The 72,089-nt window shown below is 45.7% G+C and overlaps 2 protein-coding genes and 2 pseudogenes across 2 annotated transcripts; 1 reads left to right on the forward strand and 3 right to left on the reverse strand.

Annotated features, from left to right (window-relative positions):
- Nucleotides 1–30,741: 30,741 nt before the first annotated feature.
- On the forward strand, nucleotides 30,742–39,490 carry LOC136490852 (protein FLOWERING LOCUS T-like). The gene is made up of 4 exons (XM_066487044.1): nucleotides 30,742–31,386; nucleotides 38,416–38,477; nucleotides 38,567–38,607; nucleotides 39,089–39,490. Exons 1-4 carry the CDS (start codon nucleotides 31,195–31,197, stop codon nucleotides 39,316–39,318), a joined length of 525 nt encoding a protein of 174 aa, XP_066343141.1. The 5' UTR covers nucleotides 30,742–31,194; the 3' UTR covers nucleotides 39,319–39,490.
- Nucleotides 32,000–38,246, reverse strand: LOC136493813 (uncharacterized; annotated as a pseudogene).
- A 623-nt stretch (nucleotides 39,491–40,113) lies between the features above and the next one.
- LOC136492013 (pentatricopeptide repeat-containing protein At4g38010-like) lies at nucleotides 40,114–42,669 on the reverse strand (annotated as a pseudogene).
- A 15,286-nt stretch (nucleotides 42,670–57,955) lies between these two features.
- On the reverse strand, nucleotides 57,956–63,903 carry LOC136493750 (sister chromatid cohesion 1 protein 2-like). The gene is made up of 15 exons (XM_066489896.1): nucleotides 63,595–63,903; nucleotides 62,501–62,969; nucleotides 62,379–62,419; nucleotides 62,139–62,185; nucleotides 61,825–61,886; nucleotides 61,651–61,746; nucleotides 61,413–61,562; nucleotides 61,034–61,293; nucleotides 60,759–60,954; nucleotides 59,654–59,790; nucleotides 59,163–59,572; nucleotides 59,041–59,077; nucleotides 58,931–58,955; nucleotides 58,701–58,833; nucleotides 57,956–58,361 (listed from the first exon to the last, which is right to left on the reverse strand). The coding sequence occupies exons 1-15, from the start codon at nucleotides 63,725–63,727 to the stop codon at nucleotides 58,251–58,253; spliced, it is 2,307 nt and encodes a 768-aa protein (XP_066345993.1). The 5' UTR covers nucleotides 63,728–63,903; the 3' UTR covers nucleotides 57,956–58,250.
- Between the last annotated feature and the right edge of the window lie 8,186 nt (nucleotides 63,904–72,089).

The raw sequence follows: 72,089 nt of genomic DNA on the forward strand, positions 1-72,089 counted from the left end.
TTCCCACGTCGACCATGACCACGTTGACCACGTCTCGAGCAGCTCCACCGAGCTCCGACCACGACCACGTCGACCATGTCCTGAGTAGCTCCGCCGAGCTCCGACCACGACCACATCGACCACGTCCCGAGCAGCTCCGCCGAGCTCCGACCATGACCACGTCGACCACGTCCCGAGCAGCTCCACCGAGCTCCGACCACGACCACGTCGTGCACGTGAACCAAACCCTGGGAAGGAGTAAGTGGACCAAGTCCTTCATAGACCGGCTCTGCGGTCTATGGACCAACGCAGGTGGGTTCACCATGAACCGCGCCTCACCTACGCCCATGGATCATGACCCGTTAGTGGCCTAGTAAGACGATGTGGTCGCACCAGCGCGCGCCACGTGGCGGGCCAAGCCTGGCCAAATCCAGGCCCAACTAGCCCAGTCGAGGCCCGGCCTGTATTGGCCATTGACCGGTCAACATTGACCGTTGACCGAGGCCACCTGTCAGTGACTGTGATCCATTGACCGTTGACTCACCCCTTGACTTGACGTTGACTTAGACCGAACCGACATGTCAGTGACCCAAGAGCCCCTGGTCCCACCTGTCAGTAGCTGACGACGTAGATGACGTCATGCTGACGTCATGATGACATCAGCGAGACCCCACCTGTCAGTACCAGAACCAAGACAATGGCGTCATGCTGATGTCAGCATGCCATGTGGACCAACAGGAATGTGACACGTGTCAGCACGATATTAATTCAGTCTTATCCCATTTTCAGAAATGATTGAAACTTCAGAAATTCATAACTAATTCATACGAACTTAGAAAAATACAAGACCAGGACCAAAATTCATCTAAAATCGAGCTCTACGCAATGAACCCATGTTTGAGTGCATTTGGTTCTTTTGAATTTTCATTGCTTTTTGTGCTATTCTATAGACGTCGCTAACGCGACTATAATGCGATCATTTACAGACTCGGAGGAGAACCAGACGGACGAGGACCGAGAGTACCATGAGGAGTACGGAGACGACTTCACTGAAGGTGCCACATCCTACCCAACCTCGTAGCACCTATTACGCATGGCTAAAATAGAACTGCTATTGCTTTACTTTATTGTTATATTCACACTATGATAGGACTTGCATGGTAGTATGCTTACTTGATGGCCTTTACCTTGACGCAACCTTACCCCTGCTTACCCTGCTATTAGGCTAGACACACGCTTGCTACTATATTTCATTGCTTATTACTTCTACTATGCTTGTACTACATTGATGCGTGGTGGAAACTGTTGTTATCTGGACTATGGGGAGAGTGCTGTGTGTGTGACTTGGGTGCGTGGAGGGTAAGGGTTATGTCGACCAAGTTGGAATATACGATGAGCCTGAGGCAAGTCTTGCCGTGGGGTGCTACCTGGGCACCCCTAGAAAATGGATACCTGTGGTGGGTAAATGGTATATGAGGTGGCCCTGGGTGTGAACCTGTGATGGGAGGAGCCTAGGGTGGAGGTGCTATGGTGACATGGTAAATGGAAACCCTAATGAGGACATTCTGGCTTAGTCATCCCTAAGGACTACTAGTACTCAGATTCACCGGGAAGCCTTACGTACCACTCGCCCTATATGGTGCTGGACGGCCGGACTACTGGGTAGGATATTGCCACTACTGCTAGGTTGATAGCGGACAGTGTAAGGAGGTACAAGGCGCAGAGGATTTCCCCCACGCCCTTCCGAGACTTCATGGAGACCTTGTGAACCTGGCTCATGACTCACAGTTTTAGCCACCCCAGACTAGACTTGGGGTGTACCAGGGCTGAATGGTAGAGTGGCATTATCCTAGGCTAGCAAGCGGCCGAAATCAGCCCAGTTGACGACGGTCAGCGAAGAAGGCAGATCTTGTGGTTATGTAAAACCTCTGTAGAGTGTATGGTTGATCGATCGATACATGTGCCGACTTGTCGGCTATGGACCTTTCGTGGGTTTCGCTTAAACTAGATAGTGAGATGAGTCCTCTTCTTCCCCTGTGCGTGAGTGTCGGTCGTAGCTAGGGGCTACAGGCCATGAGATAGTGCCGAGAGGAAGTCGGCCTGTCGACTGAGCGATGGTATGGTGATGATATGGAGATGGTGGTATATCGATCCCAGGATCGAAACCTGGCTCTAGACGGGAATGGGGTGGAATGTGTGTGAGAATGGTGTTAAAACTTGACCAACTATTATTATATACATGATGTGCTAAAACATAGGAAACTCCAGCCTTATAGGTTCCTTTTGATTATATCCAACTTGCATCCAATTTCCACAAAGCAATGCTCATAGGGTGAAAGTGGCCAATACAAATCATACTGATAAATTTTGGCACATAGGTTCTGCTGAGGAGTATAGCTCTGAGGAGTTTAACGGTTAAGGGGTTCATTCCTACGCTCGAGTTTGGCGATCTTATCTTCAAGCTATTCTGAATGAATGCTACTTTTGATTCCGCCAATACGGCGATGTAATAATTTATGTAATTCCGCACTATTTGTACTCTAATATTATGTTGTATGGATGTGATAGTCGACTAGAATTTGGGTAATATGATCTATAACGGTCTTATTACACATTGACTCTGTGGATTTTTCCTTCGTGGAAATCAGGTCGTTTCAGTTGGTATCAGAGCCATACTTGACCCTAGGACGAAACCCTCAAAAATGGACGATAGAATAGGACGTGAATAGCCCTTCTTCAGTTATATATACCGACCCTGCATTTACTTTTATGCAAGACTTATCTATTTATTGACCTGCTAACACCTGTTCCTTAAAACATGCAGATGGCAACGAATGTCGAATGGCCGCCTCTAGGACCGCTACCTCTGGACCATGTCAAGCTTACCTTCGATCTACGTGAACTTGGGGGTTTTGCACAGACCCTCTGCCGAATTCTCATCATGTTAGGAGCCCCTGACGAGCTTGTCAAGGTCACCTGCACTAGGAAGTTAGCTCAGGAAGGAGGAATCAAAGGACCGATTGTCACCACAATCGAGTTCCCAGCTAGCACTACCTTACCTTCTATCCTAGCTTTCACCGAGTTGACTATAGAGGACATAGTTGAGGAGGGACTACGAGCTGTCTCACATAAGGCACTTCATAGAGTGATGAGGGACCACTACGAGCACCTAAAGACGATAGAGTTCCATCTACTTCCCCAGGCCCTCGACCTCAGCCTTACCCCTAGTGAGCAGAGTTTCACAGCCGGCAAAGTTATCTTTGCCGAGGAGGATAGATGCCTTCGTGTCTTGGCTATCCACCTACTAGAGCAGGACAGACATGTGACCCAGCTTGAGCAGAGGAGACGTCAGGACCAGGCCCTTCTATGGGAGTACTAGGAGCGAGACTCGCAGGGAGCATAGGAGCGAGCTAGTCTGCTTGAGACAGTTGCCAAGCTACATGACGAGCTCAACTGTCGTGATGAAGTCCATAGAGCCGAGGTCGCTGACTTACAGGACAAAGCCGCCGACCTAGGCAACAGGAACTGCTACCTCGACAACAAGGTCTTGGAGTTGCAGAGAGAGAGTTGGACGACAAGAAGACCGAGTTCAACCGCAGAGGAGACAGAGAGTACCTACAGGACAAGTGTGAGAGGACTTGGCAGGCTTGGCAGAAGTTTGACAAGAAGCGCCTTAGGGAGACGAAGGGTATGTGGGATTAGCTACCCAAGGAGATTCGCAGCAAGACGAAGCCTAGGATAGAGGAGTTTGAGTTAACTGTGACTCGCCTCAACCTAGACGCCTGCCCTACCCTACCTGGAGCCAAGCCTACTGAGGAGCTCGTCGAGGCCTTGAAGTACGTGTCCTGACTTCACAAGTCTGACGAGGAGATCGAGATCGAGAACTGTCGTATCCCAGCTGTGGTGTACGAGTTAGAGTAGATGATCCTGCATGGTCATAAGTCATGTCAGTGGCTTCCATAAGTTGTACCCCATGATGTACCCCTTATGAGATGTAATATGAGACTCTATGCGTAGTACGATTCTCGCAAGTCTCCAAGTGTAGCTACTGGAGATGATGCTATGTAATAAAACCCATGTAATGAATATTGCATCTTATGGATCTTATTGCTTCTTTGTAATGAGTGTTGTATAGTATAAATGTTTTTTTAAAACATCAAAATCATGTAATCGTACTAAATTATAAGCACTTATGGCACAAACACAAAAATTCCTATGATCCGTGTTGCAGATGCTGAATCGCCGATCTGCTCACCTAATGAACCGTGGACGAGCGCCCACCCCTAAACCAGTCGAACCAAATGGGGGGCGTGATGGCAACAACCGTGGCCGTGGCCGTAGACGTGGGGGGATACCCTTCAACCTGGAGAATACCCCGCCGCTTGTTGAGGAGAACATTCCGCCAGCACCACCACCGACCCTGGTAGAGGTGATGGCACAACAAACCCAGCTTTTTGTAGCTCTTGTAGACAGAGCAAACCATCACCAGGGAGGTTAGCAGAATGACTTCCAAAGGAAGCTGGAGGGATTTCTGAAGCTGAGGCCACCTACCTATGATGGCATCGACCCTGACCCACTTGTAGCTGATGACTGGCTCAAGGAGGTGGAAAAGAAGCTCGACCTCACCACCTTCACCAACGATGAGTGTGTTGGAGCTGCTACACACTAGCTCACCAGTGTAGCACGCGCCTGGTGGGACAGTTTCAGTGATTCCCATGAGGACCCTGCCAACATCTCATGGGATGAGTTCACCGAAGCATTCACCGAGTATCACATTCCTAAGGGTATCATGGAGGCCAAAGCCGAGGAGTTCCGCAACATCAAGATGGGAAAGGACAAGGTGACTGAGTACACTACTCGTTTCACCAACCTTCTATGCTATGCACCTTCCTATGTTGTGAACTCTGAGAAGGAGAAGCTATACTATTACCGCAAGGGACTTAACCCGCACATCAAGCTGAAGTTTGGCGGTATTGAGAGTAGCACGCTGCGTGCTCTGGTGGATCGCTGCATTCAGATCAAGAAGGACTATGCTGAAGCTAGAGGGGAGTATAGGGAGAGGAAGCGTAAGCCTGAGGAGTCCTTCTGTGGCCGTGATCGCAAGAGGTTCCACAGAGATGCACCATCTAGGGAACGCTCTCGCCACAATAGGGATGACAACCCTAGATTGAGTAGGGGTGGTGGAGGCTACACCACCAAATACTCCTGCCCAACTCAGGATCTTTACACCCGGGACTGCCATGCTCAGGACCGCAACACTCAGGACCGCTTCAATCGTTCCCGCATAGTGAATGAACGCCCAGCACAGAACCACTCTGCACCAAGCACTGGAAACTAGAAGGCACCCGCGCCAACCCCTATAGGCGGTGCGCCTTTCACCTACTTCGCTTGTGGCCAACTGGGTCACAAAGCCGCTGAGTGCCCTCAGAACTCAGCTGCTTAGAAGTCTTAGTTCAAGGGATCTGCTACTCGTGGACGTCTCAGCCATCTGGACACCAAGGAAGCACAAGCTGCCCCTGACATTATCTATGGTATGTTTTTAGTTAATGGCAATACTACATTAGTTCTATTTGACTCTGGAGCAACTTGTTCTTACATATCATCTAAGTTCGCACGAGAGCATGACCTGCCTGTAACCCCACATGGAAAGCCTATCATCACCAGCTCACCTTTAGGAGACCTAAAGTGCACCCACATCTGTAAGGGAGTGAGTCTTACCATCGAGGGTCTTATCTTTAAAGCCGACCTAACCTTGTTACCTTCCACGAGCCTAGATGTCATCTTAGGTATGGATTGGCTAACCATTCACCGAGGTATCATATCATGTTCACCTAGATATGTCCAAGTGACCCACCCATCAGGCCAAGTTATTAGGTGTGAACCTCAGTCTGAAAAGTCCACTTCTATCCTATGTGCCCTTAAAGCGAGTTTAGAATCACAAAAAGAGGAGAAGACAGTTCATGATGTGCCTATGGTCAGAGACTATCCAGATGTATTCCCTAAAGAATTACTAGGTATGCCACTAGACCGTGATGTAGAGTTCATCATTGACCTTTTGCTGGGAATAGGACCCATTGCCAAGAGACCCTATCGCATATCAGTTGATGAACTAGCCGAGCTCAAGAAATAGATTGATGAGCTCATCTCGAAGGGATATATCAGACCCAGTGCTTCACCCTAGGGATCCCATGTTTTGTTTGTTAAGAAGAATGATGGATCGATGAGAATGTGCATTGATTACTGGAACTTGAACGCAGTCACCATCAAGAACAAGTACCCCCTGCCAAGGATCGATGATTTGCTTGATCAGCTTCGAGGTGCCAAGTATTTCTCCAAGATTGATCTCAGATCTAGCTATCATCAAATGAAGATTCGAGAGAGTGACATCTCGAAGACAGCTTTTGTGACTAGGTATGGGCAGTTTGAGTTCACTGTGGTATCCTTTGGACTCACGAATGCGCCCGCATACTTCATGAACATGATGAATAAGGTTTTCATGGATGAACTAGATAAGTTCATGGTAGTATTCATTGATGACATCCTTGTCTATTCATCCACCGCTGAAGAACATGAACATCATCTGAGAACTGTGCTTGAGAAATTAGCCCAACATCAGCTCTATGCAAAGTTCAGCAAATGCGAATTTCGGCTATAGAAAGTTGCCTTCCTAGGCCATGTACTATCAGCTGAAGGTGTCGCAGTTGACCCAGCTAAGATTGAAGCTGTGAAAGAGTGGGATCAACCCCGTAATGTGATAGAAGTCAGAAGTTTCTTGGGATTGGCTGGATATGATCGCCGATTCTTTGAAAATTTCTCCAAGATAGCCCGTTCGATGACCAACCTTCTAAAGAAGACCAAGGAGTTTGAATGGATGCCCGAGTGCGAGCAAAGCTTCCAGGAATTGAAATAGAAGCTTACCACAACTCCTGTGCTAGCATTGCCTGATATCAGCAAAGATTTCATGGTCTATTGTGATGCATCCCGTCAAGGACTTGGCTATGTATTGATGCAAGGGGGAAGAGTGATAGCTTATACTTCTCAATAGTTGAAAGAACACGAGAACCATTACCCTACTCATGATCTTGAGTTAGCAGCAGTTGTGCATGCTTTGAAGATCTGAAGGCACTACTTGATAGGCAACAAGTGTGGTATATATACCGATCATAAGAGCTTGAAGTACTTTTTCACTCAGGAAGATCTGAATATGAGACAACACCGATGGCTAGAGTTGATCAAGGACTATGACCTAGAAATTCACTATCATCCGGGAAAAGCTAATAGAGTCGTAGATGTCCTTAGTCGCAAGAGCAGCAGTGTTGTTCAGCCCCCCTTGAAATATTTCCTGGATCCGCCACTGGGAGCAGGGAAAGGAACCTGCCTCCAATGTCGACGACGCCGAGGAGAAGAACAATGACTTTCCAACGCCGGACGGCTGCCTCATGATCTTCGGAGGATCAACGGCCTATGACTCCAAACGTCGTCAGAAGGTCACACGCTGCCAAGTCTGCACGGCCCAACCGGCCACACCTCTCTTTCTCCGGTGGTCGAAGTCTACCATAACCTTCGATTGGACCGACGATCCAGACGCCATCCCACACCCGGGAAGATATCCGCTTGTCGTTGACCCGATCGTTGGCCCAAAGCGCCTCACCAAAGTTCTGATGGACGGAGGCAGCGGCCTCAACATCATATACGCTCGACGCTCGACGTAATGGGCGTCGACCGAACGCACCTTCGCCCAGTCTGAGTGCCTTTCCACGGCGTCGTCCCTAGAAAGCAGGCCATGCCACTCGGACAGATCAATCTGCCTATTACCTTTGGAGATCAGTTTAATTACAGGACTGAGACCCTCACCTTCGAGGTAGTAGGGTTCCCCAGAACCTTCCACACCATCCTAGGACGTCCATGCTACGCGAAGTTCATGGCCATCCCCAACTACACATACCTCAAGCTTAAGATGCCAGGCCTACATGGTGTCATCACCGTCGGTACCTCCTTCCAGCAGGCCTACGAGTGCGAGGTCGAGTGCTACAGCCACGCCACAACAATCGTCGCCTCCGGGGAACGCGCCGCCCTCAAGGAAGAGGTCGCCGAAGAAGCGCCCGACGCAAAGAAATCAACCGGGTCGTTCGAATCGGTAGAGGGCTCCAAGGAGGTCCTCATAGACCCCTATAGCTCCGAGGGTAAAATGGTACGCATTGGTACCGCGCTCTCCTCCGAATAGGAAAGCGCGCTCATCGACTTCTTCCACGACAACAAAGACATCTTTGCATGGAAACCCTCAGATATGCTTGGCATCCCGAGGGAGGTTGCCGAGCATACCTTGAAAATCCACCTAGGCTTCAAGCCAGTGAAGCAACGCCTACGCTACTTCGACGAGAAAAAGCGCAGGGCCATCGGTAAAGAGATAGCAAAACTACTTGGTGCCGGATTCATCAGGGAAGTACATCACCCAGAGTGGTTAGCAAATCTCGTTCTTGTATAAAAAAGAGCAGAAAATGGAGGATGTGTGTCGACTACACGGGTCTCAACAAGGTGTGCCCAAAGGACCCGTTTCCTTTACCATGCATAGACTAAATAGTCGATTCTACCTCAGGGTGTGAAACCCTCTGCTTCCTTGACGTGTACTCTGGCTACCACCAAATCATGATGAGAGAGTCCGACCAACTCACGACATCTTTTATCACCCCCTTCGGATCATTCTGCTATATCTCAATGTCATTCGGTCTGAAGAATGCTGGGGCAACTTACCAGCGATGTATGCTCAACTACTTCAGGGACCTCATCAGGTGGACCATTGAGGCCTACGTCGATGACATTGTAGTTAAGTCCAAATGGGCTGACCACCTTGTCGCCAATCTTGAGCAAACCTTTGTGAAACTCCAGGCAAATTGCATCAAACTCAATTCTAAGAAATGTGTTTTTGGGGTCCCGAGGGGCATGCTGCTCGGCTTCATCGTCTCTGAGTGTGGCATTGAAGCCAACCCAGAGAAAATCTCAGCCATCACAAGGATGGGTCCGATCTAGAACATAAATGGGGTTCAACGGGTCACAGGGTGCCACGCTACCCTCAGCCGATTCATCTCATGCCTCGGCGAACGAGGACTCCCCCTTTATCAACTCCTAAAGAAAGCCGACCGCTTTGAGTAGACAGCCAAGGCCCAGGAGGCGCTTGACATGGTCAAACTACTCCTGACAAAACCCCTGGTCCTAGTTCCTCCAAGCGATGGAGAATCCCTCCTGCTATACATAGCGGCCACCACACAAGTGGTCAGCGCCACCCTAGTAGTAGAGCGGGAAGAAGAGGGGCACGCTCTCAAAGTGTAGCGCCCTATGTACTTCATCAGCGAGGTACTATCCGACTCCAAAATCCGCTACTCCCAAATCCAAAAGCTCCTATATGCCATCCTCATCACCAAAAGGAAGCTATGCCATTACTTTGAGTCACACCCTATGACTGTTGTCACGTCGTTCCCCTTGGTGAGGTCATCCATAGCTAGGATGCCATAGGAAGAACCACAAAGTGGGCACTCGAGCTAATGGATCAAGGCATCACATGTGCCCCCCGAATGGCGATCAAGTCCCAGGTGCTGACTGACTTCATCACGGAGTGGACCGAGGTCCAGATGCCACCGGTGGTCGTCGATCAAGAGTGTTGGATGATGTACTTCGATGGGTCGCTGATGAAGAAGGGCACCGACGTGGGGCTGGTCTTCGTATCACCCCTCGAGGTTCATATGAGGTACATGGTTTGGCTCCATTTTCCCTCATCAAATAATGTGGCCAAATACGAGGCACTCATCAACGGCCTACATATCACCATCGAGCTAGGCATCTGACGCCTTGACATTCAGGGTGACTCTCAGCTGGTCGTTAACCAAGTCATGAAGGAGTCCAGCTGCCACGACGCCAAGATGGCTACGTACTACCAAGAAGTTCGATGACTGGAGGACAAGTTCAACGGCCTCAAACTTAATCACGTCTCGAGGCGCCTCAACGAGGCGGCCTACGCACTCATAAAGGCAGCGTCCGGTCAAGAGCCGGTGGCAATGGGCGTCTTCGCCAGCGACCAACACAAACCCTCAGTGCACTACAAAGGGTCAGAATGGGCCGAGGATGGCTCGTCTGATCTGGCCCCAAGGGCTGACCCGCCAACTGCTCCGTCCGACCCCGAGGTCATGGAGCTAAAGAGGATCCGGCTGCAGAGCCCGACCCTCTAGATGACTAGAGAATGCCTTACCTCGACTACCTCCTCCATGACACACTGCCGACAGACAAGACGGAAGCTCGACGGCTCGCACATCGTGCCAAGTCTTTCATTCTTGTAGAGGGCGAACTCTACAAACGAAGCCACATCAGGATCCTACAGCTCTGCATCCCTGGCGAACAGGGAAGACTTTTGCTGAGCGACATCCATGATGGGGTCTGCGGTCACCATGCCACGCCGAGGACCTTGGTTGGAACGCATTTCGATAGGGCCCACTATAGTAGCCGACGCCGAGCAAATCGAACGCACCTACGAAGGTTGTTAGTACTACGCTCGGTAGACTCATCTCCTAGCCCAGGCACTCCAGATGATCCCCATCATGTGGCCCTTCATGGTCTGGGGGCTCGACCTAGTTGGGCCACTCAAAAAGGTGCTTGGGGGCTTCACCCACTTGCTTGTCACCATAGACAAGTTTACGAAATGGATCAAAGCTCGACCGATCTCCATGATCAAATCCGAGCAAGCTGTGTTATTCTTCCTCAACATCATCCATCACTTTGGAGTACCAAACTCCATCATCATAGACAACGGCACACAGTTCATCGGCAAGAAATTCATTCAATTCTATGATGAACAACACATCTGGATCGATTGGGCGGCCGTTGCGCACCCCCGAACGAATGGGCAGGTCGAGCGCGCAAACGGCATGCTCCTTTAGGGCCTCAAGCCCAGGATCTTCAACCGGTTGAACAAGTTCAGCGCGCGCTAGGTCGCTGAGCTCCCGGCGGTGCTCTGGAGCCTAAGGACAACTCCCAGCCGGGCCACCGGCTACACACCTTTCTTCATGGTCTACGGTTCTAAGGCTATTCTCCCAACGAACCTTGACTATGGAGCACTAAGAATCAGAGCATATGATGAGCAGGGAGCTAAGGCATCCCACCAAGATGCCATGGACCAACTAGACGAAGCCCACGACATCGCCCTCCTTCGTTCAGCCAAGTACCAGCAGGTGTTGTGATGGTACCATAGCCGACAGGTGCAGGACCAAGCCTTCAACATCGAGGACCTTGTCCTCCGCCTCGTGCAGAGCAACAAGGACCACCACAAGCTCTCCCCACCCTGGGGGGGCCATACATCGTCATGGAAGTACTCTGCCTAGGCGCCTACAAGTTGAAAACCAACAACGGCGAGGTCTTCACCAACGTCTGGAACATCGAGCAGCTACATCGTTTTTACCCTTAAATAAACGCATACTTCTTCTTATCAGTTTTTATCTTTACAAATCCCCGATCTTTAGTGACATCTGACCCCTGCAAATTGCGAGGGGTTGGACCTCACTCAGGGGCTGATACAAATGATACAAGTATGTTTATCTTGCAAACACTTCCTGTGTTACCTTTGCAAACATTCTCTAAGTTTTCCACTCTTCCCGTAACAAGTCCTAAGGGCTAGGATTTCGGAAACAATTTCTAAGTACAACTGGTAGGACTGCGGGAAACCCACACCCCAGCGGCTATGACCTCCTTGCTCACCAGCGTGATCAGAACTTTTTCACCCGCACTCCTAGCCTTTACAACTTGAGCCATGGGAAGGGTCGGAGGGCACCGAAACCTCTTCTACAAAGAGAGGAAGCTGAAAAGACTGTTTTCCGTAACAAAAGATGAAAATTTGTTCATTATTCATTCTTTGCACAAATTCGCCACTTACAAAGTGATTTCATCACAAAAAGGACTGTTCACTCGAGGGCTCCCCCACAAACTTATTCAATTACAGTCTTTGCCTAGCTTTACTATGAGTACTACATTGGTGACATCCTACCGCTCCGCGGGATCCTCGAAGGCGTCGTCATCTGCAACATCGAGCACCACGCTTTCCAATGGGCCTCTTGGGTCAATCGGGTGGCCCAGGAAAAACAATGAATGAACGATCGCTGAAAGATAAGCACCCCTATTTTCTTACTTTGAGTATTAATTTCTTTACCGAGCCTCCGACCCTAGCAACAGCAAAGGCACGAACATTGCTCGGGAGCTGCCGAGGGTGTCTATTTGTTTAAAACCCTCTTCGCTCGACCCCTCCTTACGTTCAAAACTAGAAGCATGGTGTGTGGGTATAAAACTTTGAATACAACTGGGCAAACCGCCAGACCCTACGCCTTAGCAGCTATGGTGTTTTTTATTCACCAGCATAAAATCAAACTCACAGTTCCCCGCACCGCAAGCCTCGGCTCCCACCTTCCCGAGAAGGGTTTGGAGGGGTCCCCCTATAGAACCTCCTTCGAGGAGAAGTTGTCAGGTCAACTAAATCAATCAAGCGGCTCAGATTGCCGCCGAGAGACAGGAAACAAAAAATAGCGATGCTTATGCAGGTTACGCCGACCTCATCGCAAACATTGGGCCCAAACCCCGCACGGACATGTCTGGTAGGAGCTCCCCATCGCTCATACCACCAAGGTAATGTTGCCAAACCCCACTTTCATTTCAATTAAGTGATACGCTAAATCCATACGTCCAAACATTGCATATGCAAATCTCTACATCTCAACGCTTCGTGTCGCGTCACGAAGCGGTAGCCGCCTCATTCAATATGAGCGGCGACCGACCGAGGTTCAAAGGCTGGCCCACGAAGGGCTCAAGGTCACCTTACATTAAATAGAGCTAGGGAAAAAAATAGAGACGAGCCCCAGCGGCCTTGCCCGACCCCGCTCAGAAGCGGATAGGGACGTCTCGACCTTTCTCGTTCGATTCTAACCCTGAGCCAAACCCATAGAATCTCCGTCGAGGAGAGGCCAGTGGGCCACCTGAGCCTATCGAACGGCTCGGGCATCTGCCAGGAGGCGGGTTAAGAAGTAGTGAAATGCCACATGAGGGCTCTACCGACCCCGTCAACGAATGCTGGACCCGGATTTCACATGAACATACCCATTAGCGAGCTCATTGAGCGCGACACTCGAGCCATCGAGGCAAGTGTCGTCAACTCAGCCCCTCTAATTGTGGAAACCGAGGACAAGGTAACGCGTGAAAACACGGTCGACCCCTATCAAACCCTAAAGGGCTTAGGGGCTCGAGCCGGATCGAAAGACCGAGGTTCGAAGGCTGACCCACGAAGGGTCTGGGGCCGCCCCACGTCGAACAAGAGCCAAGGAAGAAAACATAGATGAGCCTCAGCGGCCTTTGCCCAACCCGCATTGAGGTGGATAGGGTCATCTCAACCTTCTAGTTCAATCCAGCCCCTAGCCGAGCCCATAGAAACCCCATTGAGGGGGAATCTGTTGGAAGGCGGGGCAAGGAGCAACGGAATGCCACTCGAGGGCTTTGTCGACTCTGTCGCAAAGCGATAGGATCAGATTTCACCCGAACATCCCCGTTAGCAAGCTCATGAAGCACATCACTCGAGCCATCAAGGCAACTGGTGTCGCCTTAACCCCTCTAGTTGCGAAAAACCGCTGATGGGGCGACAGTCACAAAATGAGCCAACCCTTGACTGAATCCCCACCACGCGTGGGGGCTCGGGGAAGGCCAGACCAGCAATGAGACCGAACGTACGGTCATGCAGCGATCGCCGAAATCCCAAGTAAGGGGTACGTACGAAAACAAACGTAAGTTCGCTTCCCTCGCTCTGATCTCCAGTAATATCCGACCCCAGCAACCGCAAGGGGTCAGATCTCACTCAGGGGCTGATAAAGGTATGGGTACCTCCTTTCTTTTTTCGAAAAAGTCATTACAGCAGACCTCTTCCTCACACCAAGACTAGCGGCAAAGTTTGGGGGAACAAATTGGTAAGACCGCAAAAGGCCCACGCCCAGACGGCTACGGTAATTTTGCTCACCAGCACAATCAAAATTTCCCCTAAGCACCTTGGGCCCTACGGTCTTAACAAACGGAAGGGTCGGTTGTGTAAATCTTTTTTCATCGCAAAAAGGGAAGAAGGTAAGATCAAACAAATGAAACCAAATTGCGAAACAAAGCCATGAATCTATTTTTAGACACAAAAGAACCGACACTTGTTCACATATTATGGATAAATGTTTATCGAACTGATTCAACTAACTACTTCCACGGAGGGAGAACCGTTTCTTTCAGCCTGTTCGCTAGGTTCCACGCAAGGGGAGTCACCGCCCTCAACATCTCGTCTAGCTTAGCATCTTCATAGACAGGCATGAAGCCTTGGCTCATTACCTCCAAGTTGATCTCCCGATCATAATGGGACATTGATTCATCTAGTGGATCATCCGATGATGATAGTGACAATGAGAAGGTGGCCGCCATTGCTATTGACTCATCATCTTCACCGCCACTACCGCCATCATCCTCTACACACCTATGCCTTATGGCCAAAGGTGAATGAAAGGTATCACATGATGATGATAGTAGTGGTGATGATCATGCTCATAATGATGATAGTGATAGTGATAGCGATGATGATGAATATGAGTCACCTACTTATGATGATCTTGCTAAATTGCTAAAGAAATACACTAAGATCATTATAAAGACTAGAGCTAAAAATGAAAAGCTTGAGATTAAGAATGATTCTCTTTTAGCTAAATGTGAGATAGCTGAAAAGGCTAGTGTTGAGCTTAGAGAAGCAAATGATGCTATGTTATCCAAACTCAAGGAGCTCAAATCTTCTAAGAAAGAGCTTAAAGATAAACATGATAAACTTGAGTGGGTGCACAAAGAGCTCACTAGCCATAACAAGCTAAAAGATGAATATACTACTCTCAAGATTAATCATGATAATCTTGTTATTGCTCAAGAATTTTTACCCAATGAGCCACATGATACTACTAACGATGTTGTTAAGATTGATATAGCTACATCATGTGATGATTTAATTGATGAGAACATTGAGCAAGGTTCTAGTGGAAAAGGCAAGCAAGTGGTTGAGTGTAATGACTATGATGAGTATGTCAAGCTCAAGCACGACAATGAAAAGCTAAAGAAAGAGTTTGAAGAGTTCAGAATCAACAACACCATTGTGCTAGAAACTCTTGATCATGATGGTGACTCAATTCTTGAGAATGAGAAGCTAAAAGAAGAAAATAAAAAACTCAAGGAAGAGAGAAACAATGTTGCACTCAAGGAAGATAAAAGTAGTGATGCACTCAAGGAAGAGAACAAGAAGCTTAAGTTGGAAAAAGAGCATCTCAAGATTGGATTGAGCAAGTTCATTAGAGGCAAGTATCTTCAAAGTGAGCTTCTAATGAACACCGTTATGAAGATGGATAGAAGTGGCATTGGGTACATGGCAAACAAAGAGAAGAAGGCTCAAGCTCAACAACAACAATCAAAGCCAAAGCCAAAGCCAAAGAGATGTTTTGAGTGTGGACAAGAAGGCCACTTTGCTCATGAGTGCCAAACTCCACCACCATAACCCTTGCCCAAGCATGCTAGACCCTTTGCCTTCAATGCTCACTACATGCTTAGAAATGATTCTAGTGGAAAGATGAAAGTGATGTTCTTAGGACCTCCAAATAAGAATAGGCCTAAGAAAATTTGGGTTGCAAAGTCACTTGTTGAGAAGGTGAAGGGCCCTCAACAAGTTTGAGTTCCTAAAGCTTGATCTTTTGTGTGTAGATGAACTACAAGACCGGTGGAAGTCATTGGGTTATTGATAGTGGTTGCACACAACATATGACCGATGATCCTCGTATGTTCACCTCACTAGATGAAGAAGTAGATGGGCAAGAAAGAATCACATTTGGAGATAACTCAAAGGGCAAGGTCAAATGATTGGGCAAAGTGGCAATATCAAATGATCATTCTATTTCCAATGTGCTATATGTTGCTTCATTGAGTTTCAACTTGCTATCCATTGGACAATTGTGTGATCTTGGCTTCCAATGCTTGTTTACCGAGAAGGAGGTTGTTGTATCCAAGAAGGATGATGATCATGTGATATTCAAAGGATTTAGATACAACAACCTATATCTAGTGGACTTCACCTCTGAAGATGCAAACTTGAAGACATGCCTATTCACCAAAACAACACTTGGGTGGCTATGGCATAGAAGACTTGCTCATGTTGGGATGAGCTCACTCAAGAAGCTTATGAAGAATGATTTGGTGAGAGGGTTGAAGGATGTGAAGTTTGAGAAGGACAAGCTTTGCAGTGCATGTCAAGCTGGTAAGCAAGTTGCAAATACCCATCTAACAAAAGCTTTCATGTCAACCGCAAGAGTGCTAGAACTCCTTCACATGGATTTATTTGGACCAACAACATACAAGAGTTTGGGAGGAAATCTTTATTGTCTTGTGATTGTTGATGATTATTCAAGGTATACATGGGTATTCTTCCTTCATGACAAATCCAAAGTTGTATCTTGCTTCACGAAGTTTGCCAAGAGAGCACAAAATAAATTTGAAGTGATGCTCAAGAAGATAAGAATTGACAATGGGAAAAGAATTTGACAACACAAACATAGAAGCTTATTGTGATGAAGTTGGAATCAAACATGAAGTCTCCGCAACATATACTCCTCAACAAAATGGTGTAGTTGAGAGGAAGAACCGGACATTGATCACTCTTGCAAGAACAATGCTTGATGAGTACAACACCCCTGAAGCTCTATGGGCAGAAGCAATCAACACCACATGCTATGCATCCAACCGCCTATTCCTTCAAAAGTTTCTTAGCAAGACACCTTATGAGTTGCTCAATGGGAAGAAGCCGGACGTCTCCTTCTTTAGGGTGTTTGGTTGCAAATGCTACATCTACAAGAAGCGGCAACACCTAGGGAAGTCTAAAGCATATAGAGTATTTAATCATGCCACCGGCTTGGTTGAAGAAACATATGATGTGGAATTTAATGAATCTAACGGCTCCCAAGGAGCACATGAGAATCTTGATGATGTAGGTGATGAACCATTGAGGGAGGCTATGAAGAATATTCTGGTTGCAGACATCAAGCCCAAAGATGATGAAGATGATGTACAAGTGATTGATCCACCTTCTTCATCAAGTGTGCCACAAGATGGTGAAAAGGATGGGAGAGTAGAAAATGAAGACACTCATGTCTCCCATGAACAAATGGTGGTACAAGCACAAGATGTTGATGCTCCACAACCTCCTTCTCAAGTGGTCCATAGAAGAAATACACCTCTACTTCAAGATCATCCACAAGATCTCATCATAGGGAGTCCATCAAAGGGTGTGATAACTCGATCTCAAAAACTTGCTTCATTTATTGCTCATCACTCTATTGTATCTTGCTTTGAGCCTACTAAGGTAGAAGAAGCTCTTCAACATCCGGATTGGATAAATGCCATGTATGAAGAGTTGAACAACTTCACTCGTAATGAAGTTTGGACTCTTGAAGAGCGGCCAAAAGGTTAAAGAGTCATTGGAACAAAGTGGGTGTTCCGAAACAAGCAAGATGATCAAGGTGTTGTTGTGAGGAACAAGGCAAGACTAGTTGCAAAGGGGTTCTCTCAAGTTGAAGGTTTGGATTTTGGAGAGACCTTTGCCCCGGTTGCAAGATTAGAAGCCATCCGTATCCTCCTTGTATATGCATCACATCATAAAATAAAATTTTATCAAATGGATGTGAAAAGTGCATTTTAAATGGCTTTATTAATGAACTAGTCTATGTTGATCAACCTTCCGAGTTTGAAGACCCTAGATATCCTAATCATGTTTATAGGTTGTCTAAGGCACTATATGGGCTTAAGCAAGCCCCAAGAGCTTGGTATGAGCATCTTTGAGACTTCCTTATTGAGAAGGGTTTCATCATTGAGAAGGTCGACACTACACTATTCACCAAGAAGCTTGATGGACATATCTTCATTTGTCAAGTATATGTTAATGATATCATCTTTGGATCATCAAATGAAGATTTATGCAAAGAGTTTGGTGAATTGATGTCGAAGGAGTTCAAGATGTCAATGATTGGAGAGCTTACATTCTTTCTTGGTTTTCAAGTCAAGCAAATGAGAGAATGGATTTTCATCTCTCAAGAGAAATATACTAATGATCTTCTCAAGAGATTCAAGATGGATGAATGTAAGCCAATCAAGACACCAATACCAACCAATGGACATCTCGACCTAGATGAGGGAGGTAACCCGGTTGATCAAACTCTCTACCACTCTATGATTGGTAGCTTGTTATATTTAACCGCATCTAGGCCCGACATTATGTTTAGTGTGTATGTGTGCTAGATTTCATGCTAATCCTAAGGAAACTCATTTAATTGCCGTAAAAAGAATCCTTAGGTATCTTAAACACACACCAAGCATTGGCCTTTGGTATCCCAAAGAAGCTATATTTGAATTAGTTGGCTATTCTGATTCGGATTATGCCGGTTGCAAAGTTGATAGAAAAAGCACATCCGGAGGGTGCCATTTGCTTGGTAGATCACTTGTGTCTTGGTCCTCCAAGAAATAAAATAGTGTGGCTTTGTCCACCGCCGAAGCAGAATACATTGCCATGGGTGCTTGTTGTGCACAAATACTTTACATGAAACAAACTTTGCTAGACTATGGTGTAGTTCTAGATAAAGTACCTCTTTTGTGCGACAATGAAAGTGCGGTAAAACTTGCAAATAATCCGATTCAACACTCTCGCACCAAGCACATAGATATTCGCCATCACTTTCTTAGAGATCATGTTGCTAAAAATGATATATAACTAGAAGGTGTAAGGACCGATGATCAATTGGCGGATATCTTCACTAAACCGCTAGATGAGGCAATATTTTGTAGATTACGGAATGAACTCAATGTGCTTGATTTTAGCAACTTTACTAAAAATTGAGCTTATGTTGTCCCTTGCATTGCATTGTAATATACAACATGTTTAATGTTTTGTAATGCATGTAGGGCTTGTCTAACATGGTTAAGATAACCACCGAAAAGCGTGTGAAGAAGCTTAACCTTGGATCAAACTTGACAAGCAACTAGATTTACTTTCAAGTATTGCATTGCATATGCATGATTGTTATTTGTCATTTATCTTCAAATTGCCCTCTTATTGCCTAATTTCTTAAAAAGAATTATAGCCTAAGGCAAAATATTTTGAAAAACTTGAAGGTTTGAGAGAGGTCACTCACATCAGTCCCAATTGGTGTTTATTTGAATCTTGTTGGAGTTGGGACTTGATTGGGAACATGTAGTGTGGAGGAATTTGAAGATTCGCTAAAAAAGGAGTGACCGGACGCTGCACCGGACTCTGATGTCCAGCGTCCGGTCAGTTCATAGGAGGTGAACACCTGTCGAGCAGGAGTGACCGGACGCTGAAATAGTGTTTTTCTAGCGTCCGGTCAGAAGGAGCTTCAGCATCCGGTCGATCATGAAGACGTCAAGGCTAGGTGACCGAACTCTGGCTGCGTCCGATCGGTGTCCACCGGACGCGTCCGGTCGTGATTCTAGAGAAATTGGACCTCTCTGGAATTGACCAGACGCTGGGTGGCAGCGTCCGGTCGCTGCCATCGGAGCGTCCGGTCAGTAGATTTCGTGCGGTTTCAGGACTCTTCTTCGTTTCCTTTTTTGATCTGTGGGGGATCCCTTTATAACCCGAGCCGCCATACAGTTTTTTCCCCGCATCTGCTTAGACCTCCGCCATCTTCCCCACGCCACCAAGCTCTCCTCCGCCGCCGCATCCTCCCACGCCGTGCCCCTCGCGCCCGAGCGCCATGCTGCCGCACCGCGCGCCACCGCCGCTCCTGCCCGTGCTCGCCTCTGCGCGCGTTGCCGTGCTACCTAGCTTCGCTCCCCATGCCGCCGCGCCACCATCGCCGCCTGCAGCTTCTAGGGCCACCATCTACAGTTGTCCCCCACGCCAAGCCAGAGCCATCGTGTGCCTCACCGCCACCTACAGCGCCTCCCCGCGCCTCTCTGCTCGCCACTACCGCGCAACCCTAATGCCATCACCGAGCCCCTGTTCTAGTGCCCTAGCTACTGCTATTCTCGGCTGTTGATTCACCACGCATTGTCGATCCTCGCCGACCAGCAACCCTAGCCGATTCGGTGTCCCCCGATCTGTTCCTCTTCTCACCGTTTCGCCAGTTTGTCAGGTAGCAAGCTAGTCATTTCAATTTCATATCCAAATTGCTTGCTTTCTAGGGTTTCACATCTTTAGATAAATTGTATTTATTTGTATATCCTTTCTATTCCATCATGCAGCGAGTCGGTTCCGTTGAGGTGTCAGTGACAGTTGTCAGTCAACTTGGGGCCAAGCTCATGAGTACAGAACAAGGCCAAGCCTCGGAAGCGACAGATTGACAGTTGATCTTTGTCAGCGGTAGTTTTTCATCAGATTATCAGATGGCTCATGTGAAGAATATCAGAGGTGGTCCCGGTGATGAGGATCCAAGGCCTCTGCCTCACCAGCCTACAGAACCTAAAGGCAAGGCGACCAAGAAGCTGGCAGTTAGGAAGCACAAGTATCCAGATGTAGATACAACGAGAGACGCCATAGTTGCAGAGGCCGCAGAGCATGCCGAGAGAGGAGGCGCTCACAGTGGAGTCCGGATTGCTGATTCGCTTTCACCAGAGGTGATGGCTACACTTCAGCGAGTTGAGCATCTTCATGGTGGTCCATCTAGGACCTTCATGATTGGAGGATGGCGTATTGCCATTGATGAGGTCCAGCCTTAGGGGGAGCCACAGCAGTAGCCTTAGCCTACACAGCAGACTCAGGAGCCACAGCCAGCACAACAGTCTCAGAAGGGCGAGCAGATCTAGCAGGATGAGGAGACAGAGCCGGCACCATAGCCACAGTTACGCCGCTCTAGTCATACTCGTGTCATAGTTTCACCGAGGCCAGTCACTCAGCAGAGGGGTTCTCGTCCACCGCCTCGACCATAGGGTCCGCCTCCAGTGACCTATCTTGACCTGAGGGCCGCCACGGCCAAGCAGGTGCAGTAGCTAAGATTTGTTGACTTTGAGGTATGGTTTCCACCCAGGAGGGATGAGAGAGCATCAGAGGGATTCTATACACCCCTGCAGGAGGACTTCTACAATGTCTATCTAAATAGTGGAGTAGTCTTTAGACCCTAGAGAGTGTGCAACATAGAGTCTATTGTTGCAGCAGCTAGAGAGCACATATGCCCCTACCTTGCATATCTGCTGAGGTTGATAGATTTGATTGGATGGACTGGATTATATGTTCCATCTTAGGTTCGTCAGTTTTATGCATCTCTCTAGATTGACCCCCACCACAGGTTTATTCACTTTGCATTCGGTGGTAGAGACTATCGGTTGACGAGCACCAGGGTCAGGGAGATTCTCAGGCTTCAGGAGCAGCCAGTCAGGCTCCATGAGGTGTGCTATAGATAGACTGCACCCCCAAATATCCTCATGGTGGCATGGTACCCCCTACAGACTTGGTACGTCACTGCTTCACATATCCCTTTGGCGAGGCATCGAGGAGGAACCCCAGTGATCTCATGCCCACTGCTCGAGTGCTTGAGGCTGTTATGAGGAGGACTTTACTCCCAAGGATGGGATACAGAGAGGGATTGACTCATATTTAGCTATGGCTTCTCAACTCTCTGATGCAACAGACAGTATTTGATATATAGGATCTCCTTCTGTCAGAGATGGAGGACACTATAGCTAAGGGCTTTAGAGGTCACAGGAAGCTACCCTATGGTCACTGTGTCACTTTCCTTATCCATAGAGCAGTTATAGTTAGGTTGTCTGAGATGATTACTGAGTACAGTGGTGCCACGACAGAGTTCCCTACTTATAACATGTCTCAGATGATCCACCACAGTACACCACAGGCACTGAGTCAGCCGCACCGTCGTCCAGAGGTGCCAGAGACTGTAGCCCAGCATGATGATATTATTAGGGATATTGCAGCCATAGAGGAGGAGGAGCTTACTCAGCAGGAAGGGTTGGTCACTAGCGAGCCTTGTGACAGTTCTGATGATGACTACCAGCCCATTCCACAGATGCCTCCACGACGACATGATGTTGAGGCCGATAGCTCCAGTTCAGCGCCACCTGCCCCGCAGACTGACCTTGCTCTTCTTGCTATACTTGAGCGGATGGGGCAGGACTAGACCAGACAGGCTCAGGAGACAGCTGCTACACTTGCTCAGTTCCAGACCCGGCAGGACGAGTTCTAGCGCCAGCAGCTTGTTATTCAACAGCAGACACAGGCTCTACATCAGCAGCAGCAGGCTATGCATCAGTAGCAGATACTCATGTAGCAGCAGCTTCTCGGTTTCATGCAGCATGTAGTGCAGGCGATTGGGGCTCCACTACCATAGCCTTCGCCCCAGCTTGGTCAGCCTGCTACCACTACGATGACTCCAGCGTTATAGCCTAGTGGGCTTTAGAGTCAGGGACAACCACTAGCATAGTATGCTTCACCGATAGAGCAGGTGTCCTAGTGGTTCGCTTCGCCAGTGGTAGCCCCGCAGTTCACACCACTCCAGATGAGCTTCACACCGGCACAGACGTCGTCGCTTCTTGAGCCGAACACTTCAGTCTCTAGGAGTCTTGGAGCCTCCTTTAGTGAGTTGATAGGGCAGCCCACTCCTTCATACCTACATGTTCTAGGTCCTATGGTTACTCCTATCACCGTGATGACAAAGACGCTCCCCTCTTCAGTGGCATCATCAGAGCCAACTGCTTCAGTTATACCATCTCAGCCTACAGCAACACTAGTTCCAGATCCAACCTAGACTGCTTCAGCGTCACTACTAGCTATACAGGGTTAGGCAGCCTAGAGCTCCAGATCAGACGATGATGGCACCCAGTTCCACCTTGCTTCTCGTACCTCAGCGTCCAGCTCGTCCGTTGTAGCGCCGCTGACCGACCCATAGGTTTTGGTGTTTGACGCCAAAGGGGGAGAGGGTTCGAGTATGTTAGACTTAGGGGGAGCAACTTATCTAGGGGGAGCTTAGTTATTATATTAGCTTATCTATTTACATTTGAAGTTTTTATGTGTGAGATACATTATGCATTCATGTTTACTATATCTATGTGATAGTGATATCTACGTGATCGTGATATATGACATGTGTGCTCTCTACTTTGAATTCTTTATATATCATATCACTTGTGTTTTGCTCATTTGCCTTTGCTTCCGTGTTTTACTCCGATGCAAATGAGCTTTATTACTTGTACTCATGCTTTTTTATATCTTTTGAGTACATCATGTTAGCTTAGGTCATATAAGCTTGTCTAACACATTTGTTCTTATTGCCTAAAGCTTATATGAACCAAGCATGTTAACAACCTCATCTCTTTCACATACTCGAGGTAATATTGTCATCAATCACCAAAAAGGGGGAGATTGAAAGCATCTAGGCCTCTAGTTGGGTTTCGGTGATTAATGACAATACGTGATTACTGTGACTAACATGTGTTTTACAGAAACAATTGAGTTAGGTCACAGTAATGGAGATCAAATGGGCAATCATTGTTGTCATGCCCCTACGATGAAAATCGTTTTGGTTTTCAAAGGATGGACGATAAGGTTAAGGATGGACTAGTTCTAAGTGTCGATTGGAGTTGGAGAGACACTTAGAGTAGTTTAGGAGTTTGTTTTTTCCTTTGGCCATACTATTAAGGGGGGTATAAATGGGTAGCTTGACCTAGGTGAGACTAGTGAGTTAGGTGTGGTGCACACTTGTTAAAACTAGCACTAGGTAGCTCCACAACAACCCTTTGATCTAATGGAGCAAACTTCATTCACATATGTTTGAGAGTTGGAAGTGAATGGAGGGTCAAATACTGACCGGACGCTGGCTCTGGTGTGACCGGATGCTGGCTCAGGGTCCGGTCAGTTCATTTGACCAAGGTGAAAGCATCTGGAAGTGACCGAACGCTAAAGGGCAGCGTTCGGTCGACTCCAGTAAGGTTCCAGTGAGGGGAAAACGTGACCGGACGTGTCCGGTCAGTGTTGATCGAACGCTGCCAGCGTCCGATCAACTCATAACCACTGGAGCTCGGGGTATACTGACCGGTGCGTCCGGTCACCCCGCAGAGGCACATAACGGTTCGTTTTTTAGCTGATGTTATAAATACAACCTCCACTCATGTGTGGGGGTACTTTTGCTCATTCCAACAGCTGAGAAACACCTTAGAGAGTGCTAAGAAGAGTAAGGTCCTAGTGAGGTGATTGAGATTTGAGAATCCCAAAGAGAGCCCTCATTAGTGAAGATCAAGAGTAGCAAAGTGTGCATCCACCTTCTCATTAGGCTTGTCGTGGTTAAGTGAGAGTTTGTGCTTGTTACTCTTGGTGATCGCCATCACCTAGACTGCTTGGTGGTGATTGGGAGTTTGGTGATCACCCGGCGGAGCTTGTGGGTGACCCAACTCACGTTGTGAGCGGTTGTGGGTGATTCACCGCGATGGAGTGTCGAAGAATCAACCCGTAGAGAGCACTTGATCCTTGCGCGGATCAAGGGGGAGCCACACCCTTGCGCGGGTGCTCCAATGAGTACTAGTGGGGAGTGGCGACTCTCTAATACCTCGGCAAAACATCGCCGCGTTCCTCCCTCTCTATTTACTTTGAGCATTTACTTTGAGCAATTCAATTCATGTCTTTACATTCTTAGAATTGCCATGCTAGAGTAGGATTGGAACTTAGGTTGCAAGTCTTTTGTATGGTAGAACAATTAGAAACACTTTCTAGGCATAAAGGGGTTAATTGGGCTAACCATAGGATTTAATTATTGCAAAGAAATTTAGAATTAGCCCAATTCACCCCCCCCTCTTGGGCATCTTGATCCTTTCAGTAGTACTGGTGCGGGAAGCTCTAGCGATTGGCGGCGGAGGTTGGCGATGCGAAGGCGAAAAGATGGAGTACGAAACCCTGGGGGCAAACCTCGTGGTTTTATAGGGGCGACGGATGCAAGAAGCGCAACCGTCTGCCTCGATCTTCGAGCCCACCACGACATGCCGCCACGTCACATCACGGGATATGCGCCCGCGATCCCTATCCTTTCCCATGAAAATCGCCCCGAACGCTTCGCCTTCCTAAACGAATCGGACTCTCCCCCCGCGGAGGGGATACGGGCCAGAAAATCTCTTCGATGGCCCAGGAGGGCCTAGAAAGCCCAAGGGTCGGCCCGACGGTCTCAATGGCCATCCTAATGAGGGACGGGGCCGCGGGCGACTAAGACCCAAGTACGCGAACATCAGCAGGGGGGTCTCGATCCACAATCAAGTCCCAACCAGGCTGACCCTGGACGAAATCCCCACGAATAGGATACCAAGGTCCCCTTAAAACTATCCAGCTAACAAAAACCAAATCCCACAACCTTACCCGCGAAGGATCCGAAATTACCCCCGGGCGGTTCTATCCGAATCACCCGGGGGCTCGAGGGCTACACCCATCGGGTGCGCTCGCGCGTGCCCTCTGACGAATCGAAATACCCCCCGGACGATTCTATCCGAATCACCCGGGGGCTCAGGGGCTACACCCGACGGGTGCGCTCGCGCGCACCCTCTGGCGAATCGAAATACCCTCCGGGCGATTCTATCCGAATCACCCAGGGGCTCGAGGGCTACTGTCGGGGACCTAATACCGGGGTACCCAATGAGGTGGGACTAATAACCATCGAACGTTGATGCTTTCGGTCAGACAAGAACGCTACTACGCTTCTTGCCCGAACAACGGAAGATTGGTTTCGCCTCGCCCGACCCCCGAGGGCTGGCTCCACCTCGCCCGACCCCCGAGGGCTAGCTCCGCCTCGCTCGGTGACCGGGGATGGGCTCTGCCTCACCCGACGTCTGAGGACAGGCTCTGCCTCGCCCGATGGCTGAGGGTCGGCTCCGCCTCGCCCGACGTCCGAGGGTGGGCTTCGCCTTGCCTGACGACTGAGGGATGGCTCTGCCTCACCCAATGACTGCACCCTGCTCCTTCATGCTGACAAGCACAGGGTACGATAGGATATTTGAGTCAACCGTCATACCGAGGACCATGCCCTGCACGCCTGCGAGAAGGTACCGTCAGGATACGATGGGACGGGCGCTTTAAGCCCTATCCGACCTAGCAGTACTCGAATAGTGTTGTAGGCGTCGACTTTTGTCCCACAGTGTTGTAGGCGCCGCCGCCAGCCCTCGGGTGCGGATACTAACATCGGCATACGACAACCACTACGGTCCAGGAAGAGACTCGCACCATCTACAGTGATGGACGTATTGTTACCGCGCCGCCCGCTGCCCACAGGGCCACAAGTCAACACCCTTGTTTGACACGCCGCCCGGAGGGGCAAGACGGAACGTGGCCACTTGCTGGCCCGGTAAGGGCATGGCGTCGCTAGGACACGGGCACCTGGTGAACGTGCCAATCCCTGACACCATCTGGCCATGTCAGCAAGGTTGGCTCAGCGGAAAAGGAGGGCTCAACACCTTCGGCGGGGCTTCTTGGCCTCCGGTTTTTCTCCTTTCTCCCATCTGTAACCCCTGCTCCTCCCTTGGTCTATAAAAGGGAGGCTAGGGCCCCCCACTAAGGGGATCGACTCTTAACGAACAAGTTGAACACACACGATACTTCACACACAGCTGAGCAGCGACCAAGCTCTCAGTGACCTTTTCGTCCATTCCATCAGAGACTTGGGACCCATCCCTCTCTCGACCGTTTGTACCCCTATTACGAACCTTTTTTTGGTGCTAATAACACGAGCAGCAACAGACTAGACGTAGGGACATTCAGCCTAAACCAGTATAAACCTTGTGTCCTTTAGCGCACCATCCGAGCCTAACGCGCATCAATTATAAATTTACTAGCCGGTGTTTGTCTGAAACACCGACACTTCTCATCATTGAACAAGAGCAATCTCCTTAATTGCCACCTTTTAGTTTGACCAAATTTGAGTGTGAAGACACTCTGCCTAGGACTTTTGGTCTGGATCCAGTAAGGTAAAAAAGTAATCTTTGGGGAGTATATGCCGCGATAATTTGTAGTCTTTAAATGATTGATTCGGTTCTTGAAATCAATATAGCATGTGAAAATATTAACCCTTTTGGACTCTGAGTCATTTTCCATATGGAGTCAGGGTGTTCCAATGTCCTAGGATCAGAATTTGGATGCATCATTGATCTAGGTTTTGGATGCTCATCCATTTTAGGTGTCTACCAACTTGAGGTTGGCTTGGATTTACTGATTTGGAGGATATTGTCCTCGGTATCCTCGGACGCTTACTTGGAGCATTATCCTTAGGAGCGGCCGTACTTCTCCCCCTCTTCTTTGAAAGTGGGAGTTGAATGGTTTTAATTGGTACCTCTATTCTTTTGGACGTATTATAAGTAGGATAAGAGAATTTTGTGACACCCTTATTATCAGTAAATGTTTCTGACAGATTCTTTGCAATATGATGCAAATATAAGATATTCTAAACGATTAGGTTTAGAATTTTTGGTACGTGGATGTTAGGATTGCACTTTTGATTCCTGGCATTCTTAATGTGGTATAAATCTTCCCCTAATGCCTGGAATTATCCTCAAATGTGATCAATATACGGGCAATTTATAAATCCTATGTAGAGTTACCTCTTGGGATCCCTAATGCCCATTGGTATGTTGGGGTGGTGATATGGGTATGTGAAAACATACTCGATGCGCAGATGGGAAATATTTGGCTGTGGCCAAAGTTTCACGTACATACTGCAACGGAGGGAGTTGTATAAGTGCAGCTTGACGAATTTGAATTAACGATGCGGTGTGTAAGGCCGCATGAAAACAACTTAGTTCTAGTAAATTACAATTATATTTTAATATGTCATGCAATTTGATTCTCAATAAGAGACTCAATAAAACCATTATTGGTATGGACATAAGGTACTTGATATACAGTACTCAAAAACCAAACTGTTCCATATAAAATGGATTTAATCCCGCATCCAGGATAATTTGCTCTAAATTGAAGATTTCGAGCAATGAGTTTGGTATAGTGATGGTTCTCATGACTAAGAGACACACCTGAGACTATATTATGGATGCATAAATGTGTATTACATAGTATTTTTATGGTCTATAAAGCGATAAATAGAGTTACATGCATGATCTTGAATTTCTTCAAGAAATGTAGTGGCTCTTATTAATGCTATAATCAATAGAATTGACAATAATTCTCAAGTTATCTCTATAGTTGAATAACTAAGGCAAATGTGTTAAGTCTTGTTGATATCAAAGAGAGAATTATTTGTACGCAATGTATATGTAGTGGGTTGATAAGCCGATTGATACTATTTTATTGTGAGAGAAAAATACAATAGCACGAGTGACAAGTGAAGCTGCTACATCTACAGCCGATCAGGTGGTAGCATCCAATATTTTCGCTTTGCCGACCCAGCCAATCCTGTTTGCGGAATGGAAAAAGGCACCGGGTTTATCTCTTGCCAGCCGCTGTGCCAATAATTCCGTCCAAGGGTACAATACATCAGGCCCATTCCATTTTCGAACCGAAAGAAACCAAAAAAAAGAAACCCTCGTAGCCAACCAAGCTATCATCGCTCGGTCCTGCCTGCGGTTCCATTTTTCATCTCATCAAGAACAATAACATAGCCTGAAGCCCTGGATTGGCTGTGGGTGGATGATTCCTCCGCTCCGGGAACCTTTTCATTCCATGGCACGCGCCGTCTTCTTCTCTGGGATTTGGATTTGGGGTAGCGAGAGCCGAAAGCGAGACGTACCCTCCCCAAAAGGTGCCCCTCTCCGGCGACGGCGACCCGTGAGGACCCCTGTTCCTGCAAGTCCCATCCGTCACGCGACGAATGGGATGCTCCCACGTGAACGGGGCATGGTGCTTTGCCTCACTTGTTCTCCGGTCAAGATTATCATGCCAGCGACAGTTCGGCCCCGTCGATTCGCCCAATCTGACGATTCACTTCCTCCACGTAACAGGGCTCTGTGCCTTTCCTGCCCTAGTGCCCTGGATCTCTCTCTCTTCAGAACAAATGTAGTAAGGGGGTGTTTGGTTCTTTAGTCGTTTCTAAAATTCATATCACATCGAATATTTAGATATTAATAAGAAGCATTAAATATAAATTAATTACAAAACCAATTACATAGATGAAGGCTAATTTTCGAGACGAATTTTTAAGCCTAATTAATCTATCATTAGCGTATGTTTACTGTAGCACCACGTTATTAAATCATGGACTAATTAGGCTTAAAAGATTCGTCTCGCAAATTAGTCGCAAGTTATGCAATTAGTTTTGTAATTAATCTATATTTAATACTTGATGCATGTGTCCAAATATTCGATGTGATAGGAATTTTAGTAAGCCTTATCTATCTCCCCCCACTTTCCGCCCCCACTTTATCTCAAGCCCATCAAGTCCGCAGACATATTCTTGATGATAGAAAGATTAGGGCATTTGTATTTCACAAATCATATTCTACCAGAAAGACGGAAGGATAGCCCGAACAGAGATGCCAAATAGCCAATGCGCCTCTAGGAGTGTTATTAGATCAGAATTCAGAAGCTACACTAAGCGCTGACCCTCAAGAGGTCATATTCCGTCAGACATACTAGGACGGATGTACGGAGTACGATGAACTTGCGTACAAAACTTTACTAGCACCGTATGCTGTCATAACTTCTACGTCACAATTCGCATTGACAAACTCTTGAGGGCCTGCCGCATAGGAGCATCAGAGACGGTCCAAGTGAATCTTCCAGTGTGTCGTGGGGGTCCAGTCAGGACAGGTGCCCACTCTAGAGATAGTACATTATGACAGTAAAAGGTATATTGTCCATATTGTTGGGATGACTATAAATTACAATTGACACAAACGAGGGATTAAGCAGCTCTATTTATTGTACATGGTACTACCCGATTCATCCATCATGCAGATAAGCAAACTGCATTTGATTTCAAATTTTCTGGCAACTAAAAAACAGAACTTGCATCTTTAAATCACATAAAGATTTTCCCATAAGCCAGATTTCGTATGGCAGAAATAAAGGACAGAAACAGCTATGGAGTGATATGTTTAGATAGAAAGATTTGCACAGATATGAATAGACATACCAGAATAGTTTAAGGACAAAAACACAATATACCACCTTATCATCATTATCTAAACAGCAGTGCTATTTTATAATCTTCGGAGGATGAAGAAGACTTGATTCTAAGTTCTAGATGTCGGCATGCACTGAAATAAGCCACACAGCTGTACCACTAATTTGCTTCCCAAGCATCTATCTTAGTAAAAGCAGTACCAAGTGAAGAAAGAAATTATTATGTTGGCAGGAGACAATGAACACGTGTCAAGAAAAATCTCTTACCACTTTTTATCGTTGAAGTCTAATATTCCCAGCAAATAATGTTTCACTTGAGGAACTTCTTCCAAGTTCCACCATCCACCATTTGTAATGAGAGGGCAATCTTCATTACAGTAACACTAGAGTGGTATCTTTAATGTACGCTCTAGTACAATGATGGCCAGGAGTTCCTGCATTCACTGAAAGTGGAAGTGAACACCTGCTGTGAGGAGGTTAAACAGCCTCCCCACCAGGTAAGTAGCCTTTTCCCAGGCATGTAAGTTCTAGCATGTACTACGGAATTCAGGCTCACTTTCCCCATTCGCCTAGTAGAACTTTTATTAACGAAAGAGCGAGGGAATGTTCATTCTGCAAGGAAAGAAGATGAGGTGTCAACCTGATAGACAAGTCAAAAGGCAACCCACTTTTCACGAGGAGCATATCATGTCCAGGATTACAGATATAGGGAATAAGTGATTGTAGTCATCAGATTTTATTCATCAATGTGGAGTTACCATGGACACTCCTATTTTTTGTATGCCCAGATAGTGGACAGGCCTACATATGTCCAGTGATGACGACCAATATAAATATATGCATCTTAAAGTTGAGATTCTAAGGCATCTAGAGCACACGACTCCTGATATCATGAATGCCTTCAGCACTTCAGGTTGCAAGTATAAATAGGACACGTACCTGCACCCATCAGTGCACCCAAGTTCATATTTGAGGCCAAATCAGCTTCTTTGTTCTCTAGAGAGCAGGCCTGTAGAAAAGACTCTAGAACGCAACCTATTTTTCACTCACGACCGCAAAATTAGCATTCTTGACTAACCATGTCAAGGGATCCACTAGTAGTAGGACATGTAGTAGGTGACATTTTGGACCCATTTATTAAAACAGCCTCACTTAAGGTTCTGTACAACAACAAGGAACTGACCAATGGTTCTGAGCTCAAGCCATCACAAGTAGCAAATGAACCAAGGGTTGAAATTTCTGGGCGCGAAATGAGGAACCTATACACTCTGGTAAGTCCATAACTAGTTCATTACTACATTGAGCAGTATTAAGTTTAGTTAAAGTGAATACAGGTATTAGGGTCAGTAAAAAAATCATATGCGTGACTGCACAAGATCTATTTTTATAAAAATAAGTACACAATCTCTTATTTGTAACATCTGCTTTTGGAGTTCATCACCTTTAGTTGTTTTCAGTGCCCACATAACAATGAAAACAAAGAATCTCAACTTTCCATAAGTCGTACAATCTCTTCTTTATGAATTGAAAAGGACCTCTGCACTTCCATTTTATTTCATGTACCATCTGTATGTTTGATAGCATCGGCACATGTACCTGCATCTTGTACATGGTGCTGACTAGAATCCAAGTTATGTCCTCAATAAGTACAGGAATTTTGAATAACTATAGTTAGATGCAGAAATATATGTCACATGATATGAGTTTTCGCATTTTAGTAGCGTTATGGCGATTGACGAGGCCATCATAGACTCATAGTAGTACCATTAAAACAAGTCTGTAACAGAAAAACTTTATTTCATTCATCAGGGTTAACAGGTACCTTGAAAAAGAATGCCTAAATTGTGCTGGTTAAGCAAACAGTATCTTTGTAATCCTCTGCATAAAAGATAAGAAAGTGTGGTAACTTTTTTTTATCGAAAACGCAGGAGAAATGCGCTTCATTATATTAAGAAGAAAAAAAAAGGGGAGAGACCCCAGTTACAACACACACCACACCACTCCAAAATAAAAGTACAAACACGCCTGTGGAAACAAAGAGGCGACCAAGACTAGACGTCCTCCAGACTACAGGGCTACAGGGGGAGGGGGAGGCTGGGAAGCCAAGAAAGATAGCCCCCGAGCCCCCGCCACAGCCCAAAGCCGACTCTCTTCTAGAGCAAAACCCAAAACACCACCCAAGCTGGGAGTAGCTCCGTCAAAAACACACCTATTTCGGTGGTTCCACAAGGCCCAAGCTCCTAAGATCACAAGAGAGTTGAACCCCTTCCTTGTTAACCCAACAGTAGCATTGCTTGAATTTTCCCACTACACATCAAAAGACAAAACTGAAGGCTGTGGACAGAATTGTTGGATCCCAAAGTGCTGGAGCAAATAGAACCAAAATTGCCGAGCAAAGACACAAGAAACCAGCAGATGGTTAACGGTTTCCTCCTCTTGATCACAGAGGGGGCACTGTGCCGGATATGGCAGCCCCCGCCTTGCAAGCCGATCAGCCGTCCAACACCTGTCATGTGCAACCAGCCACATGAAGAAACGACACTTGGGTGGAGCCCAAGATTTCCAGATTCTCTCATATGGGCCAAAAAGAGTGGATCCTATGAAAAACCCTCATACGTTGACTTGGCCGAATACTGACCACTAGAAGAAAGACGCCCAATGTGAGCGTCTTCAACCTCCGGCTGTAGCTGAAAATCATAAAGGAGATCCCAGAGATTGAGGAACTCCACCGTTACTTCCACTGTCATGATACCTCGGATATCCAGAACCCAAGCACGATCAGTAAGAGCTTCTTCAACTGTGCGTTTATTTACTATCCTTTTTGGTATTCCAGCAAGAAGATGAGGGGTTAGGTCTGCAATTGATTGTCCATTCAGCCATTTATCAGCCCAGAAAAGAGTGTTTGCCCCATTGCCAACTTCAGAGACAACCACTAATCTGAAGAAGGCTTGGACCTGTCCAGGCACCTAGATAGGAAAGTTCACCCAGGGCCTATGGGGTTCCATTTTCTGAAGCCAAACCCAGCGCATCCACAGCGCCCATCCAAGATATTTGAGGTCCGAGATCCCCAAACCACCAAGCTTCGGTGGACGGCTCGCCTTGCCCCATGCCACAAGACAATGACCCCTTTTGCTTCCTTTCTTCCCCTCCATAGGAAACCCCGTCTAAGTTTGTCCATAGCTTTGATGGCCCAGGGAGGGAAGTCTATGGCCATACCAAGGTACACTAGCATAGCAGTGAGCACAAACTGTAGCTGCACTTTTCTCCCAGCCCTAGTCATGAGGTCCGTCTTCCAACCTGGCAGCTGATCTGCAATCTTATCAATAATAGGCTGGATCTGCCCCTTAGTGAGCTTCATAAGGGAGAGGTGTAAACCTAAATATTTGCAAGGGAATTCGGACACCGCACAAGGCAACAGGTTCTGGATGGTGGTCAGCGCCATGTCACCACACCTGATGGGTAAAACACTGCTCTTTTGAAGGTTGGTTTTAAGCCCCGAAGCATCACCAAAAAGATTGAGAATTTCCATTACAAGATTGATGTCACCAGCTTCCGGCCTGAGGAACAGCACCACATCATCGGCGTAGAGAGAGATCCTGTGCTGCAAAACCCGCCTGGAGAGGGGCTGCAGGAGTCCCTCATTGGCTGCCTTTGAAACAATGTGTCCTAGAACGTCCATAACCAAGATGAACAACATAGGTGATAGGGGGTCACCCTAACGCAAGCCCCGCTGGTGAACAATAGAGTTGCCTAGAATCCCATTCAACAGAACCTGAGTAGAAGAAGATGCTAACGGTCCACTGACCAAGTCTCTCCAAATTGGCCCAAAACCCAAATGTTGCATCACCTCAAGGAGAAAAGGCCACGACACCGAGTCAAAGGCCTTAGAAATGTCTAATTTGAGTAGAATTCGTGGCTGTTTTTGCTGGTGAAGGAACCTTGTTGTTTGCTGGACCAACATGAAGTTATCTTGGATAAAACGACCTTTAATGAAAGCGCTTTGGTTGGGAGACACCAAATTGTTGCAGCCGGCTTGCCAGACGATTGGCTAGCAGCTTAGTGACTAGTTTAGCAAAGCTATGAACTAGGCCAATAGGCCGAAAATCCTTTGGCTGTTCTGCTGAGTCCACCTTAGAGAGTAGGGTGATGAAGGCTGTGTTGAGGACCTCGAAGTTGACAAACTTTCTGCTCCAAATTGCTGAAATTGCAGTCATTATATCATCTTTTATGATTGACCAGCAGGACCTTTAGAACCTACCCGTGAAACCATTAGGCCCAGGCGCTTTATCCGGGGGTAGCTGCTCTATGGTTCTCCATACTTCTTCTGCAGTGAAACGGAGGTCAAGTTTAGTAAGGTCATGAGTATTCAGCCCCAATTCAGTGAGGTCCACAGTATTTTCCCTGTCCACACGTGTGCCTAGCAAACTGTTATAAAAATCATCAATAATGGAAGCTTTGTCGGCATGATTTGTGTAGATTTGATCTTCAGAAACTAGCTTCCCAATGAAGTTTTTCCTCTTCCGATGACGGGCATGCTGCTGAAAAAGTTTTGTATTGGCGTCACCATCCTTTAGCCAATTGATCCTTGAACGCAGCCGGGATGGTGTGTTTAAGGGAAGCCAACGCGAGGCAATGCTTCTTCAGATTATTCTTCAACCATATTTCTCCTGCAGCGAGCACACGAGCATCTTGTGCAATCTCAAGCTGGTGGAGAATTTCCCTGGCGAGGACAAGTTGGGAATTTATATGCCCGATTTTCTTGTCACTCCAGCTTTGCAACCCTTTAGAGACTTCCTTAAATTTGCGGTCCAGATAAATGAATGGGCATGGCCCAGCTGGAACAGAATTCCATGCTACTGAAACTGCCTCCTGGAACCCCTCAAGCTTCGGCCAAAAGGCTTCAAAATGAAATCTTCGGCGACCAACCATGTTGTCCCGCAGCGCAGACCAAGCAAGAGAGGGCAGTGATCTGAGTCATTGGAAGCCATACTCTGCAATAAACAATTAGGGAATTTTTCCTCCCAATCTACTGAACAAAGGACCCTATCCAGCCTGACTAGAGTAGGGGAGAGCTGTTGGTTTGACCACGTAAATTTGCGACCATGCAGAGGGATTTCCTTAAGAGCAAGATCATTTATAAAGCGTCTGAAACGACCCATCGAGGCCTTGTTATAATTGGCATTGCTTTTGTCCTCATCCTTATATATCAGATTGAAATTCCCAGCTACAACCCATGGCCCTGGGCAGTCAGCTCTGATATTACGAAGTTCCTGCAGAAATTGTATCTTCTCCTCATTTCCTTGTGGTCCATAAACGCAAGTAAGCCACCAAGGTTGCCCCTCAGCTGAAGAGAATTGTATGGTCACGCTGTAATTATCGACATGTTAAGCTCCAGAAACTCCAATATGCCGTCGCCAAGTTACCAAAATACCTCCACTAGCACCAGCCGAAGGGACCTCAATGAACTCAGAGAAATCAGAGCCAAATGCCGACAGAAGCGTCCTTCTTGTTACTGCCACCATTTTAGTCTCCTGAATGCAGACAATGTCTGGACGAGCTGAATCGACAATGGTATGAACCGAGTCTTGCCTGGCTGAAGAATTAAGGTCCCTCACATTCCAGATAAGAATTTTAGTTGGATTCATTAATGACAAACAAAAATACGACCACAAATCTCTAGAGACCTTCTCTCACTAATCAGCTAGAAGCTCAAACCCCTCATTACCAGGCCAAAATCATCAGGAAGAGACCAGTTCAACAAAGCAGTCAAGGCACGAATGTGTGAATCAGAAAAAGGGCCTGACCGAACAGCCTTGCGTAGTCGTCCAGAGCCTGCTGATCAATGCCTTCCTGCTCGGTAAGAATATCCACAGCTTGCATTGCCTTCTTCGTCATTCTTCTCTCCAAGTCTTCAGGGCCAAATTCCACCTTTTTCCCAGCAAGCCGCCGGCTCTGCCGCGAAGCTTCCCCAGGCGGGCGTGACCTGCCCTTCCTCTTATTAGTTCGGGGGACAGGAAGCAGACCGACAGCACGCCGGGCCAGCTTGTTGATGAAGTCTGCCTGGGCAGAAAGCATGGGGGCAGCCCCAACTGCCGCCGGGGTCACCGGCGAGCCCACCACGCCGTCCATGCCCGTGGCCAGAGGAAGAGCAGAGGCCCCACCCCCTAGCCGCCGACGGAATCACTGACGGGACTACCACGCCGACAGCCGAGGGGGAACTTCCTGCGCCAAAGGAGGGGACGAGGGCCGATTCTCCTCAGCATCCGGGCCATCCATCGGCGGGGGCGTCATCTGCAATCCCGCCAACAGGGGAGAAGCAGTGCCTACTAGCTTCGAGCACTTGTGCAGGCGCCCGACGGAAACGTCGACGCGAGTACACTTGGAGAGGTCTTGCAGATGTGCCTTGCCGTGGAAGTGGGGTTATCAGAAGATGGAACTCCGGGATAGCAGAGGAGGGGGGATTGCACAGGCGAGCTGGGCGAGGTCGGAGGAGGAACTCCATCCGTTGGCGCACCGACAGGCAGGTTCCCGAAAGAGACCAACACCGTCGACCGGCCGGGGAAGTTCCAGGCCGCAGCCTCACCCAAGCCCACACCACTTGTATCGGAATCAGAGGTTACTTGAAGATCCCGGTCCAGCCCACATGAAATAGGTAAATGGTGGCAAGAGACTGAAGCCGTCACCACAGGCCCAAGATCAATCGGATGCCCAGTGATGGGCTCGGGGGACGGAAGAGGCCCATGAACCTTGTTCACATGATTCCATGAACAGCCACCGGCTCCTACATCAACTTCAAAGCGCATTAGCGTAGGGGAGGCCACCGAGGGAAACATCTCATCGGATCGAGGCCTCACAATAACAACAGCCGCCGTCTCCTCGGTTCCTTGCGCCACATCAATGGAAGCAGAAAGAGGCCTCTCAGCAACAGTCGAGCACACCTCATTAACAGCAGCCGTCGTTTCCATGGTTCCTTGCGCCACATCAATGGAAGCAGAGAGAACCCCGCTTGGGAGGTCCCGCCCCGCTGCCTCCTCGGTCACTTGCACCACATCAATGGGATCGATGGGAGCAGAGCTATCCGCGCCTGGGAGGTCCCACACCTGATCATCCTCCTTGGAATCCGCTGACACCAACAGAGAGCACGTAGGTGTGACAGATGGCCCCTCCCGCCCTGTTCGCAAGCCTGCCTGGCCAGCAGCGTCCGTAGACGTCGGCCTGGCGCCGGGAGGTGGCGAGGGAGATCGGATACGCCGCCGCCGCCATGTTGAGTCTTCATCGTCATCATCCCCTTCGTCAGATGAAGGAGGAGGGCTCGGAGCCGGTCCAACCGGGCAGAGGACATCGCTGTACCTCGGAACGATAGGGTATGCCAAAACCCTTTTGACAGGGGGATCTTCAACAGCAGCCACTGGGGGCTCAACAACCCAGAGCTCCTTCTCTGGGGGAAGTGCAGATGAATCCGAGCCAAACACCGGAAACATGACAGGTCCGAAAGCGCCAGAGTATCAGGATGCACCTGCTGGACCCAAGCATGAGGACTCAAGAAGCGATCCACCGTCGAAGTCTCCCAGACGTGGGCAGGGATTCCTCGGAGCTCAACATCAAGCAGAAACGGCAGAACACGTGCATGGGGACCAGCCAGACGATTCCAACGCTTGCACAGCAGGCTAAAACTGAACCTGGACGAACGGACTGGTTGCTGCAGCCCAACCAAACGATCAACCAGGGCCATGTCGGGGAGGACCAGCAGGTAGCTTGAGGGAGAAGCACGACGCAGCACTAAAGAGTCAGGCTCAACTGCAATTCTGGGCGCAATCACCGCCGCCACATCCTCCACAGCAGCAAGGGACTCTTCGCCGATCACAGACACAATGACTGCCCAAGCAAGGTCCTCTTCAGCTCTAGCGACCTGCTCGCTCCGCTCCAGTCGATGATGCGGGGGGGGGGGGGGGGGGGGGGGGGGGTTGGCTGGCTTCTCAGCAACACAGATTGTTGACGGGGAGGCAGCGCCCGGCAGCGGGTCAGACGCCGGAGCAGGGTCAGGAAAACCAAGCTCAGAACGCCGACGGTTGCGCGGACGTCGACGCCGGCGTGACCTTCCCGCCTGTGCTCCTTGGTCTTGGGCCTGCATCTCCAGAGGGCTTTGCGTTGTATCAGCACTCTTATATTTAATTGTGAGAAATATTTCCTCATGTAATTTTGTTTCTCTTTTTTCTCGTCTAATAAAAACCCGGCAAAGACTTTTGCCGCCTTTCGAAAAAGAAATATTTCCTCAAGATAACAAGCTAACTTGCTACTAGGTGATGGTGGATCCAGACTCTCCAAGTCCAAGTAACCCAACAAAAAGAGAATACCTTCATTGGTAAGACCTGGAACATTTCACAATTATTGGAAACTACTAATTCTACTACTTTGATGTGACAAATCTAAAATAAGAAGTACATGTCACAGGTTGGTGACAGACATCCCGGAATCAGCAAATGCTAGCTATGGTGGGTTCTTCCATTCTGTCCTTCTCAATTTAAATAGTACATAACTTCAATAGTTATATGAGATTATAAAATAAATGCATATGGTGTTTGTCAAGATGACATGTATATATACCTCCTTACTACACAACAAAAAATTGGCAAGTATATCATCTGCACCTTCTTGAAAAAAATGACAATATAAAGGTTACCATAGATTGTGCATACCTGGAAAGTAAGCTTCTGCCTGTCATGTCTACAGCACCTATCAGTGTCAGACAATTATTTGAATTATATTGCTAAAAGTTGTGCAATTAATTGTACCTAAAGTGAATTAAATTAGTTCAGCTGAACTTTTATTTTTAGCTCAACATGAGCATCACTGTAGTTTCCATATTTCAAAACCTAAAATTTACCACAACGACTGTTCATCTCACAGTATTTCCATGGATGAGAATAATGTTCATACTAACACTGTGACATGATTGAACAAATTTTATTACAGGAAATGAAATTGTCAGCTATGAAAACCCAAAGCCAACTGCTGGAATACATCGCTTTGTCTTTGTACTCTTCCGCCAGTCTGTCCAGCAAACCGTTTATGCACCAGGATGGAGACAAAATTTCAACACGAGAGACTTTTCTGCGCTCTATAATCTTGGACCTCCTGTAGCTGCAGTGTTCTTCAATTGTCAAAGGGAGAATGGGTGTGGAGGCAGACGATATATTAGATAAATACCATCTCACTGACTGCACTGCAAGAAGGAATATTAATTAACTTTGAAAAAAAATGCAAGGCCAGCCACTTCGCAAAGCGATGATAAATGTTGGGCCTTGAAATGTAACTTCATTTGAAAATTACTTGCCACATCTGCAAGTGCAATGAATTTAGCTTACAGTTTCACCATCTTGGACAGCAGTGTATGTCTCAGGTGAGGGAAACCTGGTGTTGACGCATATTAAGCTTATTGTTCTGGTCAAGTTCAAAAGCATATACCCTTCATCAAACTACTAAGTTGACTACATGGTAGCAGCAACAAAATAAATCATGCTTCAGGCCCATAGTTTTTTAATAGATCTTCATGGATGAATAGTATTCCAGAGCTGCTTGTTTGAGGAGGCTTATATAACACAGTGCTAAGCTCTTCGTGCACTAATGTGCATAGTAGAGCTCTACCACTCTAAATATGAGTGACGAAGTCTGGCAACCTTTTCGCCACCTGATACAAAAGTATCTCAATCTGAAGTTAAATTATGTCTTGTAAGAGTCAGATCTCATTTGTCCATCCACCAGTCATGATCATGGAAATTGGAATCAACAGAAGTTACAGAAATATCACAGCAGTCTTCTGTATCCCACTTGATCATTCAGCTTTAGACCAGAATAGTCATGCATTAGCATATGAGTGCCAAACAATTAACCATGAAACTGAAGAGCCCCCAACAAGGTTAACCTTGATCATCCGAAGCATTTTATTCAAGTAAAGTAGATTTGGTACTTGGTAGCACAGCACAATAACCACTTAAATCTTATGTACTATCCTGGAGACCAATAAAGTAGGATATTGTATGGGTCTTCTGAATCAATAATCTGGACACTTCAATTACAATGGATGCTGGCTCATTATGCATTTCTTATTCAGACATCCGCCCTCTGACCTTACTCACATCTGTCAATCTGTCTTTTACGGCATATACATTGGAGAGGAGAACATAAACCCCACTACCAGAGGACTCCAACTCATGAACATGCATAAGAATCTGATGTGAGAAAACCACCAGGCCATAAGCTTGGCATACACTCAAAAGGGCTCTCCATGTGAAAACAACAGTTCCTATCATCATAGACTTCATCACGTCGCATGCTTTCTGGATGTGGTCAGCTCTGCCAAGAAGATCAACCATGCAACCATAGTGCTCTTCCCGTGCAGAGAGCTTGTATGACTATCACCAACTCAAACAACTGACGACCTTCTTGAACCAAACCAGAGTGGCAACAAGCACTAAGGACAGTAATGAAAGTGACCTCACTAGGGGGCAAACCTGAAGCAATCATACTGTCAAAGCACTGCCACTCAACAGCTTGCCTGCCATAGCCATGCAATGCAAACCCATTGATCATTGCATTCCAGGACACATTCTTGAAGGGCATCTTATTGAAGATTGAAATAGCAATATCCAACATCCACACTTTGGGTACATGTCAGCCATTGAAGTCCCCACATGTGCATCCCACTGGATACCCTTATGTTCTATATAATCGTGCACCCATCTCCCAGACTTCAGAGAGCCCAAGCTCGCACAAGCTGAGGAGAGTCGAAAGAACTTTATCTGGCTTCACCCCTGACGTCTGCGGTCGGCCAATTCACTCATCATAACCGTCCAAGAGACAATGACCCTCAATTGAAAACCACCAAACGCCCATCTGGCGGGATCCAATTTCTCACATTTCACATACATATCCAGCACCGCATTCCCGACGGGCTCACATCCCTCTCCCGCTTGAAATACCAACCGTGCACTGCCCTCCGAGCCCTCACCGCCCCAGCCTCCCACATGCTCCGAACACGGTCGCCAACATCACCTCGTTCGGCGCGACGTCCATCTCAGCGAAGACCCCGAGGTGGACGACGGCGCGGAAGGCGTCGGCGTGCGCGGGCAGGCGCGAGCGCGCGGAGGCGAGGTTCCTGGCGAAATGCGCGAGGAGGGCAGCGTCTGCGGCGAGGCCGGAGGTGAGGAGGAGGGAGGCCGCCGGGACCGGGAGCGGGTGAGCGGAGGGCGCGGAGGAAGGAGACCGGGACCGGCATAGTGGCGGCACTGATTTGGGGGGAAACCGCCAAACTGGAGCTTAAAGATTACGGTGGCTTCTTACAGCACCTCCGACTCTATGTATCCTTTTTAATTTCAAGGAACGGAGATTTCGATGCAAAAATATTGTCTAACGGCTTCACTATTTAATTATCCAAATATAACCATCTTTTATTTTAGATTTTTTTCTAATGAAAGATAGAAAACAAGAATAGCCGTCTAAAGTGCACACAAAATAGAAAAACTTTCAGAGAATGGATAGATATAGAAAACAATTTTTAGGCAAATGACTCTTTAAATGATGATTTAAAGAGTGAGTTGGAGACTACCTAAATATATGTTTGGGTAGCCACCTATTTTTATACTACTTATTTTTTGCCTTCAACTCCAACGACATTACCTAAAACAGACTACCCAAATGCATTTTAGTAGTGTATGACATGTGGGGCCGTGATGTCATCCTCTTTCTTGTTCTCTATGGCAGCAAGCAGGGTGAGCCGCGCGAGCAGGGCCGCCGCGCCGTGGAGCAGGGCAACGCCGAGAGCAATGGAACAGAACAGCGCAAAGGAGAGCAGAGTAGCGCGAACAAGAGAGAGGCGCGCTGCCAGGGAGACCGCCGCGTCGAGCGAGGCCACCCGCGCCGCCTTCTGCGCCGAGAAGACCCACGCCGAGGTGAGCCGCGCGGCCGCGGCGGTGATCCGTGGCCACGCCAGGAGGCCTGCCGCGTCGGGGACGATCGGATTCGAGGTGCAGCACCGCCGGGGAGGGCCGCTGGGAGGGAATCACCGTTGGGGAGGGCTGCCAGGGAGCACCCCAACATATGTAGGTAGTGGGATGAGAAATTTGTTAGGCCAATGAAAGTTGATAGTAGCCTTTTGGAGTGCGTTTTTTGCCCACCACTACCTAAATATAGGATATGTAGTGGGTTTAGGTAGTCTGCTCTTAGAGCATCTCCAGCAGTACTACCTAAACAGACTACCTATTTGTTTGTTTAGGTAGCCACCTATTTTCATATTAACCAAATTTTGCTTCCAACTCCAGCAGTACTACCTAAACCGTGGCTCTCAAACTCAGTTTAACTGTCAATGACATGTGGAACCTATGTGTCATCCTCTTCCCGTGTTCACCACGGACAAACTCGGGCATCGATGGATGTCATCGCTGGGGAAGCAAACAAGGGCACTGCTCGAAGGGCACCGCCACCGTTGGGGAAGAAGCAGTGGCCGGGAAGGGCATCGCCGCTGGGAAGGAAACAACAGCCCAGGAGGGCTCCGCCATTGCTAGAAAAGACGTGGCTAGGAAGGGAGACGCCGCGGAAGTAGTCGACCGGAGAGGGGAAGAAGCAAGCGGACGGGGAGGTGAATAAGCGTCGCCGGAAGCCGCTAGGGAGGGGCGCCCTCGGGAAGTCGCACTCATCGCCGGCGAGAAGCCACCGAGGAGGGCTGCTGTGACAGAACCGCCCGAAATAACACGTTTTCGGAGGCGCTCGTCTTCCATTAGACACTAAGCACCCCGAAAGTTAGCTATCTCGGACAGGTCCATTGAGCACACCCCAAGGGAGAACTCGAACAAACCACGTTTTTCACCCAGGATCCAATAATGAGTACGAGTTTATAATACTTAGTCCATTCCATACAACAAGAGTTCTCGAAAATACATTATTACAATACCAAGTTTAAAGTGCGGAATTTAAACAGCATAATTAAAATAAACATCTAACGATAAGATATAAGGATCTATATGTGCCCACCAGAAGAATCATCCACACAACAGCCACTCCTCAAGTTGCACCTATAACAGGGGTAAATAAACCCTGAATACACAATATACTAGCAAGACTTACCCGACCAGTGGAAATAATTTCTCGACTCCAAAGAATATGATAAGCTTTATGGTTTATTGGGTTTCTTTTTTATGAAAAGCATTACTAGTAGTGAATCCTTATGTATGCATTTTATTAGCAGTCAAGATTAGTTCATTAGCTAACCATTCTATGTAAGCACTTGTTCTACTTTCAAGCAAGAGTTGAGCAATCAGATCCATTCATCCCCTTCCATCTTCCAGTTCTTACTACGATACTAGATCATAGCCAAGCCGTACTGTATCACACGACGATTCACGAACCAATGTATCCCAGCTGGGTACCCCAAAACACACGCCCCGCTTGTACCCCAGGCACAAGCAAGACCAACCCACCACTCTCGTGTCAAGGGGTCCAGGTCCCCATCAAAACTTAGACTCCAAGCCTCCACTCTTGAGTTCCGGACTCAGTGTGGTGCTTAGACCTCCATCATCCCTGCCTCCAATCAGTTGGTCCAAAAAGAGCCAAAACCCATGACAAGAGAGCAACGAGCCTTCCCGCTCCCATAAGCAAGTATGTGCTCATGATAATAAGTCTGTGACCTGACTAAAATCCATAGCAACGGACGGTCCTTAACCGACACGGACAGGGAAAATAGTGTAACCAAGCTATGCCTCGTTGATCGCGGGACACAACCTATTACACCCAACAATACCCATACCATATCTCTGCCCGATCTCTATTTCCTTGCACCATTTTATCATGAGAGTAATAATAATAATCACCTATTGTGAATAACGGCAAGTTACTCATGCTACCGATAGCCCAAGTATAGCAGCTACTCGACCTATGCTAGTATGACTCATAGGTAGGTTATCTATGCATGTAGTTTCAATATAAATCCTATAACGTAAATGCACATCACATATATATATCCAGTGATCATTCAAAATAAGGGTTATGCATCGGGGCTTGCCTTGGGCAGGCAGATTGTCAGCTATGTCAGTCATCGGTGGCTGTGGGGCTTCCTCCTATACGAGAACCTCCTTCTCGTACTCCTCGATCACCTCCTCGTACTCCTACTCTCCGGCGGTCATGAACTCCACCAACTCGTTCTCTACATGCATGCAATGATGAAGCAACACTTAATATTTTGGCAACAACAACTCTTAAAATAAGAATACACATGATAAGCTACTAAGATAACTCTAATGACTAAGATACTAAGCTAATCATTATCTCTACCAAATAGATTTCAAGCTCACCCTACAAGTGCTTAACTTTTATAAACCAATATTATGCCATTATTCCTTTAGCCTTAATAGGTATTTAGTTACCATGTTAAGTAGTCTATTCTAGGGCTACAAAAATTACAGTGAGCACCTAATAATACAATGAAGCTACTATAAAAATTTCAGAGTTAAAGCTATCACGGATTTGACACAACAATTCCTACAAATATTATCATAATAATTTTAAATGCTTTCAATTGATTTAATATATCTCAGCATCATCACAGATAGGCATAAATAATCACACCAACAAATAGATCACATTTTTAGGAACCTAACAAAATTGGTTTCATGATTTTTTGACATTCGTATGAATTTATATTAAATATACAAATCTAACTCAGAATTGAAATAGAAAAGCTTTACTAATTCGGCTAGAAAAAAGAAAAAGATCAAAACGGCCCAACGTGGCCCAACTCAGGCTTGGCCCGCGCGCGAAGACGGCCCACGCGGGGAGCCCACAGGCGCGCTGACGCTTTTGCAAAAAAGCCTTTGGCTTTTGGACAAACAACCCGCAGTCCACGCTACTATTCCTAAAGACAACATTTATGCACAAAGGCCCTTGCACTCTCTCCTCTTTACAACGGCATGGTCCCTGGCCTCCCCCGCATGCTCCGGCACGGTGAGCGGTGACACTGGCGACAGCGTCGGCCACCCAGGACCCATGCTAACCTAGATAAGAGGCCGAATCTCACCAAGGGGTCGATGTGAGGCGATGGGCGGTGGTTGCATGAGCCAAGACACTGTAGAAGGACCTCTCCATGACGGTGGGCACCCTATGGCAATGGGCAACAATGTTCTGGTGAACCGCAGCAACAACAAGGCAGTAGGAATAGTGGGTGAGGAACGACAACTCACCAGTGACCTAATCGAGGTGCCGGCTTGGCCGGAGATGACCTGAGCGAGGTTGGCCACGTTGAAAGGTCCTAATGGCTAGAGGAGGGGTGAATAGCCTATTAAAAATTTCTACAACAACACTTAACAAACCGGTTAGATAATTATAATGCGAAGCAAGTGTTGCGCTAGCCTACTAAAAATACAAGCCACCTACCATAATTCTAGTTTCTATAGTTTTTATCCACACAATGGCTATGGCACTACACTAAATTAGTATGCTCTCAAAAGCTAACTAAAGAGCCACACTAACCAAACTAACAAGCTCTCACAACTAGCTACACTAAAGAGCTTGACAACTAGTTTGCGGTAATGTAAAGAGAGAGAGCAAGATAGTTATACCGCCATGTTGAGGAGTGAACCAATCAATCACAAGGATGAATACCAATGAAGACCAATCACCTCAGAATCAAATGATGACACAATGATTTTTTACCGAGATTCACTTGCTTGCCGATAAGCTAGTCCTCGTTGTGGCGATTCACTCACTTAGAGATTCACGTGCTAATTAGCATCATACACCAAACCCTCAATAGGGGCCACACAACCAACTCAAGATGAGGATCATACAAGCCACGAGCAATTCACTAGAGTACCTTTTGGCTCTCCACTGGGGAAAGGTCAAGAACCCCTCACACCCACCACGATCGAAGCCAAAGACAATTACCAACCTCCGCTCGACGATCCTCGCTGCTCCAAACCATCTAGGTGGCAGCAACCACAAAGAGTAACAAGCAAATCCCGCAGCAAAACACGAACACCAAGTGTCTCTGATGCAAACACTTAAGCAATGCACTTGGATTCACTCCCAATCTCACAAAGATGTTGAATCTATGATGGAGATGAGTGGGAGGGCTTTGGCTAAGCTCATAAGGTTGCTATGTCAATGCAAATGGCCATGAGAGTGAGCTTGAGACAGCCATGGGGCTTAAATAGAGAGCCTCCATGAATAGAGCCGTTGGGCTCCTCAATGTAGTGAACACGGGACGATCGGACGTGTCGGTCAGATCGACCAGATGCTAGACCCCAGTGTCCGGTCGCGCGATGCACGCCATGTGGCCCCTGCTTCAAATGTTGATCGCCCGATCTCAACGGTCATCAGTACATATAAGTTGTGACCAGACACGCTGCTTTGAAGTGACCGGGCGTAGGACATCAGCGTCCAGTCATTTTCAGTAAGCATCCAATGACAATTTTTCATGATCAAATGCGTCCGGACACCCTTGACCGGACTCACCCAACGTCCGGTCAGTCACCCTCTTTACTGTGTGCTGCCACGTCAGTAGGACCGGACACACCCCATCAGCGTCTGGTCACTAAGTGACCCAGCGTCCGGTCAAAGACCGACGCTAGCGTTTTCACTGCTTCCACTAACCAAACGCTGGACCTCAGCGTCCGGTCACTGTGTGACTAGCGTGACTAACTTCTTTTCAACTCTATCTTCCTCACCCTTGTTGAAATGTGCAAACCATCAAGTGTATCACCTTGTACACATGTGTTAGCATATTTTCATAAACATTTTCAAGGGTGTTAGTACTCCACTAGATCCTAAATGCATATGCAATGAGTTAGAGCATCTAGTGGCACTTTGATAACCGCATTTCGATACGAGTTTCACCCCTCTTAATAGTATGGCTATCGATCCTAAATGTGATCACACTCACTAAGTGTCTTGATCACCAAAACAAAATGGCTCCTACCATTTATACCTTTGCCTTGAACCTTTTGTTTTTCTCTTTCTTCTTTTCAAGTCCAAGCACTTGATCATCACCATGGCATCATCATCATGTCATGATCTTCATTTGCTTCATCACTTAGAATAGTGCTACCTATCTCATAATCACTTTGATAAACTAGGTTAGCACTAAGGGTTTCATCAATTCACCAAAACCAAACTAGAGCTTTCAATCTTCCCCTTTTTGATAATTGATGACAACCCTTTTACAAAGATATGAATTGAAATTCAATTGAATCCATGTTGCTTGTCCAAGCTTATTTACTATGTGTAAAATGATATAGACAAGTTTTATGAACTCCATATGGTAGCAATTGCTCCCCCTACATATGTGCTAAGAGTTTGGATTGTAGCTTGCACATATGCTTAAATAGGAAATATAGGAGACAATGTCTACCAAATGATGTTAAGATATAAAAGATGGACCTTTGAAGCATGATAACAATCGGAGTGCACCAATATACCATCTTTAGCACCATGGTTAGCTCTATACCACTTAGAAATGAAATCTCTAGATAACCTATGCATGCTAGTTTTTCATTTCATCATTCAAACCTACAACTATCATACACCACACAAGCATGTATATTAAAATTTAAAACTTGTGACATACAAGCAAACATATGAAATGCACATTCAAATGCACCATACAAGTTCATGAGCTTGCTCCCCCCACTTGTGTGCTCAAAATTTTAATTGATTCATTTCCTTTGTCATATCTCTCCCCTTAAGTCAAATTCTCCCTCTATCACTTATCTTTCTCCCCTTTTGTTGTCTTTTCACTATCTTTGTACACTATTTCTCCCCCTTTATCATCAATGACCACAAAGGTTCAAAAAGTAGATAGGTTGAGATTATCAATGTCAATCAATGGGGTGAGGATCAATTTCCTAAATTTGGTCCAATCTAGATCATTTGTCAAAGATATTTAACTCGGTTTGATCCAAGGACAAGCTTTCACACCTCCATATAAGGGTTATCTTGTACCATGTTGAGTTAAACACTTAGAGCTCATTTTCTAGATCAAACACTAGGTTTACAAGCCCACAAACATTTCATATGCTACCACTAGATCAAAATAAGCATAGAAGCAATAGTGGTACCATATAATCATCAAATTCATTTGATTTTCATGAATGAGCCTATTGAATATGAAAGATGTCTAGATGCACTAAACATATCCTTAGCAAGGATGTATGCCATGCCAATCAACTTTTACCTTGGATTGCTCGAATGAGAGGCATGTCATGTAAGCGGGGGGTGCATCAACACATATTTGAGAAATCTAATATGTTCAACTCATTCCTTAGCTTGCAAAACTTTTTCTCATCCAATGGCTTGGTGAATATATCAGCAAGTTGATCTTCGATGCCTACACTCTCAATACAAATGTCACTTTTTGTTGGTGATCTCTTATGAAATTATGGTGGACATCAATGTGCTTTGTTCTTGCATGTTGAACCAGATTGTTGGTTAACTTGATTGCACTCTCATTATCACATAGCAATGGTACTTTCTTGAACTTGGTTCCAAAATCACTCAAAGTGGCCTTCATCCAAAGTATTTATGCACAACAACTACCGGCGGATATGTATTCGGCTTCGGTGGTTGATAATGCAATACTATTTTGCTTCTTTGATGACCATAAAATAAGTGATCTTCCCAACAATTGACATATACCCGAGGTGCTCTTCCTTTCAACCTTGCATCCTGCATAATCCGAGTCAGAGTAACCAACTAACTCAAACTTTGCTCCTTTGGGATACCTCAAACCAACATTTTGTGTATGCTTCAAGTACCTTAATATTCTCTTTGTAGCCTTCAAATGACTTTCTCTTGGTGAGGCTTGAAATCTTGCATACATGCATACACTAAACATGACATTCGGTCTTGATGCGGTCACATAGAGTAGGCTTCCAATCATAGACCGATATAATTTTTGATCCACCATATTTCCACTTGCATCACTATCAAAGTTGCCATTTGTTACCATTGGTGTACTAATGGCTTTGCTATTACTCATGCCAAACTTCTTGATCATGTTCTTGATGTACTTGCCTTGACTCACAAATATACCATGCTTCAATTGCTTGATTTGAAGACCAAGGAAGTAACTTAATTCTCTAATCATGGACATCTCAAACTCATTAGCCATCATCTTTCCAAACTTTTCACAAAAGTCTTGATTGGTTGATCCAAATATGATGTCATCAACATAGATTTGCAACATAAATAAATATTTTCCAATCTTCTTGATAAAAAGAGTGGTGTTAACCTTGCCCATCATGAACCCTTTAGAGAGTAGGAAGTCCCTCAATCTCTCATACCATGCTCTAGGTGCTTGCTTCAAGCCATACAATGCCTTCTTCAACTTGTACACATGGTCGGGTTTTTTGTCATCTTCAAAACCGGGAGGTTGCTCAATATATACTTCTTCATTGATATAACCATTGAGAAATGCACTCTTGATATCCATTTGATAGAGTTTGATGTTGTGGGCACAAGCATAGGCTAGTAAGATTCTAATTGCTTCTAATCTAACAACCGAGGTATATGTTTCACCAAAGTCAAGACCTTTAATTTGTGTATATCCTTATGCTACCATTCTTTCTCTGTTCCTTACTACTATCCCATCTTGATCTTGCTTGTTTCTAAAGACCCATTTGGTTTCAATCACATTGTATCCTTTTGGTCTCTCTACTAATTTCCATACTTAATTTCTTGTGAAGTTATTCAATTCTTCATGCATAGTATTCACCCAATCAACATCCTTCAACGCTTCATCTATCTTCTTTGGTTCAATGGATGACACAAATGAGAAGTGCTCATAAAATAAAGTCAATCTTGATCTTGTTTGTACACCTCGAGAAATATCTCCAATTATAGTATCCAATGAATGATCCCTTGCAACATTGGTTGGTTGGAGGATTGGAACTTGATTGCTTGTATTTACTTGATCATTGGGTTGAGATAATGTACTAGCCATTTGATCTTATTCATTGTCATGAGAGCCACTTATACTAGCTTGAGTTGTATCATCTTGCACATTTAAGTTAGAGAGCACTTGCACTTGATCCTCTTCATCATCATTCACTTGTCTAGGCCTCAATTCACCAACATCCATGTTCTTCATGGCATTTGAAAGTTGAATGCCTCTAACATCTTCTAAGTTCTTATTCTCTTCTTGTGAACCTTTGGTTTCATCAAATTCAATATCATGAACTTCCTCAAGAGTAGCACTATCTAAATTCTAAACTCTATATGCTTTGCTGGTAGTGGAATAACCAAGTAGGAATCATTTATCATATTTCTTGTTAAACTTGTCCAATCTAGTGCCTTTCTTCAAGATATAACATTTGCAACCAAAGACCAAAAAATATGCAATATTGGGCTTTCTACCATTCAAGAGCTCATATGGTGTCTTCTCTTTCAATGGATGATAATAGAGGCGGTTGCTACAATAGCAAGCCATATTGATAGCTTTGGCCCAAAAAGATTGACTCACATTGTACTCACTAAGCATAGACCTTGCCATATCAATGAGTGTTCTATTCTTCCTCTCAACATGGTCATTTGATTGTGGAGTGTATTTGGCCAAGAATTGATGTCTAATTCCAAATTTATCACATAACTCATCGATTCTAGTGTTCTTGAACTCACTACTGTTGTCATTTCTAACTCTCTTGATGGTTGTTTTAAACTCATTGTGAATGCCCTTGATAAATGATTTGAATGTTGCAAACACATCACTTTTGTCCACTAGAAAGAATACTCAAGTGTATCTAGTATAGTCATCCACTATCACAAAGCCATATTTATTACCATCAATGCTAGTGTATTGTGTTGGCCCAAATAAGTCAATGTGTAATAACTCAAATGCTTTACTAGTGCTCATCACGCTTTTCTTAGGATGGGTGTTTCTAACTTGTTTGCCGGCTTGACAAGAGCTACAAAGCTTATCCTTCTCAAACACAACATCTTTCAAGTCTCTAACTAAGTCATGCTTAACCAATCTATTCAATTGTTTTATTCCAATATGACCAAGCCTTCTATGCCATAACCAACCCATGCTAGACTTAGTGAACAAACATATAGATAATTTAGCTTCACTAGCATTGAAATCAACCAAGTATAGATTCTCATATCTAAAGCATTTGAAGATCAAGTTAGAGCCATCTACACTTATGATCTCTACATCATCTACCCCAAATATGCATTTGAATTCAAAATCACACAATTAAGCCACGGATAGCAAATTAAAGTTCAAGCTCTCTACTAGCAACATATTGGAAATGCTTATGTCATTGGATATTGCAATCTTACCAATCCCTTTGACCTTGCCTTTTCCATTGTCACCAAATGTGATACTATCATAACCATCATTGCCATTGGTGTTGATTGAGTTGAACATTCTTGCATCGTCGGTCATGTGTTGAGTGCACCCACTATCAAGAACTCAATGCCTTCCTCCGGCTTTGTAATTGACCTACAAAAGAAGATCAATTCCTTTTAGGTACCCAAACTTGCTTGGGTCCTTGAAGATTAGTTACTAAGCTCTTTGGTACCCAAATGGCTTTCTTCTTTGAACCCATCCATGGTTTACCAATGAACTTAGCCTTTACACCATTTGCATCATTGGTAAGCATATAGAAAGAATCAAGCTTAATGGAGGATACATTAGCTTGTGACTTCTTGTTCATGCACTTTTGCTCTATATGACCAACTTGCTTGCAACTAGTGTAAAATCGATAATTGTTCTTCACAAAACTAGTCTTGTGAGGAGCAAAGGCCGCCTTATCTTTCTTGGGGGTATAGCCCAATCTCTCTTTATAAAGAGAAGCTCTTTGACTACCCAAACACATAAGCAAGTGGTCCTCACCACCATAGGCCTTAGCCAAGGTGTGAGTAAGCTTATTGATCTCCTTCTTGAGGTTCTCATTCTCAACCATTAGTGAGTCATCACAAGTGAAACCATCACTACTAGATGAGATGAAAGTGGAAGTACTACAAGAAGGGTTAGCGGGAGGAACAATGATAGGCATAGATAATGATTTATCAATTATATCACAAGTTAAGCCTACATCACAAGTCTCAACATGCTTCTTTTTATTAAGCAAAGAGGAATGAGCCTTTTCAAGTTTTTTGTGAGCCTTGCCAAGCTTCTCATGGGCTTCCTCTAACCTCTCATGAGATGCATTGAGCTCATCAAAGATTTGCTTAAGGGCTTTTAGTTCCTTACGCAAGCTTTTACATTTCCTTCTCTTAATGCCAAAGTGTTCTTTAGCATCTTCTAGCATGTCAAATAGTTCATCCTTAGTAGGTTCATCATCATCACTATCACTATTATTTTCATTTTCATGTTCCTCATCACTTTCATCATCACAAATTTATATCTTAGTGGCCTTAGCCATGAAGCATGATGGAGTGTCAGAGAGAAGGCTTCTCATTGATAGCAATGTTTGCAAGTGTCTTCTTCTTGGTGGTCTTGTCATCATCATTATCATCATCATCACTTCAGGAAGCATCACTATTCCAAGTGACCACATATGAACCACCCTTCTTCTTCTTGAAGGTCATCTTGTCCTTCTTCTCTTTCTTTTCCTTCTTGTCCTTCTTCTTATTCTTCTTATCATCATCTTTGTCACTATTGTATGGGCATTGAGCAACAAGATGATCTTTGCTTCCACAATTGAAGCACCTTCTTGACTCTTTTTTGTTCTTGGATGAAGATTTCTTCCTTCTAGCACGGTATCCTTTCTTCATCATAAACTTTCTAAATCTCTTGACAAAGAGAGCCATCTTCTTATCATCATCATCATCATCCCATGAGCCATCATCTTCACTTGATGTATCTTGCTTTGCCTTGCCCTTAGATGATGTGGCCTTGAATGCCACACTCTTCTTCTTCTCATCCTTCTTCTCATCGTACTTCTCCTTCTTTTCTTCCTTCTCATCATCATCACTATATGTATCATCGGTCATTATATCTCCCAACACTTGGTTTGATATCATGGTGTCCAAACCACTCCTCACTAGAATAGCGACCAATGTGCCAAATCTTGAAGGCAAACATCTCAAGAACTTGTGGGAGAAGTCTTTGTCCTTCACCTCTTCTCCAAGTGCTTTGACAAGCACTTGAAGCCTATGGAATATCTTCGGCACACTCTCATCCTCCTTCATCTTGAAGCTTGCAAACTTCTCTTTGAGAATGTATGTCTTTGCACCCTTCATGGCTTGAGTGCCCTCAAATGATTCCTCCAATTTTTTCCATGCCTCATGAGCTCTCTCAATATTCTTGATTTGCTCAAAAATTGTCTCATCCAAAGCATCATGGATGACACTAAGAGCAATGTCATTATTTTGGAGTAGCATTTCTTCGGCGACGGTGGGAGCCTCTTCATCTTCAATCTCAATCTTTGTCTCTACCACCTTCCAAACATTCCTATTGATTGACTTGATATAACTTATCATCAGCTTTCCAATAGGGATAATTTAAGCCATCAAATTGGGGTGGCTTATTGGTGTTGTTGATTTGAGCCATTTTTACACCGAAGGTTGTTAAGCCTCAAATCACGGTGACCTCGGCTCTGATACCACTTGAAAGGTCCTAATAACTAGAGGGAGTGAATAGCCTATTAAAAATTTCTACAACAACACTTAACAAACTGGTTAGACAATTATAAGGCAAAGCAAGTGTTGCGCTAGCCTACTAAAAATACAAGCTACCTACCACAATTCTAGTTTCTATAGTTTTTATCCACACAATGGCTATGGCACTACACTAAGTTAGTGTGCTCTCAAAAGCTAACTAAAGAGCCACACTAACCAAACTAACAAGCTTTCACAACTAACTACACTAAAGAGCTTAACAACTAGTCCGCGGTAATATAAAGAGAGAGAGAGAGAGAGACTAAGATAGTTATACCGCCATGTCGAGGAGTGAACCAATCAATCACAAGGATGAATACCAATGAAGACCAATCACCTCGGAATCAAATGATGACACAATAATTTTTTACCGAGGTTCACTCACTTGCCGACAAGTTAGTCCTCGTTGTGGCAATTCACTCACTTGGAGGTTCACACGCTAATTGGCATCACACACTAAACCCTCAATAGGGTGCCGCACAACCAACACAAGATAATGATCACACAAGCCACAAGCAATTTACTAGAGTACCTTTTGGCTCTCCGTTGGAGAAAGGTCAAGAACCCTTCACAATCACCATGATCGGAGCCGGAGACAATTACCAATCTCCGCTCGACGATCCTCGCTGCTCCAAACCGTCTAGGTGGCGGCAACCACAAAGAGTAACAAGCGAATCCCACAACGAAACACGAACACCAAGTGCCTTTAGATGCAAACACTCAAGCAATGCACTTGGATTCACTCCCAATCTCACAAAGATGTTGAATCTATGATGGAGATGAGTGGGAGGGCTTTAGCCAAGCTCACAAGGTTGCTATGTCAATGCAAATGGCCAAGAGAGTGAGCTTGAGTCGGCCATAGAGCTTAAATAGAGAGCCCCCACGAATAGAGTCATTGGGCTCCTCACTGCACTGAACATGGGGCGATCGGACGCTAGACCCTAGCGTCTGGTCACACGATGCATGCCATGTGGCCCCTGCTTCAAACGTTGATCGCCCGATCTCAACGGTCATCAGTACATATAAGTTGTGATCGGACGCGCTGCTTCGAAGTGACCGGACGCAGGACCTCAGCGTCCAGTCATTTCTAGTAAGCATCCAAAGACAATTTTTCACGATCAGACGCGTCCGGTCACCCTTGACCGGACTCACCCAGCGTTCGGTCAGTCACCCTCTTTACTGTGTGCTGCCACGTCAGTAGGACCGGACGCACCCCATCAGCGTCCGGTCACTAAGTGACCCAGCGTCCGGTCGAAGACCGACGCCGGCGTTTTCACTGCTTCCACTGACCAGACGCTGGACCCCAGCGTTCGGTCATTGCGTGACCAGCGTGACTAACTCCTTTTCAACTATATCTTCTTCACCCTTGCTCAAATGTACCAACCATCAAGTGTATCACCTTGTGCACATGTGTTAGCATATTTTCACAAACATTTTCAAGGGTGTTAGCACTCCATTAGATCCTAAATACATATACAATGAGTTAGAGCATCTAGTGGCACTTTGATAACCGCATTTTGATACGAGTTTCACCTCTCTTAATAGTACGGCTATCGATTCTAAATGTGATCACACTCACTAAGTGTCTCGATCACCAAAATAAAATGGCTCCTACCATTTATACCTTTGCCTTGAACTTTTTGTTTTTCTCTTTCTTCTTTTCAAGTTCAAGCACTTGATCATCACCATGGCATCATCATCATGTCATGATCTTCATTTGCTTCATCACTTGGAATAATGCTACCTATCTCATAATCACTTTGATAAACTAGGTTAGCACTTAGGGTTTCATCAATTCACCAAAACCAAACTAGAACTTTCATACGTGCGCGCTGCGAGGTGAACGGCGGACCACAAAGGCACGACCGCATCAGCGGCGAGAAGGTGGCACTAGAGCTACGACTAGCGTGCGCATGGCGTAGAGGGGCTCAAGGCAGAGCTATTGGTGCAGCCAATTTGACTCGGGACTAAGTGGGGAGGACTGGCCATGGCGCGGGCGGTGACAGGTCTTAACGGCGCGATGGCGGGTCGAAGCTACAAAATTGGAGCTCGGCCGGGCGCCAATCAAGGCAAGGTGAGGACAGCCGGCTAGGCGGATTGATGGTGGCGCCAGAGACACCACGATGTGACCCGAGATGACCTCTCCCTGCCGCACTTAAAGTCGTGGCTCAGTCGGCCATGGTGGGAGAGAGAAGAGAGGGGAGGGGAAAACTGAAACTCAACGCGACGTCGGCTTGGTGGGACGTGACCGACGTGACTAGGGCGACACGCGCTCTGGCGCCAAAGCCAAAACATGCGTGTGCAGGCGGTGGGGTAGCGTGGCGTGAGTGCGGGCGCAACTCCATTAATGACGGAGCGTCACGCATGGCAACAGGAAAGGAGAGGCAAGCCCACATGCGCAACGCGACGGGGGAGGGTCACAGTAGCACAACAGTGCAATGCAGAGGCAGCCCAGCAGCGGCAGCGCAGAGATAGGCAGGGGAGCAGCGTGCAGGGCGCAGCGGTAGCGGGGCACCGTGGCCCCCGGCTGACCAGCAGCAGGCGCTGCGGCCAGAGCGACCAAGGCACAACCGAGCCACGGCCAGGCCGAGACGGCCTCGGCCGACCAACGCGCGGCAGTGCGCGTGCACGTGGTGCACCCAAGCACGGCGACGCAGAGTTCCCGCATGAGGTGACCGCGCACACAGGGACAGCCAGCCCGAGACATGCGACGTGCACGAATTTTAAAGCGTTGATCACGACCAAACCGTTGCTCCTAAACCTAAACCGGCTTCACTACACTCAAGATGCCATATGGAACTACTAAATCGAATCATAGCACTACACCACTCATCAACCCAATCTCTCCAAATAAATTGCTAAACATAGCAGCGTCTAGCTGTCCACTAGCTTAGAAATTTTCTAAGTGTTTGAGCTAATCTTAATTTCAGATTGCATTTCTAAGCCACTGAAAATATTACTTAGCAATATTATTTTTCAATACCAAGTATTTCATTGTCATCTACAAAGTTTGTACTTCAAACTTTATTTAAGTATCACACACATGTTCTATAGTATTTTTGCTTAATAAAAATTGGTTTTAAACTCTACTTGTTAACTGTACGAATCGTGGAGCAACTTTCGTTTCACGTTTTTATTGATCGTTTTGAGTTACAGAAATTGATCTACACACTTTATCACATGCATTAACACATAAACATGATGCTCATGACATGCTTATTTTTTTTAAAATGATTTAGGGTGTAACACCGAGGGTGTTACAGCTGCCGCGCCAGAGATCCGCGACCGCGAGGAAGAAGGCTGGGAGTCGCCGGAGATGGGGAAGAAGGCTGGGAGTCGTTGGAGATGGGGGAGAAGGTTGGCCCTCACCGGGAAGTCGCTGAGGAGGCGGGCCCTCGCTGAGGCTCCTGCGGCCGGCAGCGTCGGGCTCCTACGCGTGACCGAGCATACAGTAGAAGGAGAAAAATAGGTAGATTTGTTGACCCGTAGGTAGTGGGAGAAGAAATTTGTTGGGCCAACAAAAGTAAGTAGTCTGATAGATAGCCTGTTGAAGACGGTTCTTTTGTCTCCACTGCCTAAATATATGATAGGTAGTGGATTTAGATAGCCTACTAGAGATGCTCTTACATAGTACTGTCGGAGATACTCTTAGGACCCAGATTTCGTTGGCTTTTTAAGCTAGAACCGCTCTACTGCCCAAGGAGTCAAGGGCATTACAACCGTTGATCACAAACCATTCACTATAGTAAAGGCGTTCAGAGTGAACATACGATCGCTTTCTCTGATTCATAAAAAAAGCGCTGGAAGTGCTTGCTTGTCTCAGAATTAGAACAAAATTCTCAACAATCACATGTGCAAAAAAAGAACCGAATGGGTAAGTCCGTCTACTCATTTCTCACTTTTTTGTTTAGTCGGTAAAATAGAATAACCTTTGTTTGGTTTATGAAATTAGATAGCCAAATAGGTTGATACATCGTCACCTCATTCCTCACAACCTAATAACTATTAATACTAGTAAAAATAAAGTCATTTCACAAAATTTGAGAAATCGACTCAAGATGCACACCACATCATCTAAGATGAAGTGACCTCAAACCAAATACCATAAATGTGTTTGGCAATTTTAACAGCATGACGAGCTTCGAAAATTAAATTGACTTCACATGCTGGACAGAAGAAACTGTATGTGATTTGCCCGAGAATACTCAAATGGTATGAAACGATACTGGCAAATGCCATCGAACATTCAACACTAGAGAAGAGAACCATGATATACGTCTGTCATTAATTTAGAACTAAATCACTAACTCAAACATATCCTATGCTCCTAACCAGCTAACGCTCATACACATGCGCCAATGAGCAGCTCATATATACATCTGAATTCGAACCACCATCTAAAAGATACTACATGAGATAGATAATACTGAGTTAGGTCTGGCCATAAAACTCCCCTTAAACAAAGGAGCATGCTAAGCTAATCTGACAATTAGTTCCCACAGCGCTGAAGCTCTGCTTCAAGTTTTGGAGTCGCTGAGAGTATGATATCATCATAATGCTGTTCTTGTTTAACTTCTACAAGCCCACGGTTCTTCAGAACCTGCAGGCAAAAACATGCACAAGGATACAAGGATTTTACTATTTACTAATACTAATAAGCTGCAAAGTACAGATAATTTCTAGTGAATAGAGTGGAACTATGATGGATGAAATGAAGAAAATGAGATGCCCAAGATTCATAGCATCCCATTTTTTTTTATTAGTATATACTTTGATTTGGCCGCAAGAAAGGAAAGAATAGCTCAGGATTGGAACGGAAATATGAACAGAACTTGAATTATCATTACCCAATAGCAATACAAAGACAGATCCATCTTTCAACAAAGAAATCTGAAGTCACACAGATTATCATTCAAGCAGGAAATTACAGAAACCATACCAGAGTTTCATAGAAGAATGATGCTGCAGTTTTCCTCTTTGTCCCTTCAAGGACTTGACTGAGACTTAAAGTAGTAGTTCCCTCCTTTTTCTTCTGGTCCAGGAATAGCTGATGGAGGAGACTTGCTATTTTCCTAAATTAGTAAATTCAGATAAGCGATAAGCAACAGACTAGTGGGCCAGAAGCAGGAAGGAAATAGTTATAAGCAACAGAACAAGATCATTAGCTACCTAGTCCTGGTTGAATTCTGCAAACCTGCAAAACAGCAATGTGCATATAAGAGCCTGGCAAACTTAAGAAACATCACAGCATAAGCACAAGCTATAACAGTTCCATATACCTTCATCTCTGGAGTGCTCTTCGTCCACAAGAATATCCTGCGAGCGAATGTCATTTCAAAAGCATTAGTTTGCATCGTAAATCATAGACGATTCTATCAAGCGGGTTTGATGCATAGCTTACCTCATCTATATTATCTACAGAAGCATTCAGTGCTTCAATGTGCAACGGAATTTGGTTTTCTGATTCATGTAGTCCGTTCTTCGGTGGTGCTTTGGAACTAGGTTCATCTCCTTTGACTTGAGTGCTCTTCTCTTTGATTGTATCTTCATTACATGCACAAACTTCGTCTTGAACAGGCCAACTTTCTGTTTGACAGTCAACAGGAACCTCAGGGTCAATTGGCTCTTCCAGTTTCCTCTTTCTTGATGCATCTAAAATGCTTTCTCGTTCTGTGCTTCCAGTATCCTTGCAAGCATGGATGGATTCAGAGTGTTCATAGGAAAGACGCCTCCGGGCTTTAACTGATTCCTCGCATGAACTTTCAGGTGCCTCTGGTGCAGTACCGTGTGCAAGGGGGATTGTAGTCTGATCTGTCAAAATAAGAGGACACACTCAGTTATTAAAGGTTACATCAATAATTGCACCTAATGAAGGATAAATAAGTGACCTACATGGAATCAGTGGATCCATGAAGGTGTACGGCAGAGATCCCAATTTTGCCACCCTCCAAATATCAAGATGAGTGTGAGGCGCCTTCCTTCTCTGCTGCACAAGATCACTTGCATTCTCTATTGCTCCTCTCAACATCCTACAATAAGAAGGAACTAAAATATATTACCAAAATAATAAGATGTTACAGTTCAGTGGAACCATGGAACAGTCCATAATATTCTGATATCACTTCAAAGAAAGTGCAGACCACCATCTACCTAGTCCCAACAAAAAGGAAAATGAAGAATATGGAAAACAAAACCCCTTGCCATTCAATTCAGGTGTTCGAAGTGAACAAAACTTCAATGAGAAAACGTATATGGCTTGTTTGACTTGATTAGGTTTCTTGAATCACTTCATCTGGTTTAAAATCATAGCAGTTAAAGGTCCACTCAACTATGGTCAATAAACCCTAGTGAGGCTATATAATTAAACACCAACAAACCAGCTTTTGGGATTTTGAATTAGCAAGGCATGAAATTAGAATGAAAGCTATTTTGCCATGTTGATTTTTAATACTCAAACTAAATGTTTTATGTTCCTAACCATTATCCAATGATTATGGTTTGAATTATACATGTTCCCTGTTAAAAGACACAGAGAAGCTCTCTTATGGAAAATCCAACCAAAAAGTTTGTATGAGATATCCCAAGCCCTCTTATGGAAAATTGGAAATTCCAACCAAAAAGCTTCTATGATATATGCATTTTCACAGATTTAAGCCTGCTCTTAGACTCAGCCTCTCCCTTTGGCCAAATAGCCTGTTGTAAAGTTTTTTAGTCTACCCTTGATGGTTCTGTACAGCTTTGCTTACTCTGTGTAAGGGGCAAGAACACCACAGTAGGGGTTTCCCCTACTGTATTTCCCTAAAAAAAAAACTTGTCTCAAATATATATGAAAGACAAATGTGTGCCGAGATTTATCAGATATGCCCAAAACCCAGCTTAAGGTGGTAAGGACAGCATAAGGTAACAATAGCTACTACACCAACATATTCAAACAATCAAGTACAAGTATTGCAACTGGTGAAACAGTTTGTACAAGCAAGCTAGAAGTTGTTCTTACTCATTTGACAGCACGGTGCCCTCATCATCAAACAATGACCAAGTTAACTTTCTCCTGACCCTCCGCTGGCTTTCTCGTTCCGTCTGTATATAATCCTGCTTATTGTATAAGAATGATCTTCTTCTTTTTCTAGTAGCCTGGCTCTTCTCAGTTTTAGCTGGTGTCCTAACCCCAAATCTAGAATAAGAGGATGGCCCTGGATCAGAAGTAAAGAAGTCCATAATGGGTATGATTAAGACCATAAGTAGAGCAGATAATTTTGTCACAAAACAGACCTGGGATACCCTCTTGCAAAGGCTCCGGAGTAGAAGGTGATAACTCATTATCTGCCCTTGTTTCACATCTTATGACAAGAGGCTCAAGTGACCCTTCTCCAGTGTCACTGCCAAGCCCTGGAAATCCTGCTGCAGGTGCGGCAGTATTCAATTTTCCTAGCAGTGAATCATTTTCTGATGCTTCAGTTGTGTAATTTGCACTCCGACTTCCACAAGCCATATTCTCCAGAGCATTATCAGAGTATTGCAGTTCTTGATTTCTGTTTCAAACATGCTTAATCTGATCAAGATCTATTAACAGTACGACCTAAAGATCTTGAAGTAAATGATTAGCTGTACCAAAAGAAAATTTGTGGGAAAAAATGTAGCTTTTACTCACTCTTGCAGAGGGATAGAAATCACAGTACAATCAGAACCCCCATTATTCTCATCCGTGTTCACTTCCCTTACAGAATTATCCCCAGTTTTGCTTTCCTTTGCAAGATCCTTTGCTTCAGCCACCAGATCCATCATCTCAGGTGGAAGAACACTGTTACAAATTCATTTTAGGAATCAGCAAGAGAAGAAATGTGCTCTTGTGCTGTTAAGGGCAGGAAGGCAACAGCAAGTATACTTACTCCTTCAATGGTGTGAACCAAGCAGAATCAGCATCCTTGTCCTCTATTTCAGGTTTATCCCCTTCAGTGAAGTCTAGAATATTATTTGGAAGAGCACTGCATTACAAGGAAGCTCAGAAATCCAGAGGACATAACGTTCTTTTAGCATCATTAGGAGGAAGCTCGGGTGCTTACATGTATTCCGGCATAAAAAAAGCAGAATCAACAGCATATGAACATGGTGTCGTCTGATAAGGCTGTAGCATTGAATAAACTTTAAGGTTCAGTTTTGCAAAGATGAAGCCAGCAATATTGCATCTTAATTCAAAGAGTACCACATGTCTAAGATGAAACTGAGTGTAATTAACTAATTATTTTGCAAAATAGTTCATGAAAGAGATGAAACTAACTTGGAACTACATATATTAAAAACTAACACCACACATCCATCGTGGGTCCATGCACATGCCAAAGTGACTGCCCAGATTGTAGGAGAGGGAGCTGCGTACCTCATAAAAATAGGGGGCATGATGTCTCTCGTCTCTCAATACAATATCTATACAAAAAAACAAAGCAGGGGATGTATAAAATGTTTAACAATCAAAAGGAAACAGGCACATATTTGCAACTTTTCAATTATATGCATTGCTAGGTCCAAAATGCAGAGGTCTGGTTGAAGTATCCCAATACAACAAAACCGATGAGAACAGAACAATATAAGTAAAGGCAAATGGTAGTGACATTATTACCTTGGTGTGCCGACTGATGGTGGTCATCACCTTCATCATCTCTGCAAAAAAAGGTTGAGAGTATAGCTAAGAAACCCCGTTCCATGTAATAATGAGACTAGTATATGACCAGGAATTCTTACGTATCTTCATCAATCCCCAAATCAAAAGAGTCAAGCTCAAATCTTGTCGGTCTTGTGAAGGTTGGCAGACCATTTGGTACACGTGCTTCTTTGATTACCACAGATATCCCTACAGTAACTTCTGTTTCTACCATTACAGAGTGGCCTTCACTTGATATTGCACTAGAGACTTCAGTTGTTCTCACAGCATGAACAGTTTTTGTTACTTTGCTGGTGTTTTGCTGGCCTGCCACTGACCTTCCTACACGGATATCTTTATTCACTTGCTTCAAAACTCTGGGTGTCGACCTTCCACTTGGCACAGTAGGTTCAGCAAGTTGACTTAGTTGAAATGACCGACGAAGCTCATAGGAATCATAGAGGATGAAATCTATTTTCTTGGAGAATATCCTAACAATTCCAAACAGAAGCGTTGCCAGTACTTCGAGGCGAAGTCCATGTTCGCTGTGCACATCCAAAATAATCTCATCTGCCAATGGTGAAATGAAAAGCGATAGCATTACAAACCCATTAGGAGAATTCCTGAACAAGGTTTATAAAAAGAAAGGTGCCCCCTTTATATCAACATCACCAACAACACTTGTACAGATCATCATCCAATTCAAGGCTACAAGTTGGCAGACAGATGGGTGAATTGCTTGACATGGTAAGTCTGTATGGTGCACCTGATTGTTGGGATTATGCTCAAATGGCATCAATGAAACCCTCCCTGACCTAAACCCCCCCAAACCTTGCACTCGCCAAAACCGTCTATAAAGATACAACCAAGACTGAGATGACAAATCTGAATTACACAAACTCCACACCGCAGGGAAAAAAGACACCAAACACACAAGAAGCCTTCCTCCCCTCGTGCCCATGTTCTCGAGCCCAAATTCCCCTCGCATACGGCCTTTAAATTTAAACATAAACTCCTACATAAACCCTTCCCTTCTCCCCGCTTCTCGCACTGTTCCAAACCAACATCACAAATTACTGTTTTAGAGAAGGACCCATCTGGCCCAACCCTTATCCGTGCACAAACTACTCTAACAAACCAGTGAAAAAAAAGAGGGATTTCTCTCGCATTGCAGGAGGGGACATGGAGTCGTTACCAACGGCGGCGACGATGTCCGTGCGCGCGACCTTGTCCCGACTGAGCTCTGACTCTTTGCAGGCCGACAACTTCCACACCGTCCGGACCGGGCCCTTCTTCCACAGCAGGGCGTTGGCGTTGGAGTGGACCATCTCCGCGGCCCCCCTCGTAACCGCTCGCGCGAAACGCCGAGCGCCGCCGTGGCAATGCAAGCGCCCACCCCGGCCTCAGACTGCGCCAACGGGCACCGGGAGTGGGAAAACCAGAGCACTCCGCGCGTGGGGGCGTGGCCGGCTGCGCGGTTTTTGGGTGGTTTCTGTGGGGGGGGCGTCTGACGAAAGCAGACGGAGGGGAAGGGGACTTCAAGGGGATGGAAGGAAGAGCCGGGGGGGGGGGGGACTGTGAGAAGTGAAACGGCTCGCGGGCGTGTGAAACATGACGTGACTGCCCCTCTTTTCGAGACGTTCAGTGTGTGATCGTTGGTTGGTTTCGACCAGGCTCAGGGGGTGTTTCGTTCTACGGACTAAATTTCAGTCTAGGGCCATGTTTAGTTGCCACTGAATCGGCGCCGCCGGATTTCCTGCCGTTTATGTAGCTACAGTAGCGTTTTGTTTTTATTTGGTAATAATTATCCAATCGTTGACTAATTAGGCTCAAAACGTTCGTCTCGCAAAGTACAACCAAACTGTGTAATTAGTTTTAAATTTCGTCAATATTTAGTACTCTATGCATGTACCGCAAATTTGATGTGACGGGGAATCTTCTTTTTGCATAGTGCCAAATTCAGGAATCAGAGGAACTAAACATGACCTAGGTTAATCGAATGTTTGATACTTATTTGAAGTATTAAATATAGACTAATTATAAAACTAACTGTATAGATTGAGATTAATTTACGAGACGAATCTATTAAGTATAATTACTCTATGATTTAATAATGTGGTGCTACAGTAAATATATGCTAATGATAGATTAATTATGCTTAATAGATTCATCTCGTAAATTAGTCTCCATATGTATAATTAGTTTTATAATTAACTCATATTTAGTCCTCCTAATTAGCATCCGAATGTCCAATGTGACAGGGACTAAACTTTAGTCTTCGAAACCAAACACCCCCTTATTAGCCAGCCAACAATGATTTTCTCTCGCAACAAACCAGCATCAGCTGGGTTTATTAGCCCAGAAAATAACCAACGAACAGACCAGTTGAGAATTTCAGGAGACTTTTTTTGTATTATTTATTTATATTTTCCTTCCTTTTCTTCCTGTTTACGTGTTTTGGATTTTGTTTGGACCAAGTCTTTTTGGATATGTGTTATTGCTTCCTATTTTATGAAGTCATTTTATGAACAGCCCGCGTTCTTTAAATGATCCCTGATATGGTAATCAGTACAGTTGATGATCCTGTTCGACTGGCTGAAAAACGACTGATACTGATGCTGATGCTGATTTGTCGTGAGAGAAAAATAACGTGATTTCGCTGAAACGATACGGCTAATAAGTTCGAGCGGACAGAGCAATCGATTGTCAGGTATGGTATTCAGTAGAGCATCAATGTGGCTACTGGCTAATGATTCATGTACGGAGTACTATCCAACTTCTGGGTTGGCTCAAAATTGTTCGCCCAGTTCAATCGAGGCCCGTCCAAGCTACCTCACGTGTGAAGTAAAGAATTTGATGTCCATTGTCAAAGCTTACAAGTTGTTTACACATTTCTTTTTCTGTAGCTTTAGCGATGGAGTATATGATGATGCTGTTTGGTTTGGCTTTTTTGCGCGGTAATGGTTCGCAGTTATAGTAAGATCACATTGCTCATTGTTTGGTTTGACTTTGACATAATCAATACTAAGGGATCGGGCATGTTCGGCTCATTTGGTCTTAGATTGTTTTAGCTTGTTTCAGCATATTCTCTCTCATATAATACTATTGAATCATCCAAAATCAGTCGAACTACGGTGCCAATCTGTACCAGCCGAACACTATCAATTAGCTCAGTTATCCACGCAACAAACCAAACGAATAGATGTTTTCTGTTAAATAGTAACGGATAGCTCTGACAAATAATTCCGTTATTATTACCACTCTTTTTTAGTAGTGTCTCATCCACCTCCCGATAATATCAGTTAGCTTAGCTATTCACGCAACAAACTAAGCGAATAGACATTTTCTGTAAAATAGTATCAGATAACACCGACAAAAAAGTTTTGGCGTTTCTCATTAAATAGTAACAGATAACACTGACAAATAGTTCATGTGGGGTACGACCCTGGATACCCACTGTCCAGCCCACAAGACGAAGTCTTTCGGAGCACGACTCTGCTCAGCGCCTCCCGTAAGACACCGGGAAGATATCCTGAAGATACTACGAGATCTGTTAGAATACGTATGGATTCCAAGATTCCTGTAATCTGTTATTACTTTCCGGTTATCTCTCAGATCTAATCGACTTGTAACTCTGCCCCCGGACTATATAAGGCGGGTAGGGACCCCCTCCAAACTCACACAATATCATACGATAGCTAATACAAACCAACAAACCACAGGAGTAGGGTATTACGTCATACTGACGGCCTGAACCTGTCTAACTCGTGTGTCTCTGTTGCCTTCTTGTTCTTGATCACACGCTTCTCTGCCGATTAATCTACCTTCATGGGATACCCTTCGGAGGACTGCCGACGATATTCTGTCGATGCTTCCGTTATAATTAACCACTCTTTTTTACTAAACATGAACCAAGCAGCGCCCTAGTTCTAAGTACAGTAGTGCCATCAGCCTGTTCGTTTGGCTATGGCTTGTCGTAAATGATCGTAAATTTTCAACCGGAACAGTATTTTTCTCTCACATAAACCAGTCAGCAGTACTTTTTCACGAACCAGCAACGATATAAACCAACCAACCGAACCATGGGTTTGCGGAGCACTTCACCTGTACGGCGTACGGTCACATTTTCAAACCGCTGGGAAGCAGGAACCAACCGGAAGGCGGAAAATGACCGTTGTAGATTCACTGCAAGCCCTCTGCGGTCATTTCTCCACCTTCACGGATGAGTATGACGACATGAGCGACGGGACCCACAACTCAAGGCAGTGCAGAACAGGCCCCACATTACGAGGGTCAAGTAAAACAAGGTGAACTTAACTGAGGTGGTGAATCACTGGCTTCCAGTGGGCCTGCTGTATATCTGGGGCCACCCGTAAGGCCGTAAGCCACACTGAATGAACCAGCCTGAATGCCTGATGTACGGTGGCTCTCGTCGACAGCTTCAGTTCCAGCGGCAGCGCATCGTTACCGCCCTGACAGAGGCCTGAGGGTGCGTGCAACGCCCGCTGGTTGGCTACCTTCCTCGGCAGCGACGAGTCCTGTTGGTGTCGGAGACGCACGAATAACTTCGGGCCTCGTTTAGATTCAAAGTTTTTTCACTCTCTTTCCATCACATCAAATCTTTGGACACATGCATAAAGTATTAAATGTAGATAAAAAAATAACTAATTACACAGTTTGATCGTAAATTACGAGACGAATCTTTTGAGTCTAGTTAGACCATGATTGGACAATAATTACCACATATAAACAAAAGTATTATAGTGCCAAATACTAATTCCTAGCCGCGAACTAAACAATGCCTCGGTGTCGGGCGCTGGGCTGCGTGCGCCGACGTGGTTCGCAGGCGAAGCATGATCATCTGCTAGGCCTCGTCGTTCGAGTAGCTGCCGCCCGGGGTGGTTCTCCAGTAGCCACACAATGCACCAGTACGTACTGCTCAGCGCGCACCAATCACACGAGTCCAATCTAATCAATCAATCATAAGAGCAGGTACAAAGGCCACGTCCCTTGACTTATAAGGCTAATTCATCTCTATTTCCATTTTCTTAAAAGAAATATTCTATTCTAGTCATCGAGATTCTCTACTCTATATCCATTTCTTCCGCACTCGTATTATCTCTATTCCATACTCTATACCTACTATTCTATATTTTATTCTCCTCCCTCCCCCTCTCTCTCTCACCAACACTCTATCTCTGCTACAGTGCGCTACAGTGTTTTGTGCGCCTCCCTCGCCTGCGCTGTCTGTAGCGGTGGCAGACCCGGCCGGTACGCTAGCGCGTGCGTTGCAGGCGCGCGGTACGCCACCGCTAGTGTACCGGCCGTTTTACCGGGCAGCGGTGCGACAGCCTAACAACTCAGAGTAATCCTACGTGGATGAGAGAGAAAAAGAAGGGGACAAGCAGTTTGGCGACGCAGGTTTGCGCCGAGCTGCAGCACCACAAAACTGTTAAGAAACAGTGAACAGACACCAGTGATCTCATCAACAGATGAAGAGAATTAGCAGTTAGTTAGTATAAGTAGTTAGAACTACGAAGGGGCATGTCCCTTTGGTGGTAGACTGTTCCAGTGAAAAGTTGCTTTTTTCCGAACAGCCACGTCAGTACGACGTCCGTACAACGTGACCCTTCACTTGTATATAATCTAAGAGATCAATGAAAACAACAGTTGTTTCCAAATTATTGTTCATTTACATTCATTGTTTAACACATTATCAGCACATTTGCTCTTTTGGATAGGCGAAAGAGAATGACGACGACAGAGGCACATGCCCCTAAACCCCCATCGGTAAGCATGGCAAGGATCGACTTACCGTCATATGTTGTTCGTCGACTGTTCTTCGCCCTTCGTCGCGTCGGCGGAGTTCGCCGTGGCCCGATCCGTCACCACGGCCACCATGGACAACGCCGCAGCGTCTTCGAGCGCCTTAGGCCTCGTGTTCGCCGCAACATTGCCCATGGTCATGACCATGGTCCTTTCGGCCGCCTCTTCGACTCCGTTGTTCGTGGCTTCCGTTCCAATGCAGTTCCTCGCCGCCGATGGACTCCAGTTCATGGCCGCCATGCTTCTCCTCCGCGCGATCTACGTCTGTAGAGCCAACCACCATCTCCTTGCCTTGGCTTGGACGGTGTCGACCCCAGCAACGCTACGCCTCCAACGGTTGAAGCCCCGGCGCCACCAGTCGTGGAAGCCCCGGCGCCGCCCATTGATGAAGTGGTTGCCGAGCCCATCGTTATACCCGCGTACGTCCCCATGGAGCCGATGTCGCCGGCACCTTCAACGCCTCGCTTCTGGTGCGACTTCTGCAAGGAGTTCACCTCGATCCCGCACACGCTTGAGTACTCATACTCGCTGCCAACGCCCACACCAGCCTCTCCGACTCCAATGGCGACAGGCAATGGCGTCCCCCCGCTCGATCTATGGTTTCTGAACACACGGGCTGCTCCCGCGCTTGACGCCATGAAGATTGAGGAAGAGGAAGATGTGGTGATCGGCCTCGGCATCGGCGACATCTTCAACAGCGCGGCGAGGTCTAGCGTCTCGTCGTACTTCTTCCTCGACAGGGCCGGACCCTCGGCTCCGCCTCCGGCATGCGCGGGCCCCTCGGCTCCTCCTCCGGCGGTGACCCCGCCAACGGCTCCTCCGCCCGCGACACGCGCGAAGGCTGCGGCCCGCATGAAGGAGAAGGCTCTCCTGGCTCCTCCAACTTCTACTGAGGGCAGCGCCACCACGCCCCACACTATTTGCTGCCTCATCGCCCGCAGGGTGGCCGCCGTGGACAGGCGCCCGAAGATCTGTCGAGGGACTTGGAACCCGGCTGTGCTCGGCCTCCCGTCGGTGGAGGTGCTCAACATGGCTAGCGGCGGCAGCGGCTTCTACTCCCCCGACGAGGGGGAGTCCTCCTCGAACTGAAGACCGGTGACAGCGGTGGCGCAGTGGAGTGTGATGGCGAGGTGGCTTGCGGCGATGATGGTGTCTGTTTTTTACAAGGCAGTGGCGGCGAGCAGGGGCTGTGAAACCCTATCTATCGCTTGCTCCTTGCCTTTTAAAGGCTTGTGCCCACAAATGGGCTGGCTCAATGGCCTGCGCCCTACCCTTCCTCCCTGCTGTCTACTGTGCACCCAACTGGACCAGGCTAGGCCAAAACGAAAATGGCTTGTTCCTGATTCTTTTGGCCCGACTAACTCCTTCTGTTTTATTTATTTTTCTGCATTAATTCGTCAATGACTATGTTAGTCTCTTATAATTATGTGCTGTAAAATTAAGTACTATTGTGTTTAGTCGCTGTCTTTAACTATAGTTGTACTTGTGATATTTTATCATTGTAAAATATCCATTTATGATATTATTCAAAGTATTTGTCCCTGTATGTATGGCAAATCTAATAAAATAATATCCTTGTTATTACGACCATGATCTTGCAAATTATTTATTCATTAATCATTTTTGCAATCGATCATTTTATTTATGCCCCTTTTATGCTTTTTGACTTTAAAGCACTACGCGCTTAAACAATGGATGCGACATTTTATGTATATTTTCTCATCAATTGTATAACGCGCATGTTCCCTATTTGTTTATTGGCCATACACAAGGTAGCACCATTGTTGCTACTGCGGGATCTACACTAAGGAAACACTTAGTGACTATCCTCAACGTGCGTACCCAACATCACAAATGAGAACATTTGGTCTACATCTTTTCACAAAGATGACTACCATTAATTCGCATTCCTATTGGCCATACACAAGGTAGCACCATAGTTGCTACTGTAGGATCTACACTAAGTCCACAACTTAGTGACTATCCTCAACGCGCGTATCCAATTCGTTTGTGAATTGACTAAGGTCTACATCATTTTTGATGACTACCTTAAGACGTGTTTATACAACTTGTATAATTACTTAGCATCTACTATTAATACAGACTATGCCCAATTTGAGGTCTTCACTTTTATGGTGACTACCTCCATTATTTCATTATGCACATGAGATCTTTATAGCATTAATAATACAAGATTTATCTTGTCTCTATTTTGCATCCCATAATTACAATACACCACAACATTTTAATAACTTAAAATATTTTGATGGTTTGCCTCGTGTAGGATCAATGACCGTCAAAGAGTTTGATTTGCTTGCTCTAGATGGCCACAATTATCCCATATGGGCTGTGAACGAAAAGGTTAGTCTTGCGTCCCGTGGACTTTTATCGAGCTGTGTTACCACCCGAAGAGGGTGTTGCACCACTTGAAGATCAACATGTATACATGGCCCTATATCTCATTAGGAGCCATATTCATCCTGACCTTAATGCTGAATACTTGTTGGAAGAGAACCCACGAAATCTATGGAATTCTCTTAAGCAACGCTATGAACAACAAAATGCACTTGTCCTGCCTGTGGCCAACTATGAGTGGACGCAACTTCGCTTACAGAATTTTAAAACTATGAGTGATTACAACCATGTTGTTCATAGGATTTGCTCAAAGTTGTAATTCTGCGAGAAAGAACCTACAGATGCGGATAAAATAGAAAAGACTCTGTCTACTATGCTTTCCTCTGAAAGGATTCTTCAACAACAATACTGTGAAAGACGTTTCCAGGTTTATTCTGAGCTTATACAAACTTTATTTGAGGCCGAAAAACATTCTGAACTTATGGTTTGGAAACAAAATATTTCCAAACTCTTACAAAAAGACAAGGAAATGTTTTGACAATCGCCGGCGCAATGCTACAATAGTTGGATCTGGTCGTGCCACTATTGTACTCCCCATGGGTACCCAAATTACAATTGAGGATGCATTATTGTATCCTAATTCAAAGCGTACCTTGTTAAGTTATAGAGATATCCGTCAAAATGATTTCCATATAGAAACCCGTGATGACAATAATGAGGAAATTCTTCTTGTTACTAAAAATAGCGGATATGGCAAACAAATTGTTGAGAAAATTCCCTCTTTTTCGTCTAGATTGTACTACACATACATCAAACCCGTATCGCATGTTGCGTACAAGGTAATTTTTCAGAATGTTGATGCATTCAAAATTTGGCATGAACGCCTTGGCCATCCTAGTATAGGGATGATGCGAAAAATTATCAACAATTCTAAAGGTCATGAGTTAAATACTGCTAAATTCCCATAATCTTCAGATTTTATGTGCACTTCATGCGCTACAGGGAAATTGATCATGTGGCCATCGCCCGTTAAGATCCAAAATGAGTCACTAAAATTTCTTGAACGCATTCAAGGAGATATTTGTGGCCCTATACAACCAACGTCTGGACCGTTCAGATACTTCATGGTTCTAATAGATGCATCTACTAGATGGTCTCATGTGTGTCTTTTGTCCACACGTAACCATGCATTTGCAAAAATTATTGCTCAAGTTATTAGACTTAGAGCACATCATCCTGAACATCAAATTCAATCAATTCGAATGGACAATGCTGCTTAATTTTCCTCAAAGGCTTTCAACGATTATTGTATGGCTTTGGGAATTCAAGTTCAGCACTTTGTCCCATATGTCCATACACAAAATGGTTTAGCAGAATCTCTTATTAAGAGAATTAACTCATTGCAAGACCGTTATTACAAAATTGCAACCTACCAACTTCATGTTGGGGTCATGCAGTCTTACGCGCTGCTGACTTAATTCAATTGCGACCAACTACATATCACGTAGT

This window comes from Miscanthus floridulus, chromosome 11, assembly GCF_019320115.1.
Source record: "Miscanthus floridulus cultivar M001 chromosome 11, ASM1932011v1, whole genome shotgun sequence".
Taxonomy (NCBI): Eukaryota; Viridiplantae; Streptophyta; class Magnoliopsida; order Poales; family Poaceae; genus Miscanthus; species Miscanthus floridulus.

What these genes read in the sequence shown, in the direction of transcription:
- LOC136490852 (XM_066487044.1), top strand. Translation starts at nt 31,195, where the DNA reads ATGTCAAGGGATCCACTAGTAGTAGGACATGTAGTAGGTGACATTTTG. An exon ending in TGAGGAACCTATACACTCTG is followed by an intron (nt 31,387 to 38,415) that starts GTAAGTCCATAA and finishes ACTTGCTACTAG; the next exon opens with GTGATGGTGGATCCAGACTC. An exon ending in ATCAGCAAATGCTAGCTATG is followed by an intron (nt 38,608 to 39,088) that starts GTGGGTTCTTCC and finishes ATTTTATTACAG; the next exon opens with GAAATGAAATTGTCAGCTAT.
- LOC136493750 (XM_066489896.1), bottom strand. Translation starts at nt 63,727, where the DNA reads ATGGTCCACTCCAACGCCAACGCCCTGCTGTGGAAGAAGGGCCCGGTC. An exon ending in GGACATCGTCGCCGCCGTTG is followed by an intron (nt 62,970 to 63,594) that starts GTAACGACTCCA and finishes CACCATTGGCAG; the next exon opens with ATGAGATTATTTTGGATGTG. An exon ending in CATGGATCCACTGATTCCAT is followed by an intron (nt 59,573 to 59,653) that starts GTAGGTCACTTA and finishes TTATTTTGACAG; the next exon opens with ATCAGACTACAATCCCCCTT.